The sequence below is a fragment of the Equus asinus genome, chromosome 10 (genome assembly GCF_041296235.1).
Source record: "Equus asinus isolate D_3611 breed Donkey chromosome 10, EquAss-T2T_v2, whole genome shotgun sequence".
Lineage (NCBI taxonomy): Eukaryota > Metazoa > Chordata > Mammalia > Perissodactyla > Equidae > Equus > Equus asinus.
Window position 1 is genome coordinate 73,013,983 of NC_091799.1, and position 72,089 is coordinate 73,086,071.

Consider the following 72,089-nt stretch of genomic DNA (forward strand, 5'->3'; position numbering starts at 1 on the left):
TGTGTGTTGGTAGCTCTCGGCTGAGGTCAAGGAATCTTTATTTTTATACAATTGTCCAGGTTATTCGCATATGGCTGGTTTATGAATTAGCATTTGGGACGCTGATAGAGCCCACCGTATTCTTTTGCCAGAGGAATATGGAAGTTCTCAGGTCAAGGGCATTTTCAGGGTCACTTACTTACTTTGTGAAAGAGAGCACGAATTTAGCAGAAACTAAAAGAACAATAAGCTGGTCTTACACCCTGGCTAGGAATTCTACTCCTTCAAAGATGAGGTACAGAAAGCGTCCTGGAGAGCAGACCACTCATATTAACCTATTTAACATACTGTTTTACAGGGAGGGGAAAATAGCATGTAGGAGGAAATGGGCATGTATGGACCACCTACATTTTTTTTTTTTTTGGCCAGCTGTATTATATTACACATTCTACCAAAATATTGCCCAATAATCCTGATGGGTAAGTGTTCTGATATTACTACCCAACCCACTCAAATCAGGAATCTGAAGTTCAAGAATATTGAGTAAATTTACAAAAGCAAGTGAACTGATAAGTTCTAGGATACAAGGTTAGATTTCCCTGACCAGAAAGCCTGGGCTATTTCCATTATGCTAAAAATATTTTTAAATTTAAGTGTCATGTACATTCCACATTTTGATTGACATTATTATTTCTTCAAAAGTGCTTTTTCCCTCTTTACCTGTGATCTGGATTCTGCCTTGCCACCTCTTCAAGGATGATGCTTTGTCCATCTTTCCTGTCTTTCTGTCTTCAACTCTCCTCTGCTTAGCCTTTAATTCATCATATCAACATGTCCCACACTTTTGCCTGACCTACTCATTTTCAAACTGTTCTTAGGACCCCTAACTTCCAGGAAAGGTCAAGAATATGGGTCTCCACCTCCACTGAATAGGGCAGTTCCGTTTTTGTTCTGTTTTATACATTAAGGTGACACATAATATTTCATGAACAAAATTCTGTGAATAAAAGAAAGTTGGAAAATCCACATAGTTTTAATAAAAATATTAGAACCCTACTTTAGATCAGCTTTACAACCAGTACTTTCCTGTGTTAAATATTAAAATATATTTCAAGACCAAAACAAATCAAACTATCGTGTTTCTAGCATAACAAAAATCTATCAGTGCAAAAGAAACAACACACTTTGGAGGCATTTCCTGTTGTAGAAAGAGACTAAAGTGATACTCGACACCAAGAAGAGAGAATTATCATTACCCGGTTACATTGACAGGTTAATTCTGTTTCGCGGTTTGTGTGGTTCCTGGCTGCTTCAGGATAACCTGGTACCAAACCAACCTAAGGACTTCATTTGCAATCATCTCTAGAGCTAGAGGATGTCAGGGGAGGACTATTTTACTATCACCTTTGAACAGGCCGTGAACTCTGATCACCCTCTGACCATAACAGACACCCACCTCTGAGCCCTCCTCACACACCCACAGTTGACGACATCACCACGCGGGGTAGACAATAGCTGCTACAGAATACCAAAAGCCTGGGATGTGGAAGATTACGTATGCATTAGAATTAAACTCAAGTCATGTCCATGCTAGGTCCTCCAATGAGGGCATCGCTGAAATTTTAAACTTTGCCTTATGTCTGAAACAATATGCTGAAGAGTACTATCTATATTGAAGACTGAAAACTTGGTCACAGGTGTCCCACTGCTCAATACTTTGCATTCAATAATGATCCTATGGTTCTCTTACTCCAAGGGCCTTAGAACCTGCTTATGCCACTCAGTTCTAAATTCCAAAATGTCTTTATTATCTGAATTAAGTGTGCTGTGATTGCAAAAGCCTTGGTAGTTTTCTTCCCCACTGTCACCATGCTAGAGATTGTATAGTACAACATTGACCCCATTGTGATTTAAGAAGAAGGAAGAATTTTGAATCGATATCACTATGTATATTTAGATTCTCGTAAAAGCGTTAGGGACTTGAGGCCACGCTTTTATACAAACTGGGGTTAGGATCAAGCTTAGAATACACCTGTCCTTCATGTGTCCACAGGGCTGAGTGAAGTTGGAGCTTCTGGTTTGGTTATTGGATTTTCTGACTTTAGAGGAATTTTAAATTTGACATTTGAAGTTCGCCCTTAAAATATATGAAGTTTGAAAAATTTAAGGCTTAAAATTTTTTTTGAAAAATTTAGTACACAAAGGAGTAATCATTTTTGGCCTTGAGAGGAACAGAGTGGTGTTTTTTTGTGTGTGTGTGTGAGGAGGATTGTCCCTGAGGTAACACCTGTGCCAATCTTCCTCTATTTTGTATGTGGGACGCTGCCACAGCATAGCTTGATGAGTGATGTGTAGGTCTGTGCCCAGGATCTGAACCCACAGACCCTGGGCTGCTGAGCAGAGCATGTGAACTCAACCACTATGCCACTGGGGCGGCCCCCTGAAGTGATTTTTATTCTCATTTATGAAGCTTTTCTTTACTCTTCCTCCTCTACTTATGTTGCACAGTGGTGGTTGAGTTTCTGAAAGGACTAAATAAGGAAGTAGTTGATAAAGAAGGGAGAGGAAGTAAAGAAGGAACAAGGCTTACCGGCTGATTCTGAAGACATTTCTCTTAAAGGTGAAGGATAAGCATTGTTTGTTACCACCAGGCAGTGTGACCACTTCACGGCAGAAATGGGTGCTTAAAATATTAGTGCTGTATTTTTTTTCAGAAAGTGTAAAGAATGGGGTAAAGTCATTGTTGTACATCACGATCTCTTTATACCTGTGAGGTAATTAGTAAAAAAGCTTCATGGACTTGAAATTTTTCTTAACTTTTGTTTCTATTTTTTATCATTTTCAATTTATTAATTGGAATTTTGCAGAAAGCAAAATTTTTATTAGCATAACACTATATTAATCAAGAATATTTACCTGAAAATTTCATGAAAATTTCAGTGTACCAGGCAGTGTTCTAAACACCTCAAATCGACCTGACCAGTAGACTATTTTTGTGTAATTTTTTAATCTAAAGCGTGTAGATGAACAAACTGAAGTGTTCAGAGATTAAGCGGTTTGCCTGAGGTCATAAAGCAAGTAAATATTGGAGGCAGGATTTTAGCCAGAAATATAGCTCCAGAGTAGATGCTTAAAAGCATTGAATAACTCCTTGACTATATGAATTTACCTTGTGGACTGAATGTGAAGTAAAAAATCAATACTATTGAGGAGCTTTCACTTTATAGTGCAATTTCATAAACTGCCATGGAAAGTTCCTAGGATGGAAGAGAAGAAATGATTTGTCAGGAGGGAAGCACAGAAATCTAACCTAATAGGGGGACTGACTTGAAGAGATCCAAGAACCAGGATGAATTTCACAAATATTAGTAGGATTTTTCCTGGCAGTCCTCCCATTGTCTTTGCTCCCTTTTCTGAACTAAGACTCCCTTTTGCTGCGTTTCTGAACTAAAGCAGCAAAAGACTCTGATCCTACCTGATCTGATCCACTTTGCCCCCTTTTGACCTCTTCCTGGTTGAATGGTTTTGAGGAGTAAAGTTGGCAGGTTCAAATCCAAGCTCAAACTAATTTCCCTCTTTGTAAAATGGCAGCAGTGCTGGTATCCACAACAGGGTGTTGGAGGGGTCAGTGCCATATTCCGTATATTGTTTAGCACAGAGCCTGGGGCAGAGTAAATAGTTTCACCTATTAGTGTTGATCTTAATATTCTTACTCTTTTTCCTTCTTCCACAACTCTTTGCCTTCTCCCCCTCCTCTCCCCCCTCCCTAGCTTCTACATCATCTTTATGATATTTAAGCTCATTTTTAATTGAAGATTATCATTAGCTGTTTTTCACTCTCACCTAGATTGAGGTCTTTTCATTGATTATGAGAAAATAATCTTCTATCTTAGCTGAAAATCTTTTGAGAAATAGCAAAGTGTGTCTTTGAACTATTGGGCTAGGGAAGCTTTGTCAGGAAGTACCTCATGAATCAGTACTCTTGGACAAATAAACAGACATATTCTATCTTGAAATGGAAGGCTGTCTCATTTAGGTTTGGGGTTAAACAGAGGAGAAGAGAGACTAGCATTTCCAGAGCATCTGCTCTGTGTTTGGGGCTGGCTAAACATGCTCATAAACAGTCTCATTTAAAATTCCCAATGATGGGTAAATGCATTATCATCCTCATGTTACAGATGTGGACTGTGAAACTTAGAGTTGATAAATCACTTGCCCAGGTACCACGTGTCTCTATTTGACTAAAAATTCATGGTCTTTCTATGGCTCGAAAGAGTATACTTGAATGGATATCAAGACAATACAAAATAGACTGGTGACTGAGAACAGATAATCCAATGAAAGAAAAGGCACAGAAAACATCACTCAAATGAAAATAAGTCCTTTGCAAACAGTAAAACTGGTTTTGCAGAATGCCCTGAGCTGAAAATAAATAAATAAAAAGAATTTGTAATCTTCAAAATTTTGCACCCTACAACTGTGCAGTATGTTCTTCAGAGCTGAAATTACAGAATTATTTTAATGTTGTCACTATTTACTGATGCATCTATTTGTGGAAAAATGATCGCCCAGATAACCAGCACCCAGAGCTCCCTTCACAACTACAACCATCACCAGCATTCTTCCCTTTAAACTAGTATTCTGTACTCTCTTTCCCCTTTCAAGCTGGTTCTTGTCCTTAATTGTTCCAATTTTTATTCCCTCTCTTATCTCTTCTCCCATCCCAGGACGAGCCCGAGAAAACCTATAAAATAAATACTTCAAAATAAGTACAACACTTGGCCATGCTTGCCTACATTTTCTTAAGAAACAAACCTTATCAGAATTTTCCAAATGTAACCAGAACTTTCCCCTCCAGATTCAGGAGTACCATTTGCTAATTCTATGAAAGGATATGGATGGCATTGCTCTCTTGGGCCCAGCCCTTTTAGTCTTGGGATCCAGCATTATTTTGCTCTTCCCCCATACCCTTTGTAGTTAATATTGTTTACTTGCCTCATACCTTCTCCTGTCAGAGGATGTTGGCATACATTTAAAGCTCCTTACTTCTTATGAAGATGTGTGTCTGTTTAGAGCATAAGTATTTGCAGGCACTATCATGCACATAAAATTTGTTTTCTATCTTGTGTTGTCTGACCATTGTCAGCGTAACTGTGTTAATCTTTTTGCCTCCAACTGGACAATTGCAAATCCTTATTCATTGCCTCTATATACCAGGACAGTAGGGCCCGACTAGACTATGGGTTCTCCTGCAGAATCTGGCACAAAGCTGGACATGTGGCAGTTGAAATATGTAAAAATATATATGTTGTTAATTAATTCATTGAAATTATGATTGAAACCCAAGCAAACGACAGCCTATCTTCATAGCCACAGAGAATAGTTTCGTTAAATCATCAGTTTTGTCTATACCCAGTATGTGAACAGAAGCTGAATTGTATTCGTTTTTTGAAGCATGTATTATAAGACAGTAGGATGAATTTCTCTATACTTTCATCACAATTACCAGCCATAAATGTAGCTTTGGAAGTCAAATTAATGCTCACAAACTGTAGTTCATTGATGTATAAGTCAATAAGCATGCATTTATTTATTCATTTAACAAGCATTTACAACACTCCTTATGAGCGTCAAGCATGGACTATGGATATTAAGGATAGAGGGACAGAAAGATGCATTCGTTGTCTCAAGTATCGCACATTCTATGGGGAAGCCAGATGCTATATAAACAGATAATTTCAATAATGTGTTATAATTATTAATATAGAGATATGTGCAACAGACTATGAAGGAGTAAAATGAAATATCAAATTTTCTCCTTTACCATAGAGTGGAAATCAGAGAGACTCAACAGATTAGCCAGTGCTGAGCTGACACTCAAAGTGAGGACTAGGAGTTCAGATGTGAGGCAAGGTGGGCAGTGGCCTTCTGGGAGAGGGCGAAGCATGGGGAGCCTCTCAGACGCAGGAGATATTATCGCAAGTAAAGGCAGCCGCCATTATTTTCCAAGGTTGGAGTGTCAGGTAAGTGGGGAAAGTCGTGGGAAGTGATGTGAGGCAAGCAGCAGGACCAGGAAGTGGGCAGGCTTGTGAGCCATGGGGGAGTTCGAACAGATGCTTTGAATGGTGGCAAGACATTGAAGAATTTAAAGTGGAGGCATGGCAAGACCTCCTTTGAAAAAGCAGAGGAAGAATGGTGAGGCACCAACTCTGGAAGCTGGGGAGACCTGTGAAGGGTTGAACAGTGCTGATGAATGTGGGTTCTTCTCCACGCTGGGGCAAAATCATAGCATCGCTGTCTTCGGAGAGCTTCTACTGGCTCCCGACCACTCCCGAAACATTGAAAAGGAAAACAAATCATTTATGCGTAAGTAAATAAAAGAGCTTTAAAAAGCTTTAAAAATTATGTAATTATCTTCAACTGGTGATTATCAGGTATTTTAAGAAAAACAAGAATTTGGTTTTTTTTGCTTTTCTCTTAGGTTTACAAAGAAAACACTGTGATTTGACATTTTTTTGAGATATCTCTGCTTCAGTTTAATGTTGTGTATATGTTTTTTAATTTAGACATAAGTTTTCTGAGAAAGAATCAGCTGTGTGGAAATAAAGCTTTTTTTGGCATTTTCTTTATAGGTCATATTCTCTCTATTAATGAATTTGAGAGATTTGCCACCAGGAGGTTGTCATTTAGTTGGCTACATTTGGACAGCCCATTAATGCTTTATCAGTCAGTTTTCAGTTAAGAAAATAGAAAACACCCCAAAGATATCAAATAGAATGGTATCCTTTGTGGGGAATAGTTGTTGACACATCATGGCAAAGCTTGCACAGTCAGAGGTCAGAGAAACCCACCTCCAGCTTTCTGGAAATCAGGCAGCTGTAGGAATTTCAAGAAACCACACCTGCTGTGCTCACTGCCTATAGTACTTAGCTGGGGATTTGCAGAAAGCCTGGAATCTGCTGACAAGTCACCTATCTGTTCTCAACTGAAGTTCAAGCAGGTACCCACCACTGTCGAAGCAGTAGTGATGTCATCTTTTCTTCCACCTTCTCAACCACTCATGCCTCTCAGTGGTGAAACCTAAGTTGGCAACGGCAAGAGAGTCAATCGAATGTAATTTCCGGGTTTCCTGCCTTGCCACACAAAGGACATGTGTAGAAAGAATGAGAGTGGTGTTTGCTGGCAACGGACACGCTGGGTCACATGGTAGCCATTCTGGGGGTCATTCAAATGGCATTTTCTCACCCTGGGGCCCAAGTAAAGTGGCCTATGAGTAACAAGAGAATCTCAAGGGACAGAAAATGAATAGATCTAGTGAAGTTTGAACACTTAATAAGTACAAGGATATAACAATTAACACTAATTGTAACAGTTTAATCACTCACTAAGACTAATTTAAGAATTATTTCTGAATATTGATATTCAGCTTGAATATCGATAAATTCCATTTCCAGCTTTTAGCTTGTGACTACTTAATAATACAAGCTGAATTTCATCTGAAAAAAATTTCCACTAATCTGTCAGTTAAAAGAGGCATCGAGCAAAATATCAATTATTTTAGAAATATATAAATACAATTTATAATGAAAGTGTTATAGGTACTGCATGCAAAGAACTAGGTTTTTCAAGGCTGATTTTGAGGTTTTTATTATTTCAAAATTTAATTATTAGACATCTTCCATTTAGACATGTTTTCTCATTCCTTATTGTTTTTAGCCTTCAGAGCTAAATTAAACAATAAAGATTTTGTTAATGATGAAATAGGTAGGCTCTCTAAAATTATTTTTCTCATATACATATAATTAGAAAATACTGAATTTTTCTGTTAAACTTAAATTGAAAGAAATTATACATAAATGGGATATTAGTTGCTTTTTCTACACATTAGCTAATTATTTCTTCTTATATTGAAAATAGAATGTCTTCTATTTTTATTTAGATTGTAAAACCCCTTAAGCGCAATACAACATAAACTGTGGCTAATATCATGGAAATAACTTCCACAAATATGATTCTAATTACGCCCCTCAGCATTTAACAGGAAAATGAAGTCCTTATTATAGGAAGGAAGTAATGATAGTGTTAAAACTGTAGTTCCTATTGCCAGAATAATAATAATAATAATAATGATAATAAATCTTAGTTGCAATGATGAAACTCAATAATTTCTAAAATTTGTGTTCCATCTAAATCCCACAATTTAAGTGCTTATTTTTCAGCATCATTTAAATAATAGTAATCAAATCTAAAAGTAATTAATTATCTGTAAAATTCTAACCAAAATAATACAATTCTATTATTATATTACTTGCTTCATAGGACTCTTACAATAATAAAATAAAGTATTCAATGAATACTGTTGTTGTTACTCTTGCTGCTAAAGAGGGACCATTTAATGATTCTTTGAATGAAGAGAAAATTGCAAAATGCGTGCCATTGATCTGAGAAAAAAATTAGAAAACAAATTTTTAAAACTAGAAAAATTATTTATATATTGCATTTAATACTAATTCCTCTAAGAAGCAGATTTATTGACATTTCTGATTTCATTTCATGACTCAGGTTTATTGTACCTCATAATCAAACCCTTGCTATTTAGGAAGTTTTTCTAGTGGTTCTAAGAATGTAGGATAAGTATTTGCCTATATAAATTTTAGTCGCCACCATCAAAAAGTTACATGATTATGGCAAATTTTGAGGTGAATATGCAAGTCCATTTATTGTTTTCCCATATGCATATATTATACATGCACATACACATTTGCACGTACAACTTATGTTCATTGTCAAGCACTATTTTAGCCATTTGGAACACAAGGATACCCTGCCAATTGGAAACATACTATCTAGTAGAAATTGGACTAAGTGAATCGTTACAATGTAATATGATAAGTTTAATTAGAGAAGATGAAATTAATATTATTTGAAAAAGTCAGGAGTAGAATATTTGATCTAAGTTTGAGTAGATATTTATACTGAGGTCAAAAGAAGCCATTCTCAATGGAGAAAATTGCACTAAAAAAATTCATAGTTTGGGGGCCAATCCTGGTGGCCTAGTGGTTAAGCTAGATATGCTCTGCTTCAGTGGCCCAGGTTTGGTTCCTGGGTGCAGACCTACACCACTCATCAATGACCATGTTGTGGTAGTGGCCCACATACAAAATATAGGAAGATTTTCAACAGATGTTAGCTCAGGGTGAATCTTCCTCAGCAAAAACAAAACAAAACAAAACACAAACATAGTTTGGGCAATATCTTGATACGTATTAAGGAACGGTAAAGTTAAGGATAATTAAGATTTTAGTGAAGAAAACAATGAGAAAGGGGGTGAAGAGATAAGTTGAAGCCCAATTGTGGAGAAAAAATATTTATTGGCCATGGTTGTAATGCAGAGAGTAAAACCAGGGTAACACTATTACATGGCACACTCTTATTTAAGTTGAAATTATTGGGCTATAATTATTAGAGTACAGATTTAAGACTTTACAATAAATATCCAAGAACCAAGAATATCCGCAATGCTATTTTCACTATCTACTTTGCTCATTGAGTTAGTGGCTATAATGAAGTAGGAGCTCTGCTAAGAACTAGAGATACTTAGGGGGTACCTTTCAATGGAGGCTAAAAAATAATTGGTACGAATATGCTCTATTGGAGCTTAAAGTTTAATGGTGGGACAGGCATTGGTAAAATATTCAGACACACAGCTCTACAACCATAATTGTGAAAATGACAATGGTGAAAATGTATAAGGCTCTTTAATAATAAGTAACATAGGGACATGACTCAGGTGTGAGGTCCAGAAAGAACTCTCTGAGTGATTGACATTTAAGATAAATCTAAAATATTATTAGGAGTTATGCAGGCCAATAAAAAGGAGAGGATGGAAGGAAAGAAAGGAGGGTGTTCTAGCCAATGATAAACTGCCTATAAGTGGAGAAGAATCCTGGTACATTGGTATAATGGAGAAAGATCAAAAAAGAAAATATGTTACCTCTATTTTGGAACACACATCAGCAAGGTGACTATCTGTGAGAGACTACCAACTAGTGAAAGTAAAACAGAACAAATCTATACAATATTAAGATTTAGATTGTGTTATCATTTTACATGTCCTGTTGAAGACAAAACAAAAATCCATATCTTCATTGGAAAAATATCTGTCCAGATCCTTTGCCCATTTTTCAATTGGGCTGTTTGTTTCTTTGCTGTTGAGTTGCATGAGTTCTTTATATATTTTGGATATTAACTCCTTCTCAGATATATGGTTTACAAACATCTTCTTCCAATTGTTAGGTTGTATTTTCATTTTGTTGATGATTCCCTTTGCTGTGTAGAAGATTTTTAGTTTGATGTAGTCCCATTTGTTTATTTTTTCTTTTGTTGTCCTTGCCTGGTGAGACATGGTATTTGGAAAGATGCTAAGACTGATGTCGAAGAGTGTACTGCCTATGTTTTCTTCTAGGAGTTTTATGGTTTCAGGTCAGGCACATGAAAAGATGTTCAATATCACTAATTTTTTTTTTTTTTTTTGAGGAAGGTTAGCCCTGACCTAACATCTGCTGCCAATCCTCCTCTTTTTGCTGAGGAAGACTGACCCTGAGCTCACATCTGTGCCCATCTTCCTCTACTTTATATGTGGGACGCCTACCACAGCATGGCTTGTCAAGCGGTGCTATGTTCATACCTGGGATCCGAACCGGCGAACCCCGGGCCACCAAAGCAGAACGTGTGCACTTAACCACTGTGCCACCGGGCTGGCCCCAATATCACTAATTTTTAGGGAAATGCAAATCAAAACTACAATGAGATATCACCTCACATCTGTCAGAATGGCTATAATTAACAAGACAAGAAATAATATGTGTGGAAAGGATTGGAGAAAGGGAACTCTCATACACTGCTGGTGAGAATGTAAACTGGTGCAGCCACTATGGAAAGCAGTATGGAGAGTCCTGAAAAAGTGAAGACTAGAACTACCATATGATCCAGCTACTCCACTTCCGGGTATTTATCCAAAGAACATGAAAACATGAATATATAAAGATATATGCACACCTATGTTCATTGCAGCATTATTCACAATAGCCAAGACTTGGAAACAATGGATGAATGGATAAAGATGTGGTATATATACACAATGGAATACTAATCAACTATCCAAAGAAAAAAAAAGATGAAATCTTGCCACTTGTGACAACATGGACGGACCTTGAGGGTATTATGCTAAGTGAAATAAGTCAGAGGGAAAACGTCAAATACTGTATGATATCACCCATAAATAGAAGATAAAAACAACAAGAAACAATCACATAGAGACAGAGATTGGATTGGTGGTTACCAGAGGGGAAGGGGGGAGGGAAGAGGGCAAAAGGGGTGGTAGGACACATGTATATGGTGATAGATGGTAATCAGCCTTTGGATGGTGAACATGATGCAATCCACACAGAAATCCAAATATGATGATGTACACCTGAAATTTATATAATGTTATAAACCAACGTTACCTCAATAAAATAAAAAAACATAGATTCATGAAGCTATTTCTGAGTTTATTTGTTTGAATTTACAAAATTTGTATAAAGCACTTGATATTATGTTGAGTGTTTCTCAAAGTAGAATCTAAGGGCCATCTGAAAACAACCAACAGAGAAGCTTATTGAAAATGCAGGGATTGGCCCCATGGTGGAGAGTTTAAGTTCTCGCACTCCAGCTTCGGTGGCCTGGGGTTTCGCTGGTTTGGATCCTGGGTGCGGACATGGCACGGCTCATCAGGCCATGCTGAGGTGGCGTCCCACATAGCACAACCAGAGGCACTCACAACTAGAGTATACAACTACATACTGGGGGACTTTGGGGAGAAGAAGAAAAAAAAGATTGGCAACAGATGTTGGCTCAGGTGCCAATATTTAAAAAAAAAATGCATGCTATTGGGCTTCAGAGCAGACATACTGAACGAGAATCTCTGAGGTGAAACTCATACATTTGCATTTTAATAGACTTCCTTGGTCCTATTTATGCACGCTAAATTTTGAGAATCACAAATGTAGACTCGGGGGCACCTTTACTATTTCCATGTTTCTGCCAAGATCCATAAAGAAAGAATTTCTGCTTTCCTCACCACTTGAAGAAAGTGGGAATAAGCACTCTAGAACTCTCCATGGCCTTTATTTTCTCCCTCTTATTGGAAGAAGCATACTTTATCTGATTGGTGAAATTAGGGAAATTCTGGCATCCATAGAATTCACTGACAAAAGACAAAATCACTGCATTCAAATGAACTAGGCATAAAATGGCTCTCAGATTTTCCTTTCTCTTTAACTTCCCTATCTCACACAGAACAACTTTTTCTTCTGTTCCAACATTCGCTTGATAAACCCACTGAGGCAGGACTTCAATCTCAATGGGGAAGTTTGCAATTTCCAGTGAAAGGATATTTAAGTTCATTTCAGAGAGAAAGGAAGGAAGCAATGTCACGCCTAATCCAGGTTTATCCCAAATCCTTGTACTGTAGGTAGTAAAGCTGTTACTTTTATTTTATTTTCTGTCTTGCAACTTGGTTCAAGATCGGGATGTGGCAGGTGAAGAATTGGTACCCCAAAACCTCCAACACAGGTTAAAAGTCAAATAAAAACCTCTACACCTTCTGGGGATTTTATCTTCAAAAAAGGAAGCATATGTGATGCTTTATTAAAGTCTATGACTATACTTTATTTAGTTTACTTATCAAGTTAATACAAGGAATATAAAATCCCTGATATTAACCCTTAGCCCCTTAGCATGATTAAAGTATCAAGGACCCCTGCTGTACATGTATTGTGTTATGCCTCCTCTGTAACAATATTGATAATAGAAGGGAGGGAATCATTAGTGAAGTAATTCAAAACAATTTTCCATAAGTGAAACCTGTGGGTTTCCAGATAGACAGGCCCAGAGAGTGGCTAGATAAAAACAGCTTGGCCCATGATTTCAAAACTTTAAATCACTGACGTGGTGACAGGATTCTGCAAGCTTCCAGAGGCTTGGGGGAAAACAGGTCACATGCAAAGGATGAAGAATCAGAATGCGTTGTGACTTCTCAACAACTCTGGGAGCTAGATGGTAATGGAGTAATGCCTTCAAAATCCTGAAGGATGATTTGCAACCTAAAATTCTGTGCATAGCCAAGCTACCAATTAAGTATGGGGTTAGAATTGAACAATGTAGGGTCTCAAGATATCCATCTCCCATAAACCATTTTTTGGTAAGCTACTAGAGAATGTTCTCCACCAAATCTATTGAGTACATCCATAAAAGGCAAGACTCTAGGTCCAGAAAACAGGAGCATTGATGCAGGCATAGACAGGATAATTGTGAGGGGAAATCACAGAATTGTAACAGTGGATCAGATGTGCAGTGAAGTTAGCCTGGACAAAAGGTCTCCACGACAAATGGCTCCAAGAAAGGGAAAATTGAACTAGTAAGTCCCCTTATGGTTGACTTTGTGGAAAATAGTACCAAAAGGTCTTGTTGTGAGAAGAATTAGCAACAGGTATCAGGAAATTAAGCAAAAAAGAAACAAAGCAATTATTAAATCCGGAAAAAAGTAATATAGTATCTACAATCACAATACATTACAATCCTCATCCATGAATAACATTTTAGTGAGTGTAAATTGTAACACTGAATATTAATGTATCAAGTTTTCAGGGACAGGAGAGGAGAACTAGACACGATGGCAGGGTAAGTGGCCTAAATCATCATCTACTAGAATGCGAAAACAATTATATGTGAAATTGATAAATCAAAGATAGCAATGTATTAAGCATTTAAAAAAACAGTGATATGTAAGTGCCAGAACGCAGAGCTAGACAAGTTAAGGTGGTTGCTCCTAGGATGGATGAAGGATGAAGTAGAGACAGTTCTTGCGGGTAACTATGTGATAGGTGTTATAGTACCATTTGAATTAGTAAATTATGCTCATGTATTCCCTTGGAAAAAATAATATTTTTCATAAAAAGGAAATTCTAAAGGCATGACTAATGTATGGCAATATTAGTTAAATATAAAATGCTTAAAATTGATAATAATATCTTTATAAGTGTTTACAAACATTTCTCCTTCATCAGATTAACCAAGTTTAAAAAGACGCGTGAATGGGAGTATCAAGATTTGATGAGGATATAAGGAAATGTTGGCGGGAATATCAAATGTTCAGATAGACAATTTAACACAGTATATCAAGGATCCGTAATAGGTTTTTCTCTGATTTAGAGAAATTTTACTTCTTTCTCTTTGCCTGGGAGAATAAACGGACGGCTACACAGAAATCAAAGATAGCCGTTGCTTCACTGTTTAGGATTTTAACTGCAGCCTAAGCATCCACTACAGAAGACTAGTCAAATCAGGCCTTTGCTAAAATACTAACCTCATCAGTCTTTCTCGTAGAGGACTAATTAAAATGGAAATTCTCATAGCCTTTAGTTAGTCTTTTAAAATTTTCTGCACAGCACTTATCCGCATGTAGCATACTACATGGGTTACTCATTGGTTGACCACGGTAGCCTCTTCCCACTAGACTGTAAACTCCATGTGGACAGGGACGTTTTATTTAAATTCATAATTATATCAACAATACCTAATGCTATTGTATCAATGTAGTAGACGCTTAATAAATATTTTCATTAAAATAATATAACAGAATAGTATGTAGATGCTATTTTCTGTTATTTTATTTATGATGTTATTTATGATATGATTACATTTATTGACCTGGAGATTTATTTACTATATATTAAATAAGGAAAGAAGGGTATAGCGCATGATATAGGATTTAATTTGACTTTTATAAGACTATAGATATTTTTGTGCATAGAAAAGGATAAGAATAAAATACATTATTTTATGTGTTACCATTTTGCCTATTTCATTTCCTGAACTTTTTTCTAAGGAACACATATTATATATGTAACAAAAAATAAAAATCAATTCATATTTAATTCATAAGATAACCATTATGAGTCTGGCATTTTAGGAATGTCAATGAAATATTATACACTTTTTCCATAAATGCAGATTCCAAGTTGATTCAGTGAGTGTAACACCTTGACCTGTTGACATGCCTCACCCTCCTGGAGACAGGAAACAATCTCTTTGTTAGACAATGTTACTGGATGGCAGCAACTTCACAATTTACAAACTGACTGCACTGGGTGGAGGGGTATGAAACGTAAATGAAAATCAATAGTCATAATCAGAGCAACAGAAAAATAGGAGCAGTTTTCTGACTAAAACCTCTTCCACCACGTCATAACAGGCTTCTACTGTACCCCAGTCAGCTACCCTTTGACGGGGCCGTTTGGTTCCTGAACTCCAGCATCCAAGACATGCAAAGCTCTTCTGAGAGAGGCAGTTCAGACCGTGATTAAGGGTGCAGACTAGGATCTAACTCCCTGGTTTCAAATTCCAGCTCTGCTGCTTATTAGCTGTGTGTTGACTTGGGTCAATTTGTGTGAATTCTCTGAGCCTCAGTCTTGCTTAACTGTAGGACTCATCGGAGTACTACTTCTTAGAGTTCTTATAAGTTATTACATGACATAAATTACCGTCAATAGTGCTTAGCACGTGTCTCTCTCTATATATATAATATATATATTTTAGTATTTACTAATTATACTAACTATATTTACTCATTTATATGAATATATATATCCTTACTGATACTGATAGAAGTTTACTATTTCTAACCACGTGGATGCCAAGGGCTAGTCAAGGGGTTCCCATCCTGATTTGGGTGATGATTGAGGGCAAATGTTAACATCTCATAAGGACATGAGGATAAATATTATTGTGAAAAATTTTTTTTTGAAACAAGAAGAATTATTCACAGGAGAAAAATAAGAACACTAATAAGGTAGAAGGAAAAAAGGGCAGGGATCAAGGAGTCTAAAAGAACAGAGGTAGGATGTCTTGGAATTATTGCTATGAAGTCAAAAGTGGCAAAAACAGTTTGAGGGGAAGATATTGAGAGAGTCAGAGATTGAAAATGAAAATTTTAAGATATCTTGATTTTTTATTTTATTGAAAAACAAACCAAATATTGGAGAGATTTTTTTTTTTTTTTGTCTGACATTATTTCTTTGAATTGGACCACACACAGGCTGGGCTACGTGCGTTACACAACTCTTTGAGCAGAGATTACATTTCTGGTAATGAAGTAGCAAACTGAGAGCTCCCTCCTTCTGAGATTTGTACTCTGTTTCTCACCCAACTCTGAATCAACAGAAGCAGCCAGGTAGTCTGGACAGGATGTGTCTTCACAGTATGAGGCTCTGTATGTTTGTTTTTGAGTCTGCCTTCAGCCTTCCATGTTCGTTTTTGGATAGTTTGATTTTTTCCCCCATCCTCATGGCCATGGTCTTAAAAGCTTTAAAAGAAGGGATGGGAATGTCAACCAAAACAACTATGCTCACTATGCATTCCACATAGCAGGCTGACACTCACTTACCATTTTGCAGTATGTATCTGAGCAAGCATCGTGCCTGCAGCTTTCTAACTTGTTGATACTGGTTCTTTCTTTGAAAGAATAACTTTTAAGGTTTTTTTTTTTTTTTTTTCCTGATTTCTGACCAGAAAATAATTTCCTTCAGCTTGAACAGGAAACATTCTGGTTTCTGTTCTGGTGTCTGGAGATTTATTGGAAGCTCTGACATCTCTTACAACATTCCTTAATGTCTTCATACTATCTAAAATACATATTCTGGGAAGGATTGAGGCCCAGCTATGAACAATATTCTATTCAATATTCTGGACCAAAGATAAGAATTCATTGAGGAAATCTGCTATTGGAGAACTATCAACGCTGCTGGATTTTAGTGAAAGGAGCATAGCAATTAGAATGAAAATAGTGAAGTTTTATAGGAAAGTTGTTTAGACACTGTAAGTCAATTGGTTTAAAGTTTACAAGTAAATTAAAGAGAAAATAATGATTAATTTTCAGGGAGCTTGTAAGGAGGATTAAATAAAAATGTATTTAAGGTGTCCATTATTGTGGCAGACACAGTTGTCACTCTACCTACATCTGCTTAGACTCAACATATCCAGGTACACTGACCCAAAGACTTTCAACTGCAAGCACCTATGACTCTGCTTGGAGGATTTCTACAACCATTAGAGTTTTTAGGAGAGGCTCCCAGTACTTAGGTAAAGAGGATGACATCTGCTGGATGCTACTTAGCTTCTATACTTGGCCAATCCAATGCTTAAACAATGGGTTCATGTATGGACTAGTCATGGTAGAAGGGATTAAGAGTATGGACTGGCCAACCGCGTGGGCTGTTTCTCATCAAGGCTGATTTAGCTACCACCATTTTTAACTATGTGACCTGTCAGCAGCATCAGAGACTGGCACTGAGTCTTGGTAAGGTACCATTCCTAGAGAAGTCAAGCCAGCTCCTGGGTGGCAAGATGATTCTATTGAAACTCTCCACCTACCTCAGGAGGGAGGCAGCAATTCATCTCTACTGAGATTGATAATACTCCATGCATGAGTTTTCCATCCCTGTTCACAGTCCCTGAGCCATCATTACTATGTCACTGCTCACGGAGTGTTGTATTTACCATTATGAGATCCCATGTAACATTTCCTTGACCAAAGGGTTCACTTTATAGTGAAGAATGTGCAACAGTGAGCACCTGGCCACAGAATCCGTTGGTTCTCTGAGTATGTGGCATCATCTAGAAACAACTGGCATGATAAAATGTTGTGTGGCTTCTTTAAGTTGCGACTGTAATTACTTGGTTGGGAAGAATGATACTGTAGGTTCAGGACACTGTCTTTCAAGATGTGATATACATTTTGTACTAGAATGATTATGCAATGCCATGATCCCAACAGCTAGAATACTTGGATCCAATAACCAAGGGCTAGAAATACAAGTGGCCTCTTGAATTAGTGTGGGTTCCTCCAGATAATGAAACTGGGGCAAGGATCCCAAAGCAAGTCATTTACTGGAGAGTCAAAGGGCACACCAGTAGGGGTATGAAGAAGTGGATAGAGAAGGAAGGGAACCAATAAATCCTGCTCTATTACACAGGTTTCATTATGAACCTTAGGCTTTCATCTCGTGGAATAAGTGAACTCACGTAAAACTTATAGTTCAGAGTTATAACATCAGGAAGCGAGGGATCTGGGATAGTCATAGATAATTCCAGTCAGTAGCTTAATGAGAACTGCTGCTGGAGGCTTTAATTGATTCCCTGGCACTCAGTCAAACAAAGGAAGATGCTGGCAGCTGGAAGTCAGACTAAGCACTAGGGTATTCAAGTGAGAGTATGGGTAGGACATCAATTCCATCTGTCACATCCTCACTCCCATTTGCTGACTTGGGAAATTTATGTTTCCTGTTTGCTCAACTTTAGGATCTTCCAGATTAAAGATCCTGGTTCTACCAGTTGATACAGTAAGGGTTTCACCTAACCTAATGCCATGGCTGTGACCTCATCATTCATGATTCTTTTTGCCAGTAAATCTTGAGTTAAAAAGGGAATTACTATACTGGCAGTGGTAATTGACTACCTTTCAGAAGTAAAGTGGCCTCTATCTAATTGTGCAGGGAGGAGTATGTCTAGAATTCAGGGAAGTCACTAGGGCAACTCTTGGTGTTTGCCCACATGGTAATAACCATGAATGGACAAAGTTAGCAATTACTACTTGACAAGAGCATAGTAACCAGGTGCTCAAAGATCTCAGTGATTTCTCCATTAGGCAAGCAACCAAGATCAGCAGAAGTGATGCCCAAGGCTGACTGGAGTCTAGAATGGTTGGCTGAGGAGGCAAGGAATGTGATTATGGCTTTGGACCCAGCTGGAGGAGTGAGGAGTGTCTCCAGTTATGTCTTGGTTTTGTTGTTGTTGCTTCATAGAAAGACGAGAGAGAGAAATATAAGAAATTATGGCATTAGTACTGAAAGTGTGTGGTGTAGATATGAATTGACATAGGCCACAAAAGGGAAAGCATTAATGTGATTGGAACAATCGAAATTTTGTTATCAATATAGGAAATGTTGTCCAGATAAGGTTCTTAAATAGCACAGTTAACATGTTAGCTATTATACCAGTTGAATAGTATCAAAACTTTACATATGTATATTTAACAAATACAATGATGCATGATCTGCTATCTGGAAAGGGTGGAAAGCTTTCCATTGATGTGGGTAAGCGAAGAGATTGTTGTAAGCTAGAGAAAAAACACAAAAATCGTATTTTTCTCTTCTCACATACTCCACCACTATCTTGCTGTTCATAATCTTCATGTTACAGAACACCTTAACTTCTGAAGTTATTATACAATTTCTAGTAATCAAACATAATATATTTTGACCTCTACATAATAAATCAGTGTTCAAGCCATATTCTTTTATGTAGGACTAAATAGAAATGGGTCACTTTTAAAAGATTTTGCAGCTTTAAAGACTCCTCTCTTATGAATTCTTCTTACCTGATTTACTTGCTAATTTCCTCCCTCCATAGGGGAACCAATATTCATTTATATAGAACTTGACACAGCCATCTGGCAAAATAACTACATCAAGAATCACCTCTGGAAATACTTTTGATGAGAATTATTTCCTAGAATGATGTTGTAATGTTATGTAATTGGCCCCCATACATTTGGTACATGACACTGTGATTTCTGCTTGTTAGTATTCTCAAGTATATTCAGATTCCTAGCGAAACTGTGTGCAGCAGAGTGGATCCCTGTCAGCCTTTTTTGGCATCCTCTCATCTTCTGGGTTCTATATCAGACAATGCTCTGCTACTTTTCATAAGCTTCCATGGCAAATTTTTTTCGAGGTGAGTGGCTGGTTCATTCTTCCTGGTCTGTCTTAGTCCAGAAGCTCAGCTGAAACCTGTCTATCATCAGAGACCATACTAATATTTGTAATACCAGTTATATAGCTTTTAGCATAACAGAAACACAAAGCCGCCATAATATGACAACTGACAGATGGTTGGTGTGGTTCTCTGACCAGGAATGAACCCAGCTGCAGTGATGAGAGTGCCGAATCTTAACTACTAGACCGCCAGGGCTGGCATTGTGATACCAAATCCCAAAACAGGGGTAATACACTTTCTCTCACCTTCTGTCTAATGTAAGATAAAGGATAACTTAAAAAAAAATTTTACATTAAGGTTTAATGTCCAATTTGTAATTTCACATATTCAAAGATGGTATTCAAAGATCAATTAAATGAAATTCATAAAATTCAATTTGGTTACCTCGTCTTGGATTTGTGATGTATATTTCCTTAGGTATATTTTAAAGCTGCCTTACAATTTTTCAAAACAGGTGAGATATAAATTATAAGTATCTTAATATTTAATATACACAAGATTGTATGATTTCAATAAATCAGACGTCAGCCAGATAGCATATGCTGAGGATTTACAGGGTATGGAAGACCTTACTAAGAGCTGTGGAGAGATGGAAAAGAAGAGATTAATTCCTTCAAAAAACTAGACATGCAAAGATGAAATAGAGTACCTTTGCCCTCAAGGAGCACATAGTCTAGTAAGAATGGCAGATAAGTAAGCAATACAGCATAAGAAAAGCTCTAAATATGGTATGGTAGTTAGGGTACCCCAGAGTACAGTTATGGCTCCATCTGAGCAGATCGGGGAAGGTGTTTGAGAAGATGAAGACGATAGTGAGTCTTACCGGACTACAAGTTGGCCAGGAAAAGATACGGGAGAATGATATTCACTTTGGAGGACTTTCAGGGAAAACACTTGGATTTACGAGAAAGAAGGCAGATTTAGATCATGAGATGTTCTCTGATAGGACTGGAGCATGGGAGCCTGTTGGTGGGTTAGTGGAAATGAGTCTCAGCAGGCAGGCAGTGGTGGAATTTCTTTGTAAGATTCCTCCATTATCCTCAAAAAATTATGTGATATTTTAATTCTTTTATCTAATTACCACATTTTGTTTTAATATAAAACTGGTTTTCCACACAAATATTTGATTAAGATGGGAGATCCCAGATCTACAAAATATTTTTGTTGTATCAGGTATATCCATCATTTCTCCAAATGCCTTTGAGAGACTGAGAAGCAGAAAAATATAAAAGGCTCAAAATAAATGAGAACACCTAAGAGTTACTTGAGTTACACAAATGAAATGGGCTGTAATTATTGGGTAGTCCTAGGAAATTTACCAGTGAACTTTTCCGGCTATGTCTACACACTATGGAGAATTCCTTTTGGCTAAGTATTGTATCAATTGGGATTCCACTGTTGATTTCTTAGGCATTGCCTCAGTAACTCTAAATTGGTTCCAACCATGTACTTACATCATGAAGAGCTTTTATATTATTCTAGGGAAAAAGATACATATTATGCTAAAAGAATAATAAAATTTCTGAAATGATGTTGGTCACAATGTAATGCAATTCATTTTCTTTGTATTGTCAAAATACCAAAGTCAGCTGTTGACAAGGAAGGATAAAAGTACATTCCGTTCTCAGAATAAAGTCAGGAGCTGAACAATTTTTGTTGTTGTTGACCAACGAACAATAGGCTTTTGAGGACATTTACTTTGCTGAAAGAATAGGGGAGTTTAGTCAAATCCGTTGTGTCAAGGAAAAACTAAAATATTTGTGAAAATGCATGAGGCCAGGAATTCAGGTATCCAGCTGTTTTCTTCAACAAGCTGATATTATGCTACTGGATTTCGTGAGTGAAATAATCACCCTTTTGTATTTTCTCAATCAGTTCAAAAGACTGACCTTATGGTAGTTTATACCTCTTAGAACAGTAATAAAATGTTCTCAAAGCCTATTTTCAAGATGAAAATGCTTGATATAAATTTGCAGAATTGATAATATATATAGGATATCTAGCTCTTAAGATGAAATTTTATGTTTAAAAGTTTCCCTCGTCTTTCCTTATAGAAATGTATCAGATGATAATTAAATTATTAACATTTTTTAAATGGCATTAAACTTTTTGTTTTGTATTGTCAGAATAAAAATGCACGATTATATTAGATTCCAGAAACATTGGTCCCTGAAGGGCCATCTTGGAAGCACTGAAAACGAAAGAAAGACACAGAAGGTGTTCTCTGAGCTGCTCTGATTTTTCTGGGGTCTCTTTCAACTCCAGGTGACTGATTGAATCCACCATCAAAGTCTTCCCAACCAGCAGAGGTCAAGACAGCAATACCATACCAGAACCAATTTTTTACAACAGCATAAAACTTAGAGTTGACATCATGAAATGTGAATTGGTATTATATAAGACTACAAAAATTGATTAAATAGGTATTTTATTTGTAATGATGGCACTTATTCAATGTTTCAATTTTCAATTTATTCAATCAAACTTATATCAATGTTATCAAACTGAATAGTCCGAATGCCTTCTAGTCTTTAGGAAAAATAAGCATACTTTTATTTTCTTTACAATGCGCTAAAAAAATGGAATTAGATAAATTGAGTTCAACTCTCATTTTATGACTAAGCAAGTTATTATCATTACTCATATAGTCACTCATTTAGTCACAACAAACTTCCTGATGGGCTTACTGATGACCAGACACTGTGCTAAGGGCAATACAAAGTCAAATTAGACAGGAGCTTCTGCAATTGGGGCTTACTTAAACTCTTCAAGCCTCAGTTATCTAATCTGCAATATGAGATTTTTTTTCCTTTTCCCTAGTAATAAAGATGTAGGCAATCTTGACTCTGTTAAAAGTGGTTAAATTGGATGTATTCATATTTACACATGAGCACACACACACAGTCAATATATAATTTTTTTCTCCAAATTTTTGAATTCTACAAAATGATTTTACCTGTGTCCTTAACCAAATAACATTTTCCACATGAACTTGGAAAGAAAAAATTGGTTAATAGTATCACAACATGTAACTTCAAATCCAGGGTAGGTAGATTCACAGGTTTTGGGGAGTCACTTGGCTGTTGTTTTTAGAGGTGGGTAAACGTGTTTCATGTATGAAGTTAGAAATATTTTTTCCTGGGAAGCATCTACTACTGCATTGGAATTGGTCTCCTACCTCCTGGGATAAAAAAGCAGATGCTTAACTCACTCTACATTCACAGTACCTAGGTTATCCAACACTGACCTAGTTGTCAGCTGGGGCTTTAGAAGTGGCTTTATGTTTGAAAGTGGATAGGAAACTGAACAGAAACCCTTTGAAGAAAGTAATTCACACCTATGGACAAGTCAAAACTACCCACGTATAGGGCACATTGACTCAAAGACAGCAGTTTGAGTCATCCTCTGTCTAATAATAGCTAATCAGAGCCTCCTAAGAGTAAGATGATAGGACAGAAGAATGGATTTATGAGCACTGATGAGGAAAGCAGATTGCAAACCTTCACTTCTGAGATATCTATAGCCCGGGTCACCATCAATGTCCAACAAAATATCCATAGAGCTCTTTCTTATTTCTTTTTGCCTCAGAATAGTAACATAAAACTTTATCTAATTTAGCGTAAACACTAACAGGAATATGTCTGATATTATATGTGGCCTACAGATCAAAGGCTATCCCTATAGTTACTCTGATCTCCTCTCTTCTGAATTCTTTGAAAACTATTGCTTCTAAAACCTTTCTTATTATTTCACCAATCTTCATGGTCATCATCTTGTCTTATTTTCTATCACCATATACCATCAATGGGTGTGGTGACCCCACTAGTTATTCAAATTTCACAAGAGAGCTGTGTATCTCAAATCTATCTTTGTGGTCTGGTCCTCTTTACCGAGCATAGGATCCAGATTTTCAACTGTTCACTGGTAATTTCCACAATGATGGCCAAGCAGCATTTCAAATTCAACCTAGAGATAAACTCAATATCTTAACCTCATCACCCAAGATTGTGCTCTTGTTTGTTTTTAACTCACTTAATGACATACGTATGATGTAAATGACCCTTAGCAGTAACTACAGGAACACTCCAACATCCATATATTCAGTTCTTAAATATTAGACTCTCTAATTTCCAATTCTTCCTTGTTTACATGGAATATTTCCTAATTTGGTTTAAATTATTTTTCTGAAATATAATTTAGATCACATTTTACAATGATACTCTTCTGTCCTGGAATACTGTGCTATGATCCTTAGTAGAGCCTCAACTTTTGGCATTGTTCCAGGTACACAGCTAAAATTTGGAAAATGCTATTTTAACAAATTAATCTTTCTATCTTCCTTATGTGCTTTTAGTGTTAAGGACAAAATCAAATATTGATGCTTCGTATTCTACTCCAAAAGAGGAAAAGAAAAGGAATTTAAAATTAACATTTGGGATCTCTTTCTTGACTACTGAGTATGAAATGACCCATTAATGGAACCACCAACGATTTCATAAGGATAAGTGAGAAAGGAATTCAAAGAGTAGGTGTGAAAGGAGAATCTACCATCCACACTCAGAAAATAAGTTTTTGTATATCTTTCTGGGGAAAATCAAACTCATTATAAGATTGTCCCATAAGAACAGTTCGTTATTAACAGACATTGAAGATATTGCCTCAGATGAGTCAATGAACGCACATCTTCTGACTTCAATTTTGAATAGAATTCATCGCTCATAACATACTCAGCACTTTTATAAATGCTCTATATACGAAAGATGTATTTATAGGCAATGTAAAAGAATTCATCCTCTCTTTACTTTAATTAAGAAAGCCAAGTAGAGATTAAATTAAATCTGATTTGCATGACATGTTACTTGCTACATCTTGAACAAGGTACACAAACAAAATGTGATCTTGAAAAAGGACCAAATTGCCATTTTCCAAAATAAAGGAACAGGTTAAAGCATGATAGTAGTCAAACCCTTTAACACTTTAATAACAAAACTTATCTGTCCTTTAAAGACAATTCAATCGATTTGAACTGATGTCACATTTGGTCTGGCCAGTGCTTCTGCTCTCTCTTCCATAAGAAAACATATGCTACCGCTAACAGCCAGTTTCAGGTATTTCTTACCCATGTACCTCTTCCCCAACAGCCTGTAACCACTTCAGAGCTGGTTCAGTCTTATCCTCAAAAGATATCCTCTCCTCTCATTACCAGGTTAATACTTTCTCAGTATTCACAGGGAGAGTTGCTCCAGATATATCTGATATGATGGATGGAAGCAGACCAGGATTCAGGGGCTAATGGAAAATCTAATATGAATCCTGCCTCCCTGGAGAAATATAGTATTATGATAATACAATACAATGAAATAAGCTTTTATTTTTCCTTTTAGTATATCATGTGGTATAGTGCCTAATATTCTGAGAATGGACCCAAACTTACTGAGTGAAAGCCTTCTGGGAGCAAAATCCCTACTGTCAACCAGTTGTTTCAAGGGCATATTCCAAACATGGGACATGTACATTGAGGGCACAACCTTACTGGAAGGGGAGCAGAACTCCTTGGTAGATTGTTAGCTTCGTGCTTTGAGGGAACGCTCAGCACACTTTGAATATTGACTTAATGGCCAAGCCTGGTGGGTTAAGCAAGCAAGCGACAACAACAAATCTGAACAGTTTGAGGGGCATGGAGAACATTTCTTCCCCACTCCTGAAGCTCACTAGTGTTTCACTCCTGACCTGTCTCCAGTCCCACCTTCTCTCTGCCCCAAGGAGAGTAGAATCACCAACTAACTAATGAGAACAAGGAGAAGCTCGGTCTGGAGAGCTCAGCCCTCTCGTGTCTCTTCTCTGGGAGTGAGCTGTCTTAAGGAACACATAGTCTACTCTGCTCCTCCACGGGGGGTCAATCTGTCTCATTTAGGAGATCACTATTGGGAAGCTCACTTGCTCACAGATATAAGTGACATTCTTCTACGTCACCTTTATCAATAAAAAAATATTTTTGGTCACCATCTGTCTTATTTCTCAATTGGTTCAGAACTATGGCAGGTAAGATAAACACTATATTTGGGGAGCTCTCAAACTCCAGTTTCTTAATACCTTAAAACTTCCTCTTAGTACTAAAAATGACATATACTGGGCATTAAATGAGCTAATCCAGGTAAGGTGCTTAATACATTAGTACAGTATCTAGTACATGGTCATACTCTCTTTCCTCCTTTACATCCGGGTCCTACTTTTGCTGCTGCTATGACAGCTGCTAGTACTACTACTACTACAACTGCTGCTACTGCTACTACTACAGCTGCTGATACTACTACTATAGCTACTACTAATACAGCTGCTACTGCTACTGCTAGTGCTGCGACTACTACTGCAGCTACTACTATTATAACTACTACTAGTACTATAGCTACTATTACTACAGCTGCTGCTGCTACTAATACTATAGGTGCTGCTACTATTACTGCAGCTACTACTACTACAACTATTACTATTACAGTTGCTGCTGCTACTACTACTAGAGCTGCTGCTACTGCTACTGCTACTGTAGCTACTACTACTACAGCTTCTGCTACTGCTACTACTACTACAGCTGCTGCTACTGCTACTACTACTATAGCTATTACTACTACTGTTGCTGCTGCTTCTACTCCTACTATTATAGATACTACTACTACTAGTAGTACTACCAGTATTCCTACATATTGTGTAGGCAATAGAAAAAATGAGAAAACAATCCAAGAATCATTATCAACAACTATCAACTATTTCCTTTCATTAGATTTTCACAGAGAGCCCTACAGTCTCAAACTGTTGTGCTTTACAACATTTGTGAAGTTGTTGAACACTGAAATCTGCTAAAGATTCTAAAGGTGGAATTACTGTCTATTGCTATTAACTTGCTCTGTAACTCTTAGAAAGTAACTTCATTGGGTTTATATAGAAGGGAAACTGTAAACAGCTCCCCTCATGAATAATTATCTTACAGGAACACTGGATGTGTAAACAGCTGATGGCAGTATCTCCTTGGGCTGAATATCCTAATATAGTTTTTTCAACCCTTCTAAAGGCTTCTCAAACCAGAGCAGGGGGTACAACAAAAACCTAACTGTCTTGAATGAGGTATAGCTGTCTGCCATGACTGGGATAATCCTCCCTTATAGAGTTTAGTAGAAATTAGAGCTATAGAACTTCTTCCTAGAGAAGTCACATCAAGACTATAGGTTTGTTTTTCTCTTTTAATTTTTTTAATTGCAGTAACTGGATTACAACAATATATAGCTTTCAGATGTACATCGTAATATATTTTGAATTCTGTGTAGATTACATCATGCTCACCACCCAAAAACTAATTATATTCCATCCCTTCACACGTGAGCCTAATCACACCTTTTGTCATCCCCTCCTTCCCCTACGGTAACCACCAATCCAATCTCCATTGCTATGTGTTTGTTTGTCGTTGTTTTAATCTTCTACTTATGAGTGAGATCATATGGTGTTTGACTTTCTCCCTCTGACTTATTTCACTCAGCATAATACCCTCAAGGATCATCCATGTTGTCACAAATGGCCTGATTTCATCATTTCTTATGGCCAAGTAGTATTCCATTGTGTATATACACCACAGCTTCTTTATCCATTCGTCCCTTGATGGGCACCTAGGTTGCTTCCAAGTCTTGGCTATTGCACATAATGCTGCAATGAACATAGGGGTGCATGTATCTTTATGCCTTTGCATTTTCAAAAAACATCTTTCTGAATGAGTCACAACATTCTAAAATTCTCCTCCTATGAATTATAATAAATCTTCCTATGTTTGGAATCTAGAAAGGTCACAAAAATTCCATATTCCAAATCTACCTAAAGAAGAGCATGATGAACTCCAATCCTGGCCCATTTCTCACCGTTTTCTCGGGCACAGTAAGGAAATCTTGGCTCCACAGTGCCAGTTCTTGTGGGCCCTCATCTGACACAGTGGTGCTTTGATAATAACAGAATTCTGAAAATACCTGCTTTTAGCTCCATCTCTGTGTTCTGCAACCACATGTAGATGGTACAAATAATTTTGGGACTGCTTTTTAAAAGGTTCTGACAAGGCTTTTAGCTACATTTGTACTCCTGAGAATTGCATCTACATCCCTCCCTCCCAAATAGACCCAGTTTTTACTGACTCTTCTCTGCAAACTAGACTGCTTTTATTTTATTTTTGTTTTAGATTATAAAATGTAGGAATGTTTCACTACTTGTTATTTAATTATTTGTTTGTTGGAAGAGCTCATTTGTCACAACCCAGAGCCACAATATAAATTGTATCTAGATAGAAGAAAGTAATTAGTTGGTCCAAAACCCTGGCTGATACAAATGGAAGGAGCATGAACTTTTAATTTGGTGGGTCTTGACACAAAGAAGAGGAGAACTGATTGCATCTTTGGAAAGGAATAAATGTTGACCTTTGAATTAGCCTCGGAGGGGAGTATTAATGTTAAAACTCTGTTATGTTGTTATGAAAGATGCTGACGAGTGAGCTGTTAAATAACTTACAGAACAGATTGGATGGACCTTTTTAAACTGGGGATTACTATTTTATTTTACAGTGGGCCACTGTGTACTACAAAAAGTACCATTCTATAGAAATGTCCTTTCAGTTGTCTTCAGATTTGAAGCTAAGCATCTGTCTGGTTGGTATTTGTATTATGTCTGGATTGCAGGTTTTTGTCCAATCTTCTTTCTTGCCTCATGACTTTTCTTACTTTTCACCAGTCTGTTATATTCCTAGTTGTTTTGAATGCTCCATAACCCACCCTTAAATCAATGGATTGTTTATTAGTGCATTTTAAAATACAGGAAACTTTTTGAATGGAAAGCGTGTCCTAGCAATGGAGGTTGTACTGTACCTTTACGTAATTTTGCGTGTCTGATCATCCCAACCTTCAGCTTCCTAAAGCCAATGAATGACAAGCGCATTGAACAGCTTTGCTGACCCATCCCAAGGCGATCCTACTATTTTCCAAAAAAAGAGAAAAATGAAGCGTGCTATTGCCATAAATTTTTAATATTGGAGTAGCATGCTCTCCATAATTTTGCTAAAGTGAAATTAAAAGCCATTAAAATTATTCTACGCTCATATCAGTTAGATATTCTGTCTTGTAAGTAGCCAAGTTGGATATTTCCCTTGATTTATAGAATATGAATAAAGATCATACAGAACATACAGTGCGAGTTATTTGTACAATTAAATTTTGCAACTGCCATGGTATTGAGGTGGCACAATCTTGGTATTCATCATTCATTAAGTGATAAGTTACTAAAAGTGCATTTAATAAATTTAATTTAATATTTGTCTATATAAAGCTCTCTTTTCCACTTGACTGCAATTTACATTGAATTTGCCAGCTGACTAAATAAGCAGGTTGGCTCAGCATTCTAAAGAAAGTCTCTCAGTTCTGTTGGTTCAGAGGAGAGCATTATTCTTCTGTCTTCTTAGGATAACGTTTATTAATAAAGAGGTACAAGTTCATTAATGCTCAGAGCTGGGGGATAGCTGCAGAATGCAAAGATGTTTAAAACATGTTTTTGCATAAAATTTATTACTTAAATTCTAATTAGTGAGTTTGTTCTAGTAGTTCTAATTATTATTGGTTTAATAAAAGTGTACTTCAGCTGAAAAGTACAATGAGATATGACTGTATGTAGCTGTGATATAAAGATATATATATAGCGTATGTAATATGAGCGGTGCAGTAATGTCTTAAAGTAGCTCAGAGGAAAGATGAGTTCTACCCAGGGAAGCTTTGTGTAGAGAATGGAGCCTATGGATCAGTAGCGTTTCTATTTCTTATGATGATAATATGAGAGAAGTGTAGTCACAACCCAAGATTTTGCATGTGAAAGAAGACCAAATCATACAAATTATATTACTTCAAGTACTATAATAGAAGAGGCACAATTTGGAACTGATGAAGTGACTGAATCATTTATGCCTAAAAACATAGATATTACCTTCTTAATCATCATATATACGGGTACTAGAATTTCTTTTTATAGATACTCAGGCAGTTTTATGCTACTAGAAAAAACATTGAATGTGTTCAACTTGCTTATTTTTAACATACAGCATCAATTATGCTATATGGTTACACAGACAATTAGAAAGCTCCCAAGCTTAAAAATAAATTTAGCTCAGTCATCCACGAATACTCAAACTCAATTTAACACACAATGTTATTCATTAAGAATAAGCCACTCAGAAAAGCGCTAGTCAATATGTACCGATTTTGCCAATAAATATATAAATAACTGCACCCTCTGTGCTTACCCCCTGATATTTTCAGCCAAGAAAAGTTTTTGAATGAGCTGGGAATCAACCTATTCTTATCTGCAACCACCACCTCACACCACAAATTAAAAAATCCTATTTTCAGTATTTGGCAGTTAAGGTCTTTTGGAAAAAAACAGAAGGAACTATGGAATTGATCATGGATTGGCAACCACTCTCTAATTCAAAGTGTATGTCCATTACAGCTGGTATCACTTAGTTTCTCAGTTACCTTTCCAAAGAATCAAAATAAACTTCTTTATGAAACTTTTAAAATTACATTCTTGGGTCTTTTTATCCCTTAGAGGAAAAGACTTAAATAGGCTATGGTGAGTATTTCCATTCATTGTTTCAGCATTTTACAGATATTTATTGTCATGAATGGGAGCGGGGAGGTCAGAAAACAGCTGAGCCCAGAGCCTGTCCCAGACAGGGCATCAACTAGGAAGGCCTCACACATTAAGCTGTGACTCCAAAGATTACACCCTCAGGATAAGGTGGATAGAACCAAGTCCACCACTTTCCCCAGGTGAAATGCAGGAACATTTCTTCGGCACTAAGCTGAACAGGACAGACTGAGAGATGGTAAAACACCAGCCAGGACTCATGGGAATTTGTAGCACTGCTTCATATTACCCTCAGGCCCATAAAATTCAAGCCATGATTTAGTTGGTTTTTTTCAGTGAGGAAAATTGGCCCTGAGCTAACATCTGTGCCAATCTTCCTCTATTTTGTATGTGGGATGCCACCACAGCATGGCTTGATGAGCAGTGTGTAGGTCCACACCCAGGATCTGAACTCGTGAACCCTGAGCCCCTGAAGCAGAGCTCTCAAACTTAACCATGATACCAATGGGCTGGCCCCTAGTTTAAAGTTCTCAGATTTGTGGTGCGTGGGATACTTTGTAAAAGCAAATTTGTGGAGGCTGTATAGCCTAGGGGTTAACAACATGGGTTCCAGGGACAGACTCTCGTGATTAAGCCATGGCTCCCCAACTACTAGTAGTAAAGGTACTTCTTCTGCAAAATGAGGTTCATAATTATAGCACTTTCATTATGAAACTATTGATGATTAAATGGCATTACATGCATAAAGTATTTAAAAGAGTGCATGGCACATATTAGATGCTATCTAAGTGTTAATTGGTATTTCTAGCCCCTTCTGAGGAAGGTGCCCTTAGTGTAGTCATCCATGAATATTCTTATTGCAGACATCCTCAGTGCAGGACTCAGTGGAAAACTATCTTGATCATATTTTATACCCACATACATACATATCTATATCAGAAAATGCTGTCAGGGAATAGAACACAAAGTTAATACTGGATATGTCTGGATTATGCAATTAAAATTATTTTTACTTTTCTCTTTATACCTTTCAGTATTTCACAAAATATCTCAACATCAGAAAAGATGTTATTAAAATACTTGACCAATCCAAAGAAAAAATTTTTTAGTTTTCCTATTTACAGATATGACTGTCAAATAAAATTAATAATAAAAATAACAGCTAACATTAAATATTTAGTGTGTGCTCTGTTCTAAGAGCACACGTGCATTAAGTTACTTAATAATGCTTATTATAACATTATGAGTTGATGTAATTTTAAAACACTTTTTGTTTTGAAAATGATTTTAGATTCACAGAAAATTTGTAAAGATAGAACATAGAGATGTCCTATAACTTTCATTCAACTTCTTCTAGTATTACCATTTTGCACAACCACCGTACGTTTATCAAAACTAGGGGATCGGGGCCGGCCCCGTGGCCGAGTGGTAAGTTTATGTGCTCCACTGCGGCGGCCCAGGATTTCTCTGGTTTGGATCCTGGGCGCAGACATGGCGCCACTTGTCAGGCCACGTTGAGGCAACATCCCATGTGCCACAACTAGAAGGACATGCAACTAAGATATACAACTATGTATCAGGGGGGATTTGGAGAGAGAAAGCAGGAAAAAAAGAAAAAGAAAATAGGGGATCAACATTAATACAATGCTACTAACTAAACTAGGCTTTATTCAGATTTCACAAGTTGCTTCATTACTGTCCTTTTTCTGTTGCAGAACATAATCCAGCATTCCACGCTGCATTTGGTCACACATCTCCTTGGTCTCTTCTCATCTTCCAATCTGTGATAGTGTCCCTCCAGCTTTCCTTTGTTCTTCATGACCTTGACACTTTTGAAAAGTACTGGTCAGGTTCTTTGTACAATGTCTGTCAATTTGGGTTTGTCTGATATTTTCTCATGATGAGACTGGGGTTATGGATTTTGGTGAAATACCCTCTCATTGCAGTATATCAGAGAATACCTGATTATAAGTCATGCTGGTTAATGTGGTGTCTGCCAGATTTCTCTATTATGAAGTTACTGTTTTTCCATTTGCATAACTGTATTTGTTAGAAGAGATGGGGCTGGCCTGGTGGCACAGAGGTTAAAGTTTCCACGTTCTACTTCCGCAGCCTGGGGTTCGCTGGTTCAGATCTTAGGTGTGGACATGGCACCGCTTGGCAAGCCATGCTGTGGCAGGCATCCCACGTATAAAGTAGAGGAAGATGGTCACGGATGTTAGCTCAGGGCTAGTCTTCCTCAGCAAAAAGAGGAGGATTGACAGCGGTTAGCTCATGGCTAATCTTTCTCAAAAAAAATAAATAAAAATAAAATTAATTAATTAATTAAAAAAACATAAGTGAGTCACTGGTCTAGCCCACACTCAAGAAAGGGGAATCAAGCTCCACCTCCTGGAGAGAGGAGTGTCAAAGAATAGAAACTAGTATGCTAATTAATAACTATTTGATGGGGAGATACTTTGTGGTCACATAAATATTCTCATTCTCCTTAAAGTTTTGCCCACTAATTTTAGCATTCAGCCAGCAACAATTATTACTGTGATGTTCTAAGGGTGATTTTCTACTTTCCTTATCCCTTCTACGTTCATTATTTGGAGTTCTTTTGAAGGAAAACTTGTCCCTTCTCCTGTTTATTTATTTATATCAATGTTGATTTATGGATGTCTATCTTATTGTTTGCGTTTTGTCCAATATTATTGTTATCTATTTTGTTGGTCAAATTGTTCTGTCTTTGGACATTGGGAGCTTCTTTGGATTGGCTCCTGTGTCATTTAGATGTGCCCCCAGCCTCATCTGGCATTTTCCTACCCTGACCTGAGAATCAGCTATTTCTCCAAGGATCAGTGGTTCCAATTTTTGGAGAAAGACATTTACAAAATAAGATCCAGGAATTAAGTATGTTCATCGCCTTCTAGGACCTCTTGGTTGAGAGAGGTAGGAAATATAAGTATGCACTACCCTATTCTTACATACATATCTATATTTACTTCTGTGTCTATTATCTGTGCACATATATTAAATAAACATAAGTTCATACTGCTCTCTCTGACTCTAGTCCATTATCACAGGGTTTTTTCTAATCCCCTTTGTGTATTTATAACTTCCTTCTCTGACAGGGAGAAACTTGGCCACCATTATCTACATTTTATTTACTTGTTTGTTCAGCCTTACCCATGTAAAGTAGTTTCAGAACTGCTAACACATGCCCCAGTGGAGAACGAATTTACCAAATAGTGTAGAATGTTGACTTATAGTTCATTTTGTCTTTAGCCTCGTAGAAGCCAGTCAAAACAATAGTTTCCAAAGTTACTTAGGTCAGGTCCTTTTGATGCCTTTTCAGTAAGGTAACTCCATCTGTGTGTGTTGTGTTAGTCACAGTGGGCCTTCTATTCTGAGATTCTTGACATCATAGTTGATTTTTAAATTTGCATACAGTTAAGTGCACTCTTAATGGTTTTGAAAAATGCACGATCACGTCTCCCAACTACAGTATTATACAAAACAATTTCATCACCCTAAAATTTTTCATGTACCGCCCTTTTGTAGTCAACCCTTCCCCCGCAGTCACTGCTGCAATCACTGATCTGTGTTCTATCCTATAGTTTGCCTTTTTCAGAATGTCATATTTGGGATTATACAATATGTAGCTTTTGGGTATGGTTTCTTTCAATTTGCAAAATGAATTATAACAAAAAACTTAATCTCTTCTTTCACAGGTAATTTTTTTTTTGAAACAAGAATGAACAAAAGAAAACTTTTGCTATGGAGGGACTATCTTAAAAATGGTTCAAATCATTTTTAGTTTTAATAATGAAAGTAAGCCATTTCTAAATCACTGAAATCTACATTCTTAAAGGATCTGAAAATGGAATTTTTGAACTTTTTAAATGGAGAGTTTTAGTGGGTTTTGAAAGCACTCTTTAGAAATAGAAAAATTCATTAGCATTACAATAAATTTGTAAGAAAAACTAAGAGTAGGAAAGTTGAAAATTTAGAGCCAAATTTTAAAAAGTTATGATTTTTATAATTGAAAATATGGGTGTCCTGCTTTAATAAATCCTATTAATGGTGGACAGCCTTTCAGATCTATGTATCTTTTAGAAGTAAGTTTTACAGGTATGTCAGTTGTTAAAATAAAGTGCAGAAATATAGAGAACTTAGAAGCAAGATTCCCATTCGCCTTACCACAAAGTATTAAATCAAAATTTCAAAAATATAAAGCAATTATAATCATACTATTGTCACTGTGTATTTCTGATTAATAATTACAATTAAGACTACTTTAAAATGTTAATTTATATTTTTATCTTTTTAATGTATATTCTTGTTTTTTTTTTTTTTTAAAGATTTTATTTTTTCCTTTTTCTCCCCAAAGCCCCCCCGGTACATAGTTGTGTATTCTTCGTTGTGGGTTCTTCTAGTTGTGGCATGTGGGACGCTGCCTCAGCGTGGTCTGATGAGCAGTGCCATGTCCGCGCCCAGGATTCGAACTAACGAAACACTGGGCCGCCTGCAGCGGAGCGCATGAACTTAACCACTTGGCCATGGGGCCAGCCCCTCTTGGTTATGTTTTTAAAGAAAATATGTTTGGGACTTCAAAGGGGAGGACATGGAGATGGAAAAACAAATGCTTGGTGAACAAATGTTTGGCATGCCTTGCAAAGGCAATGGGACATGGTAAGGACTTTGATCAAAGGGGCCTTGCTATGTTCCTCCCTGTCTACCACACCTAGTTCATTTTACACTATAGTTCCTATGGTGATAGTGCCTTCCTGGAACAGGCCTTCTATCTTAAATTCTTTTAGGCAGTTGGAGGAAGGTCAAAGTTTCTTCCTGAGTGTTTTGTTCTTAAAAATAAGCCAAAGAGACATATTTTGGTGGAAAGTTCCGATGCCCTACACAGTCAACTCTTTCCCTTTAAAATTGCTTTTAAATATCAAGAAGAACAAACATCCTGACAAAGTTTCCCCTATAAAATGTTTAAAGCTCAAAACAGAAGCTCATTTTAAGTCATTTAACAGCAGCAGCTTTTTGTATTTGACTATAAAGTTTCGTTTTGGGATTTGTGACTTCAAAATATACTGTTAATATAACATTAGTATATAACCAGCTTTCTAATCACTCCCTGAGGACTTACATTTTCTTATTCTTATTGGATGAATCATTAGATTTGGAAACAACTGATGTGAATGTGCTCTAACGTCCACTGCCCCAGAGAAGTGTCGGCTTAATTAGATGCTGACTCGGGTGAAGGTGTTAACCTCTTTTAGCTTCCAGTATCATTTGTTGGCAATGAGTTCTAATCAGTTTGCTTTCTACAGAAAATTACTCAGTGTTCTCAATGATATTAATGTTGAATCCTTTATTTACATTGTACATGAGTATTACTTCTTCAATCCAATCAGATATAAATAAAATTATAAAGAAGGTAAAATAATAATAGCTGAGATTTAGAACTGGGATCTTGAATTCTTCCTCTGCCACTACTTTCTCTACTTCAGTGGGAAAATGAAATTTAACAAAATAACAGGCAGGGTTCCTCCGCTTGGCCTCACCTTGAGATGACAAGAGTTTGCCACAGCCAATGATAGAACATCACTGTTTCTGAGGTTGAATTGACCTTGCTTGGGTGGAGGAGACCAAATTATTACTTCTGAAAAAATATATAGTCTGTTTGGCAAATGTTTTTCCCTTGAAAGAACAGAACAAATTTAAAACAAGGAATCATTTTATTCCTTTTTTTTAATTGTGGGTTTTGCTTCCTAAAAAGAACCTTATTTAACCTGTCAAGAAACCCCTATCATGTAATATTATTAAAAATTATTTAGCAACGTTTATCACTGTATAAAATGCCATAAGATTTATTCCATAAGTTGTATCATTTCCATGAAAAATCTATTTTGTAAGAGTTAAAGTCTCATAAAATTTTAAAAAGACAATATCAGAATCACCACTTTCTTCTCTCTCTTTCTTTTACACCTCTCCAAAGTATTTTTTGATTTTGATTCCATCCCTTATTCTTTATTCCTTCTCAAATATTTAGAGCACGCACCAGTTTTAGAGAATTAATATGCATTTTAGGGCTTTGAGAAAAAATCTTTATTTTTGTGCATCTCCTGTTTTCCAAGGTATTTCCTCAAGGCTGTGTTCTCATGGCAGTTGATACAAAGTGGGTAATAAAGTCAGGAGGCAGTATCAGTTAGCTTGTCTGGCTTAATCTCTCGGCATCTAGCCTTGCAAATTTCTAAAGAAGCAATTACACAATTTATACCAAATTGGAGGTGGCGGGGGAGGTTGCTGGGCCATTCAATCGTGTTCAAAAGACAACAAGAAAAAAAATTATATAATCTGTCAATATTCTCCCCCATTATTTTTTATCTTGTTACAGTTGAAAATCCATCATGCAAATTGCAGCTGTACTTTCTTGATGCCACAAAATCAAAAAATTGTTGGTTTTCATCAATAGGAAGCGTAAGCAATTTTCTAAGTGCTACAAGGGGAGCAGTCATCTCTGTTAAGAGACTAATTGATTAAGATCTAGCTCAGGGGCCGGCTCCGTGGCCGAGTGGTTAAGTTTGCGCGCTCTGCCGCAGAGGCCCAGGGTTCGGATCCTGGGGGCAGACATGGCACTGCTCATCAGGCCACGTTGAGGCAGCGTCCCACATGCCACAAATAGAAGGACCTGCAACTAAGATATACAACTATGTATCAGGGGGCTTTGGGAAATAAAGCAGAAAAAAAAGAAAAATTGTCAAAGTTGTTAGCCCAGGTGCCAATCCTTAATAAAAAAAGGAAGATTGGCAACGATTGTTAGCCTAGGTGCCAATCTTTAAAAAAAAAAAAAAAAGATCTAGCTCAGTACTTACAATTTCAACAGACACAATGTAATGAAACACTCTAATGAAATATCAAAGGAATGGGGTCTCTGAGGTCAAAAAGTCAAATAAGTCAGGGGAATTGTGCCTATAGTATTATGTTCTCTGAGATTCATAGTGTAGATTAGCCTATTAAAGACTAACACGCAACAGATGATGATAGATGACGGAGATAGATAGATAGATAGATGGTAAGCATATGTAGACCAATACTCTGTGGACCTGACATTCGGAAATGGTGATCTTGTCACATACTAGGGAGCTCCCTTCTGAATGATCCCCAATCTGGTCTGTGAGCAAATATAGTTGAAATAGAGTTTTTCATGAGAGTTGAATATTCATTCTACTCCATATTCCCAAATAGATGACTTCCTCATTTTAAAGTTGCAAAAGTTAATTGTAAAATATATTTATTATTCATGTCTTTTTATTGTCCTGGAAAATGCAGTGCTCTTTTAAATACTATAACATAGAATATTGTGCTTTAAAGACGTATTCATAGTATTATATAAAAGCAAATATCTACTCATATATTTTATATTGTAATCAAAATTATTGTTATATCCTATAAAATTATTACTCAAAAAGAAGATTTAAAAGAACCCAAAGATAATTAACTTTGATTTTTTGAAGAGTATTTTCAGGTGATCTATATATTATTACCATATACAAATTGCTTCATTCAGAGACATCACATAAAACAAATTATTATTTCATTCTAGCTATTTGTCTTTATTCAGTCAAATGGATATTTGAAAATAATGTTACTCAGAAGATCCCTATTTGGCACGATCATTCCCATGAAAAATGATTGTGTTTTCGAAAATATTGATTCCCTTGTGTGAAAGCAGTTTAACAAATAAGGAAATCCAAGATTTTCTATTACAATACTACAAAAATGTGTTTTAACCTTGGAGGAAGTTCTGCTGCAACAGTAAATGCTTTTATAAATTTGTCTTAAACTCTGTTGACAAACTTATCCAATAAGCTGGGTCACATCTTACCAAGGACAATATATTGCATGCCCAAACTGAAATCAGTACTTTTGTTGCAGTATTCTGTGTTTCACCTCCTTTGGTACCAGAAGCACGAGACACTGGAAGAGAGGCAGAGTCTACACCGACAGTGTGTCTCCATAACTCGGCTGAAACTTGGCCTTGGTTAAGTGAGGGTGATCGAACCAACATTTTGTAATGTTATTTTACTAGACATAACTTAAGTATGAGCACGTACACCAAACTACGAAGGATATACAGTGTGTTCTGACATAACATTTCCTCTTTGCTAAAACATCAATGAGAATCTTAAACAAGTTGGCCACAACAAACGTATTTCTTGCCAGCTCTCCTCTCACTGTACTGTCCAAGTTTTGCTGATCATCAGTCTGTCCTGGACCATCTCCTCTGAGATTGATTCATGTAATTGTTGGGAGGCCATTATTTGCAGATTGGTCTCAAATTTTGCTAATGGATTTCTCTGAGATCTTTTCAATTATACCAAGCCATTATGAATTGATTCCCGTGGAGATTTGTTCTATCAAGGTCTCCACAAACTGCAAGGACCTCTCTAATGTGCCTATGTCACGAAAAATGCAGGCGTCTAGCCTATAGCCCTGAGGAGGGTTATATTCCACTTCTTCTGTCAGCCAGCAGCACTGCCTAATTGGATTCCAAGCTAAAAGTAGGCTTGTCATCGACAGAATTATGAATATGAGGGTACTTCTTGTGTAACACCATTAACAGCTCCCTAATGCCAATGATCAGAATTTTTCTGTTTAATAATTTCCAGTCTTGTTTAACAATTTCTTGTGTAGGTTGTATTATTGAGAAAGTAACTGAACCATACTCTTCCATTTCCTACGCAGCTACTTCCTAAGTGAGGCACCTTTAGAAGCTCTGAAAGTTCTATCAGGTTTGCCACATTAGTGGAGTAAATGCTCCTTGAGAGAGGCATAGATTATTAATCCCTAATTCATGGAAGTAAATATTTAACACCTGACTTTCAGAAGCCCTTTTCTGTGTACTATTCTTGGTGAGGAAAATTGGCCCTGAGCGAACACCTGTTGCCAATCTTCCTCTTTTTTTCCCCTCCCCAAATCCACAGTACATAGTTGTACATCTTAATTATAAGTCCTTCTAGTTCTTCTATGTGGGATGCAGTCGTAGCATGACTTGATGAGCAATGTGTAGGTCCACGCACGGGATCTGAACCGCCAAACCCCAGGCCACCGAAGTGGAGTGTGCAAAAGTAACTACTACACTACCAGGGCGGCTCCTCTGTATACTATTCTTAATAAGGCCTCTGGTATCCTCAGATTAGTGGTCAGTACCGTTTTTTGTCCACTAGTTATTTTACTAATCTGTAAACCTCCCCACTAGGCTTAAGTCATTGGGAACTTAGTCACTTGGCTGTCTTATTCTCTTTGAAATTCTGACACAAAGCCTTATCTTCTTCACAGTTGGTACTTTAAAACGTGGGTTGAATGATTGCCATAATTCAATGTTTTCATACTGTAGTCTTTTGTACAGTATTAGCCTTCATTTAAATGTGCTTTATTTAGATTTTGAATTTGACGATGAAATCCATTCCTGAAAAGTAATAACTGAGCAAAATGTGTTAACAAACAACAAAACATGTTCAAAAAAAGCTACTGCTTTAAGAACACTGAAGTTGTCATTGATACTGAAGAAAAGTCACTTCTCAGCCTTTTTAACTATTTGAAATGAACGTTTCAACTGTCTATATAAATATCTGACAGAATAAAACTTCATAGTCATATCTATAAGAAAACTCTCTGACAACGTCATCTTGATACATTAGGAAAATACTGCCATAGATAAGGATCAGTCCTCCTTCTTCAACCAATTGTATAAACTAAGCGCATTGGCTTCCACAGGTTAATTTCAATAATTTACAAATAGTCTTTTCAACTTCAGTAGCCATCAACACGGTTTTACCAAATTTAACATGTATTATATGTTGGTGATCAGCACTGTCCCTTCCTTTCTAAGCTTGTCCCTATACTACAGGGGCTAGAAGACTGGAAACTACATTTTCCAGACTTACTCAATAGAAGGATTATGGGTTAGTTTCCCTTTTTTTGTTAAAGATTGGCGCCTAAGCAACATCTGTTGCTAATCTTCTTCTTATTTTTCTCCTTCTTCTTCTCCCCAAAGACCCCCAAGTACATAGTTGTATATTGTAGTTGTGAGTGCCTCTGGTGGTGCTATGTGGGACAGGGCCTCAGCATGCCCTGATGAGCAGTGCCATGTCGGCGCCCGGGATCCTAACTGGCAAACCCTGGGTCACCAAAGCGGAGCATGCGAACTTAATCACTGGGCCACGAGTCCGGCCCTCTGGGTTCGTTTCTGTGTGCAAGATTTGGAAAGAGGAAGAGAAGTAGAACCATTATTGTTCCAAAAAGAGTTGGGGAGGCCTATGAACTTTGGCAGTTAAACAAGAAAGGGATTTGCTGGGACATCTCTGCGTCCTCCTACAAATCACTCCCATCAGGGCTGCCTGCAGCTGCAGTCATTGCAGGTATTTCCCTACTGTTTTTGTAATTCATTATTTCCTAAACATCCCTATCGGCTTCCCTGATCTAACTTGCTCAGCCTTCTGGCAGTTTTATACGTCTCCAATTCCCTATTTTAAATCCCTTCCTGCTTGAAATATGTTAGAGCAGTATCCGTTTTCCTAAGCAAACCATAACTTACCGGACACCTAAAGGAAACAGGGTCCTGACGCTTTATAGTATCCAGCCCCTACCTGCATCAGGACAAAAAGTTTCTCACTGTTAACTTACTTAACCCTGGTCTACTTTCTCCTTAACAAACTGGCAGGCTGGCAAAAGACAGTGGATATTGATAATATATTTTGGGGGGAAAAAATCCCCCGTCTGAGTATTAGTCTTCGACTCTTTTTGAGAATAATGTACTTCCTGAGCCCATTCTAAAAAACCTTCTTCAACTTGCTACAATTATATATAATCATTGAAAACCTTCCTGCCAAATACTATGAAGTAATTACAAACATAACTTTTAAGATGCATTTTTTACAAGTTAGGAAGAATAAAGGCATAATAAATGTAATGCCTGTATGTACTATGTACACATATGAGAAGCTGGGGAAGGGAGAGTGAGAACTGAACAGAGTGAGACAGAGAAACAAGTCAAAAATCAAAAATCCAGAGGCAAGAGGGGTGCCTTAATTAAGCAGAGAGCCTTTCTCAACAAAGCAGCGTGAAGACCTCTGCCTGGCTCTTGCATGAAGCTTTTGGGTGTAGTTGGGCATAGGATGAGTTAAGAGAGGAACCAGGTTTTGTCAGTTAAAGATGCTGAGGAAAGTTATTCTATTTTCAATCGTAAATTAATTGGACACTGTTTATATTCATAGAGTTAATTAGTAGAGCCGAGTTACTTTATACTTCAAGTGTGCAAAATGATCTTTTCTTTAAAAAACAATGCTGGTCTTAAATTTCTAATAAAAGATTCTCTCACGTATATGATCATGTATTCTGGGAGCAAATTAACTTTAGATCTTCAAAGGGTACTGTTAATGTGAAATATCCTATTCTCAGAAAGTTAAATATCTTTGCAACGGAATGACAAATCAAGAAGGAATAAATTAAATATCACTTTTTTCACAGGTGAAATTCTTCACATATCACCCATAAATTGATCTAGTTATGAGAGTTTTTAAAATACTAATTCTTAATAATTACTCGTTTTAATTTTAATTACATAGAATAAGCTTCTTTTTGAATTGAGAATAGACTGTATTTAATATTTCATGTCAGTGTCTGTGACTATCGGGTAAACATATAGTAAGAGTTCAACAAATAGCTAACTGTAGTTCATACTTTTAAGACTCAGGAGAAATGTTTATTCTACTTAGATTCTACTATTTTTGGTAGAATCTAATTTGAAGAATTATTTTTTTTTAAGATTGGCACCTGAGCTAACAACTGTTGCCAATTTTTTTTTTTCCTGCTTTCTGTCCCCAAATCCCCCCAGTACATAGTTGTATGTTTTAGTTGTGGGTCCTTCTAGTTGTGGCATATGAGACGCTGCCTCACTGTGGCCTGATAAGCAGTGCCATGTCCACTACCAGAATCTGAACCAGTGAAACCCCAGGCCGCTGAAGCAGAGCGTGCAAACTTAACCACTTGGCTACGGGGCCAGCCGGTAAAGCATTATTTAATACTTGACCAATGCTTAAGCTGTAGAATATGCTAAAATATTGTATAAGAATATACAAACTACAGAAATTTTGTACCAAGAAACATTTTATCTACAATTTAGAAAATTAAGGCCAATACTTTTTTTACACACCATAGATTTTGCTTCACTGACCTTGAGGAAAAAAGCTCTGCATTTGAGGTTAGCCTAGTGGGCTCAGAGCAAGACAAAAATAGGTCTGTATAGATATCTACTAAACACTGATACAAAGATATATCTGTACATTCATGCAATAATTAAAAATAGCAATAATAAGCATTTACGAAACGTGAACTAGATGCTTTACACAAAGCAAAAAAGGTGCTCAAAACATTGTGTGAGTTTATAGGTATCAATTTAAGCTCTATTGTTTATTCAAAAGAGAATAAGGTCTGAGATGACTCTCTGAATATAGTATTTTCAATTGAAGGAGAAAGTAAATCATAGTAGAAATGTCAATAATAAACTATTTAAAACTTCAAATGAAAGGAAAGACATATTTAAATAGTTTGATACATATACAATTTGGATTCAACAATACATCTCTGTGTGTATACATTCAAAGCTACTTCGATCTCTCTCCTCTCAGCATATTTATTTTATTCAACAACTATTTATATAGCACTTTCTATGTGCCAGTTGCTGTTCAAAGTACTTTACCAATATTAACTCATTTAATGATATGAATTCTATTCAACTCTTAGTTCAATTATTCTACAATTATCTTTTTTTTCTGCATGGTTATAAAAAGTAATAACAATCTGCTGTAGACATAATCTTAAACCCAAGTATGAGTTCATCATGGAATGCATTTACATAATACTCCTTGCTACACTATAACCTATATATATGTTGGTAGCCATGAAATTTCTGTGTGGGGAATTGACCTTGCTGGGGCAATCTGCCAGGACATACCTAGGTAAAGCACTAAGTCTATGGCTTGGACTTCCTCCAGTCCTTCCTTCAACTATAGCTTACCATCATCGCCTGTTGACTAGACCCCTAAATTGCACGTAGTATATCAAATAACTGTATCCTTATCAGCATTTCCCAATGCTTATCTCACCAAACACACTAGTCTTGAGGGATTCTCTGAGAAACAAACAAAAAACAATTTAAAAAATGGCGTAATCCTAGCAACAATTGTGTAAGGTATTCTGTTGGAATGTGCATTCTAAATGCCCTGAGAACTGTGGCTGTTCCAAACATATTTGACTAAAAAATCCCCTCCCCACCTTATTTCTTAATTCACATCTCTACAAATTCTAAACCACCAGTGCTCTAGAAAAGACATGATGAGCAGAAACAGTCCACACTAGGCTTCAGAAAAAAAGTTGGCATAATGGTTACCCCTCATTTTTACCAAGGCAATGGTGATGGGTTTATTTCTGAATGCTCTATCATCAAGATTTCCTGCTATGTGAGAAGTCATATATTTTACCTGATAAAAAATGCAATTGCAAAGCTCTAAATAAATCAGAAACTATTCTAAATACCACTATTAATGCATAGCAGAGAGTAGTCCAGGGTAAAATATAACTGCTTAAGCTTTTCATCTGGCTTTTGTTTTCTCCAGGTCCACATATATCCCAAGCACAAAAACAAAAAAGAAGTTATTTATGACCCTATAAGTTGAGCCCATGTCTAGACAGTATGCAATATGGGTGAATCTGAAATCTCAGCTATATCCCCATATGATAACTGATCAGACAAATTGGTTGGCATTTTGAATTACCCGTCATGACAGTCATAATAAAATCCAGTCTAATTTTAAATATCAGCTTAGGCACATTTTTTTCTTTACTCTGTGAACTTGTATAACTTTGAAATACTTTCTATGTGACTAATGTGTTAAAGTGTATTAAAATTTATTATCTAATTGTAATTTTTAATCACACTTTTGTGAAAAAAATGATGGTTCCTTCTTCAAATTAAATCAATACAAATTTAATCATTTTGGCTTTTTGAAACATTTTTATTCTTGACAAAGTATTGTATTCTCTGGTTCTGCATATAATTGACATGATAATCGATAATAATTAAGCAAAATCAAGCCCAAATTAGAAAAATATTCTCCTTGAGAGGCAATAAGGCTCACTGGAAAGATTACTAGTCTAAGTGTCAAGAGGTATAAAGTTTATCCCTAATTCCACTTTTAACGTATTATGTGACTTTTGTTAAGTAATAATTTCTCTACAACCATGTTTTTCTCAGCAATACAAAGAAAAAAATGCATATACTTTGAAGTCCTTTCTACATCTGAGAGTCTATATTTTCCACATTTTTAAAGCTCATATATTACAATAGAGCAAGAAGTTACAGATTTAACATGAGATGTTGGCCAAATACAAATACTTTAATATTTTTATTATTTTAATTAGAAAGTCATGTTTAAACCCAAAATTTACCTTAGAGCATGTATTTTTCCCTCCTTCTCTCTCTGTGTTTCTCTGTCTCTGTGTCTTTTTCTTTTTCATTATTTTTCTCTCCTTAACAAAATGAGATCATAGTAAAGACATTACTCTGGAACTTAGTTTTTCCTCCAAGTTAACTATGTATGCATAGGTATTCCTTCTGTTTAGTACATAAATATCTACCTCATTCTTTGTAATACCCACATAATGATTGATAATGTGGATTTACCATTCCTTTTGATGGGTGTTCAGACTGAGATTTTTTTCCAATTTGTGTTATAAACAAAATTGTGATTTTTATGTATCTGTATCTGTCTAGCACCAGTACTTTTGCTTTAATAAAAATTGATATTCGAAAAAGGTATTGCTGAGACAAGGCATATGCGTAGATAACATCTAAATTTTCCAAAAGAGATAGTAAGAATTCTCTCCCTCATCTCTGTGTCCAGGCATTGGCCAGAGTTAAAGTCTCCTGTGCCATTTTGAGAGCGTGGGGCTGGTGAGTGGTGGGGTTGGATCGGTGACATCATCCACTCATTATTTTTAAAAGATGACCAGCAGTATTGAGGAAATGGACCAAACCGAGACAGATTGAATCCAAAAAGAACCAAGAAGAAGTTGTTGAAGAGTCTGAGCATGATAAAATAAAGGCCCAAACTAGGACAATGCTGAAAGATTGTGAAGAACAGCCATGGGGACAACTCCTGAGACAGATGTGCACCAAAGTTGATGGTTAGGTCATAAAAAATGACCAGGTGAATTGAAATGAATTTAGTGCGTCAGTTTCATCTTTTCATACATTGTCCCGACAAACATTTATTGAGCACCCAAAATATGTCACACACCATTCTATGCTGTAGGGTGACAGCAGGAACAAAGTCCCTGTCCTTAAAAAGCTTAATTTCTACCAAAAGAAAGAAAGTGAAAAACAAATAAGGTAATAGGTGCATCAAAGAAAAATAAGGTAGTTAAGGGAAAGAGAGAGCAATAGGCTTCGAGACTGGGGCATTTTAAATGAAGCGATCAGGCAGTCTTTCGCAGAGGGTAAGATTAGAGCATAGCTCTAAAGAAAGTAAAATGGAAAGCAATATGTATATAAAACCACGACGTTCTCAGTAACCAAAACAATAGCACTAGCAAACTTTGTTGGATTTCAAGTTCTAATAATCTGAACATAAGAGAAGATGATTAACAGGGGAAAATTGACACAACACACAATGGAAACGTTTGGGAACCTATTACTTAAAGATGCGTTCTATTAAATTTGTTAGGCTTTTGTCATAAGAAATGATCTTTAGACAAATTAATAAATGACCCCATTAGAACAGAGTTTATAAATCTGCCTACAAAAGCAAATGATTTTAAAAATTACAGTCAGCTCATTAAAATAATGTGACCAATTTAGAGTGCATTGAAGAGTTCTTGGTTGCTTTGCAGTGATTCTGCGTGTCCCTGTCCTTGTGGGGACGTCCTTTTCTTCCTCCTGGGTTATTTGGGCAGAGCTGCTCTTGTTCTAAATGAATATTGCATAACTGATTTCATAATGTTGTTCTGTGCCCTCTGTGGTCCTTGTTGCATAGGTAATCAGGATTTTATTTAGAGGGTGTGATGCCACAGATAGGACATTTATTCTCACACTATGAAATCTAAACCTCCAGAGGGTTGATTGTCCAGAAATTGTTTCATCCTCCTCAACCTACAGAATAAGAGTCAACAATATGTTTTGAAAAAGAACGTAATTAAGCCAGTGAAGAAATATGGTTATTTTACCTGTAACACCTATTTTCTTCACATCTTGGAAAATTTTAGATGAGGCATTCCAGTTTTTTGTCTTAGCAAACTGCCTGACGTTATTTTTGACCTAGAGGGAGAGTTTTCTATCTCTTACGTGTAATTGATATATTTATTCACTTCACTGTTTAAACTTTATTTCTGGGGCATATTTTGCAAGATTTTGCAAGATTTTAATTATAATCACCTCTGAAGAATACCAGCTGGCTATGTGCCACACAAACAAATAAGCTACAGAAAAAAGAGAAGTTGACCTTTAAAATATATTCAATAATAATTAAAATTTATAACTAAATCTAAATCAATTTCTAGCCAAATCTTTTAAGCCACAGAAGCATAAAAATTAGTTTACTTCTATGTAGAAAGAACATTTTAACTGAATTTATTTATATTTATATGAATACCCATACATTTTGCTATCCATAAAATAATATTGTATAATAAGAATTTTTGTTCTTACCAACCATCTGTACTTTATATTTGAACTTGAGTTTTTTTTCTTTCTTGTATTCTTTTAGTAATATTTTTGGACTGGCTTAGAGGTCACTATGTACACAATTTCAGCTTTCTCCCTCTTCACTATTTTCAAACACCTCTCACTCTCCACCTTTAAAGGTTTTCAGGCACTAGTAACATCTATGATTTGTGTTAAAGACATTTAATGGGGTAAGAATGACATATTGATATGCAAATCATCCTTAGTGTAATTCCATTGTAGAAATAACACTATACTTTCATCTTGAAGGCATTTATAATAGAAAATAACTGTCTCAAAAAAATTAGCTTATATAAGTCAGTCAAAATTCACATTGAAAACCCCAAAACAATTTGACCCCAATATTTATTCTTATGAATATTTATAAAGAGGAATCTCTTCGAATATGTTACTCTCTCATTCTTAATAACTGAGTGTGGAGCATCATCCAGAGTTGTTTTTCATAATGTTACTTGCCTCAAGTGATAAAAGTTTTAGTTTTTTAAATAAAGCAGAGGTAATGATAAATGCAGTATATATTTTTATATTAAAATGTGTGGATATCCAAGTGTCAAAAGCAGAAAAATTGAATTAAAACACTTGTACTTTGAGAGAAGAGAGAAAGATAATCTACATGTTTTAAACAGGAAAACAACATAGAAATCATATCCTGAATTAGATATTAAAATTATCAGAGAAATATTGGCTGGCTTGTGATAGGGAAAAAATATCCAATAAGTAATTTTTTAATTATATTTCTGTGATGTACTGTGAATCATAGGTTTAAAATAATTACATATCAATTGCTCATCAGTAATGCTGACTGAAGATTGGTATGGGGGGGGAAAACGGCCTACTAAAAGTTTTACAGCTGGTGAAAGGAGATTAAATCATATCTAGTCCAATACTTCTTTTATATTAAGTAACTTATTGAATTGCAGCTATGGTTCTGGAACAGACTCACTTTTGTACCTCAGACAAGATATTTAACTTCTCCAAGTCACAAAATTACAATTTAAGAACCTTTAAAAAGTACCACTATGTCTAATTTGCCTAAATCTACTTGTGTGCTACCAGTCACCTGGGTATTTACCCTTGTTCAGTCAACAGTACAAATTTACAAGAAAAGGGATTTGGAATAATAACTTAGAGATTAAGTAATTAGTAATTAAGACTGTAACTTAAATTTACTAAAAGTTTATAAGAAACAGGCACTGCTACTTAGAATCAAAATCTACAAAAAGTTTATTCTCATGAGACTTTTGGTTGAACCACCAATTGCTCCTCCCTCAGAGAGTAACTGTTGTCTAGTTGACATCACTAGGTCTGTGTCTCTGTCTGTCTTCCATCCAGTAAGAACTGAGGTAGGTGGACATCGAGGAACAAATACAGGCCATAGAATCACCCAGACCAAGGCTGGATCATGATCATATCACGTATTAGCTATGTGTCCTTGAGTAAGTCCCAAGTCTTATGACTCTAATTGTTCATATATAAAATAAAGATAATAACACTTACCCTACCAGGATTTGGGGAAGGATAAATGATGAGAATAGACACAAAAAACTCAGGAATCACTTTTATGGAATCAGTTAGGCATCACTTTATAACAGACTAATCAGATTCAGTCCTTCTTATAATACTTACTGTTAAATTCACCTCTTACTATCTTGAAAAAAAATTCATATAAACACATACATACACATAAACACATACACAGCTTTAAAAAATGCCCTAAACTATAACACAAAAGAAAAAGGAAAGAAAAGAACTGTATTATAACCTATGTATTTTAATAACTCAATGCTCAACTATGACTGCCTGCTATGGGCTGAATTGTGTTTCCCACTGCCCCAAATTCATATGTTGAAGCCCACCCCCAATAGGACTATATTTGAAGATAAGGCTTTTAGGAGGTCGTTGAGGTTAAATGAGGCCATAAGGGTGGTGCAATATTGTGATTTATAATAAGAAATATGTATTCAGTCTTCATCCCTGTTTCTGGCACAGAGCTCTTAAAACTCTTGGAATTCCCTAAATGATGAAAGAGATAAAGATCCTTTTGTCATGTTAATGTGGTGACTTTTGGACCCCACCTCAGAGTGGGAGCTGGTTGCCAGGAGAACCAACCATGTGATTAAGGGGTTGAAACTTTAGTCCTACCTCCTGATCTCTGGGGAAAAGAGAAGGGCTGGAAGTTGAATCGATTGCCAAAGGCCAACGAGTTAACCAATCATGCCTGCGTAAGGAAGCCTCTATAAAAACCCAGAAAAACTGGGTTTGGAGAGCTTCTGGGTTGGTGAACACATGGCGATATGGGGACAGTGGCATGCCTGGAGAGGACATGTAAGCTTGCACCCTTTCCACATGCCTTGCCCTATGCATCTCTTCCGTCTGGCTGTTCCTAAGTAATATCCTTTGAAATAAACCAGTGATCTAGTAAGCAAAATGTTTCTCTGAGTTCTGTGAGCTGCTCTAGCAAATTATGGAACCCAAGGAGGGAGTTATGGGAACCTCTGGTTTATAGCCAGTCAGTCAGATGTACCGGTACTAACCTGGACTTGAGACTGGTATTTGAGGTCCAAAGAGGTGGTTCTTGGAACCCTCAATCTATAGCCAGTGGGTCAAAAGCACAGGTGACAACCTGGGCTAGTGACTGGCTTCTGAAGTGGTGAGGGTGGGACAGTCTCGCAGGACTGAGCATTTAACAGGTGGGATCTGATGCTGTCTCCAGGTAGATAGTGTCAGAATTGAGTTGAATTGTAGGACACCTAGCTGATGTCCGAGAACTGCTTCCTGGAGGTGTGGGGAAACTCCTCACCTACACATTGAAACTGGGTCCAGGAGCCCAAAACAAGTGGGGTTCTAATCCAGCAAGATTGGTGGATTTCTAAGCAGAGGAAGAGAGCTAGATCTCTCTCTCTCCACCATGAGACTGTGAGGTGGCCATCTATAAGCCAGGGAGGGATTCCTCACCAGAAACTGACCATGCTGGCACCTTGATCTTGGACTTCTAGCTTTCAGAACTGTGAGAAAATACATTTCTGCTGCTTAAGCCACCAAGTCGATGGTATTTTGTTGTGGTAGCCCAAGCTGATGAAGATACTATCCTGGAAAATGTGATAAAATAGTCATATGCTTGCAACTGGAATCATCATGAATCATGAACTGTAATTACAAACCACTAAAGGTGTGGTGTATTGGTGACTACAATACTGCAGAAACATCTGTACTATGGTTTTCTGCCCTGAATATCCATACGGGAATACCCAGAAGATATTGCAGTTTGGTTCCAGACCACCATAATAAAGTGGATATTGCAAGAAAGTGAGTCACACAAACTTTTTGATTTCCCAGTGCACATAAAAGTTATGTTTACACTATATTGTAGTCTATTAAGTGTGCGATAGTGTTATGTCTAAAAAAACGATGTACGTACCTTATAAAAAGCATTTTATTGCTAAAAATGCTATCATCTAAGCCTTCAGGGATTCATAATCTTTCTGCTGGTGGAGGGTCTGGCCTTGATGTTGATGGCTGCTGACTGATCTGGGTGGTGGTTGCTAAAGGTTGGGGTGGCTGTGGCAATTTTTAAAATAAGATAATAATGATGTGTGCCATATCGATTGTAGCATGTTGATTATTTTGAATTAAAGTTACTTGAGAAGCAACAAGGGCTTTCTGACCCTCCTGTCTCTGTTCCCCTTGAAAGCAGGACATAAATCTCCCCCGTGAAAGGTGCTCTCCCTGCATCCTTAGCATCAGAGCTAGGAATTCGCAGCCAAGAACCTTCCGTAAACATACCTTGCTAATTCCAGACCTCAAGCCTCAATTCTGCTTAAATTCTTCAATAATTACCTAACTCAAACTAAGTTTACCGTGTTATTCCTCACAAATTTATTGTTTCTTTGCGTGAAAGATAGATACACATATGTACATGTGTTGCCTACTTTGTTTACTCTCCATGCATCATTTCTCAGTGATCTCCAATACGTATATATTAAACTGGGTTTTCCCCTCTTAATCTGGCCTTGTGTCAATTTCATTATTAATCCAGCCATAAGAACACAAGAAGGGGAGAAAGGGGATTTTCTCCCGCCCTGACAGAGTCAATCTTCTCTAACTCTGCTGCTGCTTTATCAACTAAGTTCATGTAATATTCTAAATCCTTTGTTGTCATTTCAACAATCTGCACAGCATCTTCACCAGTAGTTTCCATCTCAAGAAAGCACTTTCTCTGCTCATCCATAAGAAGCAACTGCTCATCCATTAAAGTTTCATCATGAGATGGCAGCAATTCAGTCACCTCTTCAGGCTTCACTTCTAATTCTAGTTCTCTTGCTAATTCTACCACATCTGCAATTACTTCCTTCACTGAAGTCTTGAACCCTTCAAAGTCACCCATGAGGGTTGGAATCAACTTCTTCCAATCTCCTGTTAATGTTGATATTTTGACCTCTTCCTATAAATCATTAAGGTTCTCAGTGGCATCTAGAATGGTGAAGCCTTTCCAGAAGGTTTTCAATTTACTTTGTTGAGATCCATCAGAGGAATCACTATCTATTGCAGCTATAACCTTACAAAATGTATTTCCTAAATAATAAGCCTTGGAAGTTGAAATTACTTCTTGATCCATGGGCTGTAGAATGGATGTTGGGTTAGCGGCATGAAAACAAGATTAATCTTGTTGCACATCTCCATCAGAGCTCTTAGGTGACCAGGTACATTGTCGATGAGCAGTAATATTTTGTAAGGAATCTTTTTTTATGAGCAGTAGGTCTCAACAGTGGCCTTAAAATAGTCAGTAAATCATGTTGTAAACAGATTTGCTGTCATCCTCGCTTTGTTGTTCCATCTACAGAGCACAGAGGGAGTAGGTTTAGCACAATTCTTAAGGACCCTAGGATTTTCAGAATGGCAGATGATGATTGGCTTCAACTCAAAGTTACCAGTTTCATTAGCCCCTAACAAGAGAGTTAGCCTGTCCTTTGAATCTTTGAAGTCATGCCTTGACTTCTACTCTCTAGCTATGAAAATTATAGATGGCATCTTCTTCTGGTATAAGCCTGTTTGACATACATTGAAAATCTGTTGTTTAGTGTAGCCACCTTCATGAATGATCTTAGCTAGGTCTTCTGGATAACTAGCTGCAGCTTCTACATCAGCACTTGTTGATCCACCTTGCACTTTTATGTTATGGAGATGGCATCTTTTCTTAAGCCTCTTGAACCAACCTCCACTAGCTTCAAGCTTTTCTTCTGCAGCTTCCTCATCTCTCTCAGCCTTCACAGAATTGAAGAGAGTCAGGACCTTGTTCTGGACTAGGCTTTGCCTAACAGGAATGTTGTGGCCGGTTTGATCTTCTATCCAGACCACTAAAACTTTCTCCATATCAGCAATAAGGCTGTTTGACTTTCTTATCAATTGTGTGTGCATTGGAGTAGCACTTTTAATTTCCTTCAAGAACTTTTTCTTTGCTTTCACAACTTGACTAACTGTTTGACACAACAGGCCTAGCTTCTGGGCTATCTCGGCTTTCAACGTGCCTTCCTCACTAAGCTTAATCATTTCTAGCTTTTGATTTAAAGCAGGAGACATGCAACTCTTCTTTTCACTGGAACACTTAGAGGCCATTGTAGATTATTAATTGGACTAATTTCAATATTGTATCTCAGGGAGAAGGGAGGCTGAGGAGAGGGAGAGAGATGGGGGAATGGCTGGTAGATGGAGCAGTCAGAACACACACAATATTTATCAATTAAGTTTGCCATCTTATATGGGCACAGTTCATGTCGCCTCGAAAGATGACTGATCACAGATCAGCATAACAAATATAATAATAAAGAATAAGTTTGAAATATTACAAGAATTACAAAATGTGACGCAGAAACATGAATTGAGCAAATGCTGTTGGAGAAATGGCGTCAATAGACTTGCTCAATGCAGGGTTGTCAAAAACCTCCAACTGGTAAAAAAAAAAAAAAAAAAAGGCAATATCTGTGAAGTGCAATAAAGTGGAGCACAATAAAATGAAGCATGCCTGTAATGCCCCTCTGTCATTGTAATACAAAAACTTTCCCTCAAAATTTGCAATATACTCTCTAAGTGGTGGTTGTGCCCCTATGGATAATAACCAAAAAAACATGTTCAGAACATGGGCTTTGGAATTCTGTAGACATGAGACCAAATTTCTTTTCTATCACCTTGGGGACTGTGTTACCTAAAGCAAGTTACCAAAACTCTCTGAACTTCAGTTTCTTGATGCGTAAAAGGTTGGAGTGGGGGGCATGATATATGCCTAAAATTGTACTTAAGAGACTCACATAAAATTATGTTTGCAATATGTTTAGCAGTGTAACTGGATCTGGCATATTTACTTCTAAGTGTTTTTAGGTCTCAGTATATGAGGTAAATAGTAGTTCCTTTGTCTTCCCTAGTGTTTTTCCTATAGACTTGCAAAACTTCCTACTGTTAACTTCATACTTAGTTCTTAAATTTCCTAAGGTTCACAACTATGCTTTGTTATTATACTTGCTCTGCTTTCTGCTTTCTTGCTGCTTTCTTCCTCTTGCTCTCACTCTCTCTTGTCTCTCCTCTCTCTCCACAATCTTTCTCTCTTTCCCTCAGTCCTGCATGCTGTCCTCCTCTTCTTCAGAAGCTCTTTTCTCACTCAGGATTGAAAGAACTATTTCAAACCCCCTAAGGAAATTTTATGGTTTGCTTGAAGGCCCTCAAGAATCCCCCAAGGTGACATGTTATACCTCTGACACTTAGTGGATTTGAGAAATAAAACCTGTAGGTGCTTTATTCCAAAATGTTCCTCGATGGAGCTGCTACACAGGGCAGCAGAACAACAGCCCAGTGGTTCTCACCCACATTATCTGCATATGACACAAGACACAAAAGCATTTCATATGTTTTAGCTTTATACGTGTTAAACATTATTGAAGGAGGAGATCCAAGATGGCGCCGTGAGTAGTCCTCTTTGTCTCTCCCCCTTCGAGTCTACAATTATTTGGACACTTATCGCTTGACAAAGGATATCCAGACAGCATCTCAGGACGTCTGAGAGACCCACGCGACTATACATCAGAAGGCGGACGGACTTTCCTCCGGGAGGATGTGGAAATAGGTGAAAACTCTCCGACCCCGACGAGCAGCCTAGTACCCGCAAGCGGCTTTCTTCCAACGGACGCCCCCAGAGGATCTACACACATCTAGGGCAGGAGCGAGCACACAACAGAGGAGCGACGGTGGAAACAGGTGACCAAAACCCTACCTAAACCCCCCGCAATTACTCCTAAACGCAGAGGGAAACTTTGGAGTTGCACACCTGAGCCTGTGGGGAGAGTCTCTCACCGCCATTGGCAGGGAGACCCCGCCTGGTGTTCGCGGTGCCCGGAGGGTCCCAGAGAGAGTCGCTGAGGGTACGGAGGTCTCCCAGCTGCCGTTGCCCACCCCATGGGACTAGGGATTGCTGGAGATCTCGGAGAGGACCGGGGCTGGGGGAACTTTCAAAGGCCGGTTCTGCGACCCAGAGTGGAAGCGCGGGAGTTCCGCCTGGGCAGCAGACAAAACTCTCTGTCTGCCATTAGCAGAGGGGCCACGCCGAGCATTCACGGCTCCGGGAGAGGCCCAGAGAGAATCCCAGAGGGCGGGGCGACCCCCAGCTGCCGTTGCCCGCCCCGTGGGACTAGAGATAGCCAGAGATCTCGGAGAGGACTGGGGCTGGGGGGAGTTCCAGAGACCCAGCTTCGTAGCCTAGGGGGAAACCCTACAGGCTCACAGCAGCCTTAGGGAAAGCCTCTGCACAACACCAGTAGAAGGCACCCAGCCACCAGCCACAAGGCTGGAAGACCCCAGGGCAAAAGCAGCATAGCTAGGTGAACTAACCACAGACTGTAGAAGATGCCAATAGCTCTCCTGCGACCCATAGAGGACAAGTGAGATTTTGTGGGTGCCAACAGCAACGGAGCGACAAATATAAGTGATCCCACCCCTGGCCGCTGGAAAAGCCCATAACACCGTTGCAGACCCCAAGGAGAGAGCACATCTAGGTGGGCTGCAACAGTAGGCACCAGCAGCCTGAAGCCCCCCTGTGACGGCCCCCACAGCAGAGGAGGGAATCCAAAGGGCCACTGTGGCTACAAGGAGGGGCCCAGGTCCAGTTAGCAACTGCGGACAGGATTCCTGGTTGGTGCAGTATAAACAGCTGCTCCCCCACCGCAGCAGCTGAAACAAGTGAAAGGAGCAACTAAACTCTATCTCCATGCGGAGGCACAAATCAACAACATCAAGCAATATGAAAAAATACATTAAATCTCCAGAACAGAAAGAAAGTAAAAAATACACAGAAAACAATCCCAAAGAAAATGAGATATATAAGCTAAATGATGATGACTTCAAAACAGCCATCATTAAAATTCTCAATGAGTTAAGAGAGAGTTCTGACCGTCAACTCAACGAGTTCAGGAGCTATGTCACAAGAGTTTGATACGATAAAGAAGAACCAAACAGAAATATTGGAAATGAAGAACACAATAGAGGAGATTAAGAAAAATCTAGATGCTCTGAACAGTAGGGCCAATAATATGGAGGAAAGAATTAGCAATTTGGAAGATGGCAATATAGAATTGCTGCAGGCAGAGGAGGAGAGAGAAGCAAGACTAAAAAGAAATGAAGAAACTCTCCGAGAATTATCAGATACAATTAGGAGATGCAACGTAAGGATTATAGGTATACCAGAGGGAGAAGAGAAGGAGAAAGGGGCAGAAAGCCTATTCAAAGAAATAATGGCTGAGAACTTCCCAAATCTGGTGAGGGAGATGGATCTTCAGGTGACAGAAGCCAATAGATCTCCAAACTTTATCAATGCAAGAAGACCAACTCCACGCCATATAGTAGTGAAGCTAGCAAAAGTCAATGACAAGGAGAAAATACTAAGGACAGCCAGGCAAAAGAAACTAACCTACCAAGGAACCCCCATCAGGCTATCAGCAGATTTCTCAGCAGAAACTTTACAGGCTAGAAGAGAGTGGAATGATATATTCAAAAATCTGAAGGACAAAAATCTACAGCCGAGAATTCTCTACCCAGCGAAAATATCCTTCAAATACGATGGAGAAATAAAAACTTTCCCAGATAGACAAAAATTAAGGGAGTTCATTGCCACAAAACCTCCTCTTCAGGAAATCCTCAGGAAAACCCTCATTCCTGAAAAATCCAAAAAAGGAAAGGGGCTACAAAACCAAGAGCAGAGGAGATAAGTGGAAGGACAACAACAGAGAGTAGCAGCTCTACATCAGAACAGATTAAACCATGGGACAAGAAACAAAGGAAACTGAAGAAAAGTGGAAAACAAGACACAAAATGGTAGTGGTAGGCCCCCACATCTCAATAATCACTCTAAATGTAAATGGATTGAACTCCCCAATCAAAAGACACAGAGTGGCAGGATGGATCAAAGAACAAGATCTAACAATATGCTGCCTCCAGGAAACACACCTCAGCCCCAAAGACAAACACAGACTCAGAGTGAAGGGATGGAGAACAACACTCCAAGCTAATAATGAACAAAAGAAAGCAGGTGTCGCTATACTAATATCAGACAAGGTAGATTTCAAAGCAAAACAGATAAAGAAAGATAAAGAGGGACAGTATATAATGATAAAAAGGACTCTCCACCAAGAAGACATAACACTTATAAATATATACGCACCCAACACAGGAGCACCAAAATTTGTAAAGCAACTCTTAATAGAACTAAAAGAAGACATCAACAACAATACAATAATAGTAGGGGACCTCAACACACCATTAACACCAATGGACAGAACATCCAGACAGAAAATCAACAAGGAAATAATAGAATTAAATGAAAAATTAGACCAGATGGACTTAATAGATATATATAGAACACTTCATCCAAAAACAGCAGGTTACACATTCTTCTCAAGTGCACATGGAACATTCTCGAGGATTGACCATATTTTGGGAACCAAAGCAAACATCAATAAATACAAGAGAGTTGAAATAATATCAAGCATCTTTTCTGATCATAATGCTATTAAACTAGAAATCAACTACAAGAAAAAAGCAGAGAAAGGTGCAAAAATGTGGAGACTAAACAACACGCTTCTCAACAAACAATGGATCATTGAAGAAATTAAAGAAGAAATCAAATTTTATCTGGAGACTAATGAAAATGAGAACACGACATACCAAAACATTTGGGATGCAGCAAAAGCAGTCCTAAGAGGGAAATTCATCGCAATACAGGCCCACCTCACTAAACAAGAAAAAGCTCACATAAGCAACCTCAAACGACACCTAACAGAACTAGAAAAAGAAGAACAAACAAAGCCCAGAGTCAGTAGAAGGAGGGAAATAATAAAAATAAGAGCAGAAATAAATGATATTGAAACAAAAAAGACAATAGAAAGGATCAATGAAACAAAGAGTTGGTTCTTCGAAAGAATTAACAAAATTGACAAACCCCTAGCCAGACTCACCAAGAAAAGAAGAGAGAAATCGCAAATTAATAAAATTAGGAATGACAGAGGAGAAATCACAACAGATACCAATGAAATACAAGAGATCATAAGAGAATACTATGAAAAACTATATGCCAACAAATTGAACAACCTGGAAGAAATGGACAAATTCCTAGACTCCTACAATCTCCCCAAACTGAATCAGGAAGAAATGGAGAATCTGAATAGGCCAATCACAAGTAAGGAAATAGAAACGGTAATCAAAAACCTCCCCAAAAATAAGAGTCCAGGACCAGACGGCTTCTCTGGAGAATTCTACCAAACATTCAAAGAAGACTTAATACCTATTCTCCTCAAACTGTTCCAGAAAATTGAGAAAGATGGAGAACTCCCTAACACATTCTATGAAGCCAACATCACTCTGATCCCCAAACCTGACAAGGACAACACAAAGAAGGAGAACTACAGGCCGATATCACTGATGAACATAGATGCAAAAATCCTCAACAAAATTTTGGCAAACCGATTACAGCAATACATCAAAAAGATTATACACCATGATCAAGTGGGATTTATACCAGGGACACAGGGATGGTTCAACATCCGCAAGTCAATCAACGTGATACACTACATCAACAAAATGAAAAACAAAAACCACATGATCATCTCAATAGATGCAGAGAAAGCATTCGACAAGATCCAACACCCATTTATGATAAAAACCCTCAGTAAAATGGGTATAGAAGGAAAGTACCTCAACATAATAAAGGCCATATATGATAGACCCACAGCCAACATCATACTCAATGGACAAAAACTGAAAGCCATCCCTCTGAGGACAGGAACAAGACAAGGGTGCCCACTTTCACCACTCCTATTCAACATAGTACTGGAGGTGCTGGCCAGAGCAATTCGGCAGGAAAAAGAAATAAAAGGAATCCAAATAGGTAACAAAGAAGTAAAACTCTCGTTGTTTGCAGACGACATGATCTTATATATAGAAAACCCCAAAGAATCCACAGAAAAACTATTAGAAATAATCAACAACTACAGCAAAGTAGCAGGGTATAAAATTAACGTGCATAAATCAGTAGCATTTCTATACACTAACAATGAACTAACAGAAAAAGAACTCAAGAACTCAATCCCATTCACAATCACAACGAAAAGAATAAAATACCTTGGGATAAACTTAACCAAGGAAGTGAAGGATCTATACAATGAAAACTACAAGACTTTCTTGAAAGAAATTGACGATGACATAAAGAGATGGAAAGACATTCCTTGCACATGGATTGGAAGAATAAACATAGTTAAAATGTCCATACTACCTAAAGCAATATACAGATTCAATGCTATCCTAGTCAGAATCCCAAGAACATTCTTCACAGAAATTGAACAAACAATCCTAAAATTCATATGGGGCAACAAAAGACCGCGAATTGCTAAAGCAATCCTGAGCAAGAAAAACAAAGCCGGCGGAATCACAATCCCCGATTTCAAAACATACTACAAAGCTACAGTGATCAAAACAGCATGGTACTGGTGCAAAAACAGGTCCACAGATGAATGGAACAGAATTGAAAGCCCAGAGATAAAACCACACATCTATGGACAGCTAATCTTCGACAAAGGAGCAGAGGGCCTACAATGGAGAAAAGAGGGTCTCTTCAACAAATGGTGCTGGGAAAACTGGACAGCCACATGCAAAAGATTGAAAATTGACCAGTCTTTTTCACCACACACCAAAATAAACTCAAAATGGATCAAAGACCTAAAGATTAGGCCTGAGACAATAAGTCTTTTGGAAGAGAATATAGGCAGTACACTCTTTGACATCAGTTTCAAAAGAATCTTTTCGGACACTGTAACTCCTCAGTTGAGGGAAACAATGGAAAGAATAAACAAATGGGACTTCATCAGACTAAAGAGCTTCTTCAAGGCAAGGGAAAACAGGATTGAAACAAAAAAAACAGCTCACTAATTGGGAAACAATATTCACAAGCCACTTATTCGACAAAGGGTTAATCTCCATAATATACAAAGAACTCACACTGCTTAACAACAAAAAAACAAACAACCCGATCAAAAAATGGGCAGAGGACATGAACAGACATTTCTCAAAAGAAGATATGAATATGGCCAATAGACACATGAAAAGATGTTCATCATCGCTAATCATCAGGGAAATGCAAATCAAAACTACACTAAGATATCACCTTACACCCGTTAGATTGGCAAAAACATCCAAAACCAAGAGTGACAAATGTTGGAGAGGTTGTGGAGAAAAAGGAACCCTCATACACTGTTGGTGGGAATGCAAACTGGTACAGCCACTATGGAAAACAGTATGGAGATTTCTCAAAAAGTTAAAAATAGAAATACCCTATGACCCAGCCATCCCATTACTGGGTATCTATCCTAAGAACCTGATATCAGAAATCTCAAGAGTCCGTTGCACCCCTATGTTCATCGCAGCATTATTTACAATAGCCAAGACGTGGAACCAGCCTACATGCCCAGAAACTGATGATTGGATAAAGAAGATGTGGTATATATATACAATGGAATACTACTCAGCCATAAAAAAAGACAAAATTGGCCCATTCATAACAACGTGGATGGACCTCGAGGGTATTATGTTAAGCGAAATAAGCCAGTCAGAGAAAGACGAACTCTATATGACTCCACTCATAGGTGGAATTTAGTATATTGATAAGGAGATCTGATCGGTGGTTACCAGGGAAAAGGGTGGGTGGGGGCAGGGCACAGAGGGGGAAGTGGTGTACCCACAACATGACTAACAAAAATGTACAACTGAAATCTCACAAGGTTGTAATCTATTATAACATTAATAAAAAAAAAAACATTATTGAAGACCTTTCATAAAGGACTAGAAAAGAAACCAAATTGACATGCTCAGGGTAATATGTAGCTTGGCATACACAACAGACATGTGAAAAAATTTGCTTTTATATTAACTAACAAAATAAACAATAGTTTCATAAGGATAAGAAATAGATTATATAAGACATTTATCTATTTAAGACACTATCTAACTTAACTAGTTGGAGACTCGGATACTCCAGTTCCAATAATAGAACTAGGAAAAACTTCAGTGAGGAAATAGAAGACTTGAACAATATTACAAACCAACTAGATCTAACACATCTATACAACATTCCACCCAACAGCAGCAGAATACCTATCATTATTTTCAAGTGAATTTGGAACATTCTGCAGGATAAACCATAGGTTAGGCCACAACACAGGTTTCAAAGAACTTTTAAAGGATTGAAATCAAATAAAATGTATTTTCTGCCACAAAGGAATAAAATTAGTAGAAAGCAATACAAGAAGTAAATTTGGAAAATTCATATATATGTGGAAATTAAACATATTTCTAAATAAGCAAGCAAATAAAGAGTACATCACAAGGAAAATTAGACAATGAAATGATGAATGAAAATAAAAACACAAGATATCAAAATTTACAAAATTCAGCTAAAGCAATGCTTAGAATGAAATTTATAGCTGTAAACACCTATATTAAAAAAGATCTGAAACCAACAATTTAACCCACCACTTTAATAAACTAAAAAAAGAGAGAGAGAGAAAACTAAAAACAATGAAAGCAGAAGGCAGAGAAAATTAAGATTTATGGAGTAATAAATAAAATAGAATATTAACAGAGAGAAATTCAACAAAACCAAAATTTGTTTTTTTTAAAGATTTAAAAAAAATGACAAACGGTCAACTACACTAACAAAGTGAAAGAGAAGAATCCAATTACTAAAATCAGGAATGAAAGAGGAGAAAGCAATGCCAATCTTACAGATACAAAAAGGATAATAAGTGACTACTATGAACAGCTGTTTTGTTAATAAATTAGATAACTTACATGAAAGAGACAAATTTCTAGAAAGACACAAACTACTGAAAGTGATCCAAGAAAAAATTTAAAAACTGAGTAGACAGTAGACCTGTAACACAAGACTGAATTAGTAATCAAAAAACTTCCCACAAAGAAAAGCCTAAGCCAAGATAACTTCGCTCTTGAATTCTAGCATAAAGAAAAATTAACACCATCCTTTCACCATCTTTTCGTCCAAAAAATAGAATGAGAGAAAACACTATCCCAATAATTCTATGATGTTAGTATTACTCTGACACCAAAACCAGACAAAGACATTACAAGAAAATAAAGTTATAGACCAATATCCCTTCTGAATATAGATGCAAAAATCCTTAACAAAATATGACCAAATCAAATTCATCACTATTTACTATATATCAAGTGAAATTTATCCTAGGAATGCACGGTTATTTTAACATGTAGAAATCAATTAATGTAATATATTAATAGAATAAAGGAGGAAAAAAAACACAGTCTTCTCGATGGATTCAGAAAAAGCATTTGACAAAATCCAACATGCTTTCATAATAAAAACACCCAATAAACCAGGAAAGGAAGAGAATATTCTCAATCTGATAAGATCATCTATGACAAACCTGTGGCTAATATCATACTTAATGGTAAAAGTTTGAATGCTTTCCCTCTAAGATCAGGGAGAAGATGAGCTGTCCTCTCTTGTCACTTATATTAAACATTGTTTTGGAGGTTCTACTCAGAAAAAATAGGAAAAAAAATAACAGGCATCTTGATTGGAAAGAAATAAGTAAAACCATCTCTTTTTGAAGTTGTCATGATCTTGTGTATATAAAATCTATATACATATAAAAAGCTATTATAACTAATAGATGAATTCAACAAGGTTTCAGTATACAAGACCAGTATACAAAAATGGATACATAAATCCCCTGTATTTCTATACACTAGCAATGACACTAGCAAAATCTGAAAATTAAATTAAGGAAACAATTCAGTTTACAATAGCATCAAAAAATATATACTTAGGGTTACATTCAACAAAGAAGTGCAAGACTTAATACACTGAACACTACAAAACATCATTGAAAGAAATTAAAGAAGACCTAAATGAATGAAAAGACATTTCATGTTCATGGATTGGGAAACTTAATATTGTTAAGATGGTAATGCTCTCCAAATTGATCTATGGATTCAGCACAGTACCTGTCAAAACCCAGCTGCCTTTCTGCAGAAACTGACAAACTGAAAATTCATATAGAAATGCAAGGGACCAAAGTAGCCAAAACAATCTTCAAAAAGAAGAACAAATTTGAAGTATTCACATTTCCCAATTTAAAACTTACTACAAAACTACAGTAAACAAGACAGAGTAATAGTAGCATAAGGATAGACATATAGACTAGTGTAACAGAATTGGAAGTCCAGAAATAAACCCTTATATTTATGGTAAATTGGTTTTCCACAAGGGTGCCGAGAAAACTAAGGAGGAAAGAATAGTCTTTTCAACAAATAATGCTGGGACAACTGAATATCCACTTGCAATAGAATGAAGTTGGATCCCTACCTCACTCTATATCCAAAGAGTAACTTAAAGTGGATCACAGGATTAATTAAACAGCTAAAGAAAAAGATAGGTAAGGAAAAAGGTAAATCAGACTGCATCAAATTAAAAACTTGTACATCAAAGGACACCATCAAAAAAGTGAAAAAAGTAGCCAAAAAATGGAAGATGATGTTATCAAATCATATGAGAAAGGTCTGGTAAATAGAATATATAAAGGACCCTTACAGCTCAACAACGTTAGAATTTCAACACTGGGGCAGATGACTGTGGTCTGAGGTGGCCGCAGAACAAAAATCACTAAACAATGGTGCTTGGATTAGGCCCTAAAGAATGGAGAAAGGGAAAATTTAGAGAAAAGGGAGATTTCAAGCAAGGTAACTATGCATTACTCATTGTCCATTTGGCCAACCTTATCTATATGTCGCATGTATATTTCTAACTGATTGTCTCTTGAGGACATTGGAAATGTCACTCTATGGCGTTGTATCCCTTATAGTATTGACTTCTCATAGGGGCTTATCATATTCAGTGATTGATTAGACGAGAAATATAAAGAGAGAATTTGCATGCAACAAACATTTTTCATGTACATGGGGGCACTTCAAAGTAACAGAATTTTTATTCAAGTGATATAATTATAAAATTACTTGCACATTGTAGAGCATTTTCTGGCTTGATAGGTTATTTTTAACAGGCAAACATATTTTCTGAAACAAAAGCAAGACAAATCATTTGACATGTAGAAGAGAAGAGGCTATTTTGAATTGGAGCTAACTATGAATATGAACCAAATGTTCAATGTACAATAAATCAAAATTAAGAAGACTTTTGTGCCACAGAGACCTGGCTTCTTGACTTATTCTCACTCTTATTAACTATTTTGTCTTTGAGCAAGTTACTTAACATTCCCATGCCTCACTTTCCTCATCTTCAAAGTAGAGGAAATAACCGATTCAACATCAGAGTGCTGTGGTAAAAAAATTAAGAAAGAAAATCGTACTAACATGATTCACATTGTGCTGGGTACAGAGAAAATGCTCCATCAGTTTTAGCTGTCGTTATTACTGTGTGGTTGTAGAGTAAAGTTATCCTTGTTGAAGATAGGTTATTACAATAAGCCACATTTACACATATGAATAACGGAAAATCATTATTTAAACTTGCCTTTGGTGGATTACATTGGTCAAGTCTGGAAGTATCTTATTTAAGGAACACATCTTTTACTAAAAAAATGAAATGCCAGAGAAATAGCTGTCCCTCTGAATGGGAATCCAGAATCTTCTCTTGTAGTACATTATGTCCAGTCTTGAAAATACAAGTTGACACACCATTTCCCCACTCAATCTGTGGCCTTTTGACAGACAAATCTACCAACCAAATATAGAGAAGGTTACTATCCCCTAAAGATTATAAATAAGAAAACAGGAATGATAACCAGGATACACCTTGAGCAAGAAGGGGCAGCAAAGTTTAGAAGAGGTTCCTAGTGCCCCCTAGTGCTAAATCTCCTCCAATTTCTTTTATTTCTCTCTCTCTCTTTTTTTTTAATATATGTTTTATCAAGAGACTCCAAAGTTTGAAGCAACTAAGCTTTGTTCAAATAGTCCTCTGTATTAGGCTGCTTCAAAATGCACCTACACATAATTCTAAGACAGAAAAGCCTTAAACTCTAAAGATAAACAATTTGCTTTTTTCATTAAAGAGAAGCCAAAGTACAAATGAAAGGAGACGTATATCCAGCAAAGAGAATCAAATTCTGAATTTAAATATGCTCATTAATTGAAGCAATCAGATAATCAGAATATGTATATTTAAGGAGAGTATTTAAGCCTAGGTAGCTCTAACTGAAGCAATATAATGATTGAATCCAGATAAACTCCTTACCTAGGCTATTTTTAATGGAAATGCTGACATCCTTAATACAGAGCCGTGAACACTCCTATCCTAATAGTGTATATAACCTGCAGACAAGTCTCTCTAAAATGTGCTGAGTTAACATCTAGGGTTTGGGACTTTTATTTCACTCGAGCAGGACGTTAAATTCATGACCTCCAAATGTTCTAAGTGACTGTAGGTAATCACTGAATTAAATAACTAGTTTTATTTTATAGTTATCAATAATTTAGAAGTCCCAAAGTTATAGAAATTGGGAGTTACTTCTGGAGTTTAGTCAAAATATATTTGATATTTTTGCTGATTAAACTTCATCTTCGAAAACCGATTATTATAAGAGTGGCAGATAAAAATGTAAACTCAGAACATTTTTAACTAGCTTAAATAGAATTGAAGTAGGTCATCATAAAGAAATAATTGGCTTGATTTCAGCCTGACTAATGTTTCCGTCAATGTGATTTTATTAGAAAAGATTTTTATTCTTTGAAAAGAAAACCTTGTCTGATGTAAATCTGGTCTTAACAAACCGTGATTTTGTTTTATCTTTATTTTGATGTAGCCTTTCCAAAATCCTAGGAAAAATACAATACCTTTACTGGTTTTTAAAGTCTGTTTTTGATCCTAGTGTTGCTCTGATAAAGATCATTCTCAAGTTTTCTTCATTTTAAATTTCATTTTTAAAATTTGACTTGGCAAGCAACCTAGGCACCCATTGAGGGACAAATGGATAATGAAGATGTGGTATTTATACACAATGGAATACTACTCAGCCATAAGAAATGATGAAATCCAGCCATTTGTGACAACGTGGATGGACCTTGAGGGTATTATGCTGAGTGAAATAAGTCAGAGGGAGAAAGTCAAATACCGTATGATCTCACTCATAAGTGGAAAATAAAAACAACTACAAACAAACACATAGCAATGGAGAATGGTTTGGTGGTTACCATGGGGGAAGTGGGGGGAGGGCAAAAGAGGTGATCAGGCTCACCTGTGAGGGGAAGGACTATAATTGGTTTGTGGGTGGTGAACATGATGTAATCTACACAGAATGCAAAATATATTATGATGTACATCCGAAAGCTGTATAATGTTATAATCCACTGTTACTACAATTAAAAATAAATAAATAAAATTAACAACAAAAAAAGACTGTCCAAAAAAAATTTGAGGCAGAGGATAGTGAGCTGTCATTCAGTGTTCATAGCCAGAATTATTCATTATACACTAAGCTACACTGTATTTCTTCCCCATAATCTCCCAGCACAGTTATTCATAGTGAATTGCACTTACTCTGCATACCAACTCCTCCTTAAAACTCATTCTTATGAAAGATCTGATGTCTTCTTAATCTAGTCCTTCTAAGGTTTATCCCTTAATTCAAATCCAGAAGAGTTTAAGTTGTGATTATATTTGATGAGCGTCTCCTGGGTGATGAGATCAATTAGAAAAGAGTGACAGTTTTTCCCAAGGACACTGAAGTAATTGGTATAACTGAAAATACCCTTGGTAAGAATGTTGACACACATACTAGAAAGACTTAGCAAATGCAGGTGCTTAGACTCCCAAGAGAAAAAGTCCAATTACATTTTTTCAACTGCTGGTTTGTCTATTTAACATTTTTGCTTAAGAAATCAAACAGGCACCATGATAATTAGCTATACATATTACTCACATGATCTTATATGATAACTTCTAAAATAAGATATCAAAATATTTCACAGTCAATGGGCTCTACTTGGACTTATTCTTTTGGGGGGAGGGAAGACTGGCCCCAAGTCACTTTGTGTGTGGGACGCCACAGGTCCATGCCCAGGATCTGAACCCACAAACACCAGGCCACTAGAGTGGAGCATGCAAACCCAACCACTACATCACCAGGCCAGCCCCTACTTGGACTTACTTTTAAGGATATTTTAAAGCAAAAAAAAAAAAAAAAAAGAATACGGACTAGATGAGACTTTTTAGTGAATCAAAACCATAGCAAATAATATGGAAAAAAAGTAGATAACCGGTACAGTGTAATTAGTTTTAAAACAATACAGATCTTTCTTGACTTAATAAGGGGATTATGTCCCAATAAACTCATTATAAATTAATATTATAAATCAAAAAGGAGTTTAATACACCTAACCTATTGAACATCATAGTTTAGCCGAGCCTGCCTTAAACGTGCTTAGAATACCCACACTGGTGTACAGTTGGACAAAATCATCTCACACAAAGCCTATTTTCTAATAAAGTATTGAATAGTTCATGTAATTTATTGAATAGTGTACTGAAAATGCAAAGCAGATGATTGTATGGGTACAGAATGGTTGGAAGTGTATCGGTTGTTTACCCTTAAGATCCCATGGTTGACTGGGGACTGTGGCTCGCTGTCATCGACAAGCATCATGAGACGGTCTCGTACGCATATCGCTAGCCTAGGAAAAGAGCGTGATTCAAACTTCGAAGTACAGTTTCCACTGAAGGCATATCACTTTCCCACCATGGTGAAGTCAAAAAATCTTTAAGTCATATCGTTGTAAGCAGGGGCTGTATAAGAATTAGAGGTTCCCATGGAATAGGAAGGAGTCCCAGTTTTAAGTACAGGTACAAAATCCCACAACTTTTGTTCTGTTTTGCTTGTTTTCCCTGATGACTTTCCTAGAGATCACAGTGGGCCAAATTAATTAAACAAGCAATCTTCATTCCTAAGGCAACACACCAATGCTATCACACAAATTGGGGCAGGAAGTACCTAAGTAGGTCATTGAAGTGAGCTCATCATTCAATCACCTCAGCACAACTTGCTTATGAAAGTCCACAGCAGTAAGAAAATATGCAATTTTAAACAATTACACCCCCAAACAAGATATCTCTGGTTCAAGAATCAGAGACTCTCACTGTTATCCACTAGTATTGAATAAACATATTTGCATATCTTTGATCATTGATAAACAACAGACACACAGCTTCCGCCCTTCATAGAGTTCCAGCCCGGTTCCGCCATCATCATCCCCGCTGTAAACAGAGAATACTTGGGAGTTTCCTGTGAGGAATAGTTGGTTCACGTGCTTGCTGACAATCCCGCAGGCCCTCCAGTAGGGTTCAGTCTTTTATTAAGCAGAATCTTTGACTCGGACTTGTCACCTCATGTATTTCCCAGTGTAGGTCCTTCAGAATCTGATCTTTCTACTTTTCTGGATCCCTGCTTGCTAATTCCTCCAGCTTGCCTGCCTTACCTCAACGATTGTTTTTGTCTGCTTAGTCAAGATTAGTCTCACTCACTGACCTACCTTCCTAGGCTGTCCTATTGCTGTGTAAATCCTGGTGTGACCACTCTGAATTAACATTAACAGGATAGATCTAAATATCTCAAACCAAATGATACATGTATTATCTACAAATTATCAGTTTTTAATTTTCACTCATCATGTAGAGGTCACAACCAAAATGATAGAAAAGTAACTAGTGTTGGGTTGGAGACTTGGAAGAGTAGCCATGTGGGTCCCAGGTCTATCACTGAGAGAGAAAATGTCAAGGAGGCACAACTTTCTTCACCATGGTGAACTTTGTGGTCATGTAAGGAATCCTTTTGTATTGTGTACTGGGTAAAAATATAAATTATGAAAATTTTAATTAATGCTTTGCACAGTGCTGGGAAGATAATGAATAATGAACAATGGAGGGGAAAGAGAGGGAAGGAGGGAAAGAAATAATAAGGAACGTAGGAAGGAATAAAGGAAGTGTTGTGAACTCACCTAAGCCAAATTGGACAATCATCAAGTAACGAGCTCTTTCGATAAACAGTGGTGCACTCTGGCCATATATAATCGTTATCCACAAATTGCCTACCAAAGGATGTGTGGCAGTGCAAACAAGAGTTAAGCTAAGTACCGTTGAATGACAAATATTTATCAGCAAGCATGCAAAATAAAATAAAATAAAACAGAAATAGAATTTGCTTTGATAAGGTCTGGAAAACTCCACTTCGTCCTCGATAAGCACCTTGCCTCAGATGCTCACTCTGAGGCAGATGCAAAAACACTTTCTAGTGGGCCTTATTTTAAGTCAGGCAAGACTCCTCTAGGAGCTCTAGAATTTGCCTGAGTTATAAGCCTTGTTTATGCAAGAGGGGGTATCTGCACAATCTTGCTGGCCATCCATATGTCTTAAACACCACTCATTTTCATCAAGGAAAATTTTTCTAACATATCTAATGCTAAAACCTCTTGATATAGATTTTGATACTTCTGTTTGAATGTCTCCAAAGTGTAGAATCTTGGTTAGGGTATTTCAAATACTAAATCACTGCCCTTAAAGAATAAACGGAGACTCTACCCACCACTCCAAAGACACACTTCTGCTCCAAGGTTTCTAGTGAAATTTTCCAACTAAGTCATCATACAGAAAGTAAAACTGGAAGAATGGAAGGAAGGAAGGATGGACGGGAGGGAGGGAGAGATGAAGGAGGAAGAAACCTCCAACCACTCTTCTGATGTATTCACTATTCCATCCATGTTTGATTACGTGTCCCAAATAAATTTTTTGCCATGACTTTGGACAGTCTTTCTGCTGGGAATTCTTCTCTTACCACCCGCTCCCCAAAATAATATACTAATTTAGCCATGTGGTAAAATTTTTTATTGACTTTCACATAAAAATTCAGCTGCTATGAAATTTCAGGTAAAATCAGTTACTCCCTTTACTCCTTTTCCACCCCCAAAAAACTGCGTTTATCCGTTTCTCAGAAAGCTATCTGTGTGTGTGTGTGCACGTGCATGAGTGTGTTTCTCAGTAGGTATAGCCGTGTCTACGTTCCCTGGTATATTCTGAGCCCCATAGCTCTTTGGAATTCCTGGAGCTAATAAAGGGCCTATAATATAATTTTTCAGTAAATGTTTGATTACTTTAATTGAATTTAGCATTGAAAATGTCTTCTATACTAAGATCGACTACAATATCAAATATTACTTTTCCATTTAAGTATGAAATAAACTATTAGGTAAGAAGGAAATGGCAGGTGAGCAGAAGGAAAAATTATGATACAAATGGACACAGCAGAGAATTTGAGAAGCATTTCAAAGTGATAAGAGGAAGTAAAGACAAAAGTTTAAAATGTCAAGTAACAAGAACAAATTGCCTTCTAAAATTCAAACTGAAAAACCTTCTCCAAAATTTCTGTTTCATTAAGTGGCAAATTAATTTCTCGGAACATTTTCCAACTTTTAAAACTTAAACATAATAATTTAATTCATATTTTGCATAAAAGTATTTATTTTCTATCCCAAAATTTTAGAAATTTTAATCATTAAGTTATTTTCAAGTTCAAGGTTCAAGTCTATCTGGATTGAAAAAAAAGTTATACACTTAGAGTTCCTGGTAGTTGCCAACCACTGTGAAGAAATTCTTTCTTCATTTTATACCTGATGGAACATTTAACGTTTAACATTTAACAGTCAAGGCCATGTTTTAGAATCTGCTTAACACTTTCAGACAGCTATTCACAGACTACTGTTACAATCCTCTGGATTTAAGGTGAATTAAAAAACATACTCTTCCCCAAAGCAAAATTGATGGCGTCCCTGCAGATGTGATGCCAAATTGCCGTTCTCCTGAGCTGAGTGTCGTTTTGGAGAGTTTGAAATCAGCAAGTTATAAATAACAGACTCTGAGAAGATCCATAACATGCCCTTCCTTGTCACTCTGTTGCAATGATTCCCAGTCTCCACTGTGCAAAAGAAACTCCTGGGGACCTTTTAAAACAGATATGTCTAGCCTCCATAGACTCTCATTTGATTTGTCTGGCGGGAGGCCTACGTATTGGTATTTTTATAAAGCATATACATATGCTTTTCTAGTATGTTGCCAAGGTGGAGAACCATTGTCCCTAAGATATATGCAGAATTGGAATATTCTAGGCTATATTTGACCTTAATAGATACCTAAACAGTGTTTAGGAGATTTTCCTAATACATTTATACTTTGTCTTTTCAATGAAGTAGCAGTTAGCCAGATGTCTTACTTCTAAATAGAATACTTAGAAAATTACTATTTATAGACAATTTGGTTATTCGCTGTCCATATGCTGATTGACATCAACTTACTGAAAGGTGATAACATGGTGAAATATTAGAATGTGAAGAGGAAGGTTATTGTTTATCCTGGAGCACTTGAAGCTCTTGAATCTCGCCATCGGATATGAATCTTACCAGCTAGTATAAATTTTCAAATGAAGAAATATCTGATCATGACCATTTTTAGAGCTAAAAGCATGACAGTAAGAAATTATATTTAATAAACAAGAGAGTGTTGTATAAATAAGATCTTTATTAAAAAGATTGAAACAGAGAATTGAATAGTCACTAGGGATCTTCAGGGGAAGTCACTTTTACGAAATATCCAGACAAGGAAAAAAACACAAACTTCAATCAACCGGGAGTTAAGTGACCAGAATCATTAATAGAGTAGTGTTATTGCAATACTTAGTTTTTACAAGAAAGAAATTAATCAAGAGTCAGTATGCATATCTCGTGGATTCTCTCCAGCCATAGTACTCCAGGTTTACCTTAAACAAAATGGAAAATAAGTGAGGTTTGTCCTTCTGGCATCTTTCCCCACTTTGAGACCTTCATGCTGTCCCTTAACTGATGAGTATCCCTCAGTGTAAGCCTGACATCTTACCTTTATCTGTTCTACTATAAAAATGCCCCAGTTTTGTGTTCAACTCTTTGTGTATTTGCTCTCTGTATTCAATGGTAACAAACCAATACATGCTCAGGTTTCTGAGGCTAATAAAGAACAATCATTCCCCTTATTGGCTGGATTTGCATTTTAACAGGGAACTCTGAAGAAGAACAGATTCAGAGTTCCGGTCACTGAAGTTTTATTTATTTGAGAACGGGATGCAAGAGGGAAACCTCCTTATTGTCGCTTCATTCTACTTAGGTAGCTGCCCATTTCATCAACTCCTAG